The sequence below is a fragment of the Ochotona curzoniae genome, unplaced genomic scaffold (assembly GCF_017591425.1).
Source record: "Ochotona curzoniae isolate NIBS_2020 unplaced genomic scaffold, NIBS_Ocur_1.0 contig_2210, whole genome shotgun sequence".
NCBI classification, from domain to species: domain Eukaryota; kingdom Metazoa; phylum Chordata; class Mammalia; order Lagomorpha; family Ochotonidae; genus Ochotona; species Ochotona curzoniae.
Genome location: NW_024465369.1, coordinates 38,656,201 through 38,724,090, shown reverse-complemented (window position 1 = coordinate 38,724,090; position 67,890 = coordinate 38,656,201). Strand labels below are relative to the sequence as shown.

General features: G+C 41.7%; 1 protein-coding gene across 2 annotated transcripts; it reads right to left on the bottom strand.

Annotated features, from left to right (window-relative positions):
- Positions 1-33,856: 33,856 nt before the first annotated feature.
- PLEKHA3 (pleckstrin homology domain containing A3) lies at positions 33,857-67,166 on the bottom strand. Of its 2 annotated transcripts, XM_040971796.1 has the most exons (8): positions 66,775-67,166; positions 60,834-60,950; positions 52,478-52,633; positions 48,009-48,145; positions 43,589-43,753; positions 40,742-40,785; positions 39,143-39,258; positions 33,857-35,134 (listed from the first exon to the last, which is right to left on the bottom strand). In XM_040971796.1, the coding sequence occupies exons 1-8, from the start codon at positions 66,812-66,814 to the stop codon at positions 35,007-35,009; spliced, it is 903 nt and encodes a 300-aa protein (XP_040827730.1). In that variant the 5' UTR covers positions 66,815-67,166; the 3' UTR covers positions 33,857-35,006. The 2 variants fall into 2 exon arrangements, with proteins under 2 accessions (XP_040827730.1, XP_040827731.1); XM_040971797.1 differs by lacking the exon at positions 60,834-60,950.
- Positions 67,167-67,890: the final 724 nt, after the last annotated feature.

The following is a 67,890-nucleotide window of genomic DNA, read 5'->3' as shown; positions in this document are numbered from 1 at the left end:
TTCTGCCATCCCTCCTCCAAATCTGGCACACAACAAAGCAAGACTCCAACTACTAGGGAGGAGAATGGCAAAGTAAATTAGAATTTTGCTTTGACGCTCTGTGCCAGTCCCACCGCAGCAGATCTTAATGCCAGATAGAGAACAGAGGCTTTATTCTCCTTCCAGTATTCTTAGAGATTTTAGACCATTCCCAGCATCAGACAGACACCTGCACAGTGGTAGAACAATAAGTGTTTCAGCTTGCATCTCATTTTCATGCAGGTTACACATGCATCCATAAGACAGTGCAGAGTCCAGTGGCTCAAGACTCAGGTGCAAAACTTAGAAGTCTAGCACTACCTTCACCACTTCTCCAACTGTGAATAAATGACAAGTAGGAAGACTCAAGGCACCAGCGTACAGGGCATTAAAGAAATTATAGGACTGCATCCTGGGTCTTGTAAAGTCATCACTGGAAAGAATGTCATGGTCCCTATTTCCAGGTCAGTGCCTGCAGCTGTAGCTCAAATCTTTCCCTACTCTCAAATGCAGACCAATGACTTTAGTCAGTTGGGATTGTAACAGCCAGCACCAACTGCAGGGGGCTACAGTTATCTCAGCTACAGACAGCCCATAGAAAGTGGGTATGGCCCTACTCCTGATCTTGGTAGACTGTAACAGGCTCTGAGTATGATCACTGCAGAACAGATTTCCACACATCTGCTCACTCCAATCTTCCCGTCCTTGGGCATCAGAAGACAGAAATAGCCATTGCATGAGGAAAGCAAAGGAAAAGAGCTGCAAACAGTGAATAAAAACCTGTGGTAGGCACTGAAGTGAACCACCCCTACTAGACACTGGGCTGGTAATAGCATGAAGGCAACCACACCCCCTCCCAACGAATATACTCAAGACATCTCCAGGCGTGCAAGCTACAGTGGACTGAGAGCTGGCACCCACAAGATCCAGAACTTTGCCCCTTGAGCTGCTACTAATCAACATCCCCCAAGTAAGACTGAGAAACACCACCACCACCCTCAGTGCTGCTGCCATTGAATGCTGTTTTATAAAGATATAAGGAGATTATACTGTAGCATTCATCTGGAACTAAAGCCAAAACAGCTGACCAAACTGACACCCAAGACACATCATCAGGAAAAATGCCTTAATCATAAAAACCACTTATTATAAGTAGGTGAAACAACTGATCTGCCAGATTTGTAAATGTCAACATGGGAATACTGAAAATCTAAAAAAGCAAGGATATGGAGCTGGTGTTACGGCCCAGTGGATTAAGCCACCAACATGCCATTAATGTACAGATTTGAGTCTTGACTGCTTACATACGGTCTAGTTTCCTACTGAGCCTGGATAAGTGGCAGAAGATGGCCCTAATACTTGAGTCTGTACACCTATAGGGGAAACCCAGAAGTTGTTCCAGGCTCTTAGCTTTGGTCTGGCCCTGTCTCGGACATTGTGGCCATTTGGGGAGTGAACCAACAGATGGACACTATTTCCCACTCTCCCTCTGTAACCATAACTCTCAAATAAAAAATTAAAAAAAAAAAAAACAGCAAGGCCATATGACACCCAAAAGGATCACAATATTTCTTTAGTGAGAGACTCAAAAGAAAAGGAAACAAACAAAAAAAGCCAGGTAAAGAACTAAAATAACAAAGATACTCCAAGAAGAGACATGAAAGAATTTAGTTGGTTTATGGGCCCGGCGCTGTGGTACAGTGGTTAAGTGTCCTCACCTTGCACGCCCAGGATCCCATATGGGCGCCGGTTCTATCCCGGCAGCCCCGCTTCCCATCCAGCTCCCTGCCTGTGGCCCGGGAAAGCAGTCGAGGACGGCCCAAAGCTTTGGGACCCTGCACCCGCGTGGGAGACCCGGAAGAGGCTCCTGGCTTTGGATAGGCATAGCATCGGCCATTGCGCTCACTTGGGGAGTGAATCATCGGACGGAAGATCTTCCTCTGTCTCTCCTCTCTGTATATCCGCCTTTCCAATAATAAAAATAATAATAATAATAATAATAAATCTTTAAACAAAAGAATTTAGTTGGTTTAACAAAACCAAGAAGAGAACACCTAGGCTGCTGCCCGCCCCCGTGAGAGCTGGGACTGGAGGTGGACTCAAGCTGTAGCATCTGCTAGCTAATGCTGAGATTTGGGGGCAGGCCATTGCACATTGGGCTGCAGCACCTACTGGCAAGTACCAGAACTGGGTACATTTCCTGTCAGGCTGGTCCACAGTACTCCCTGGTAGGCACAAAATCCGGGGCTGGGAACATGCCTGGTAGGGAACTATGGGCACTTTCATGCTAGGCTGTACTTCCCACTGATGAGCACAGAACCAGGTCTGGGGGTGGCACTGGCAGTATATGTGAGGACCAGGTCTGGGGGACAGTTCAGGCTAACTTCTAGGAGTGCACAAAAGCCAGATGGGATGCAAGCTGCTTTGGGCTAGGCCACAGCAGAGGGTGGCATGAACAAAAACCTGGGCTGGGGGTGGGCCTGGTGGGAATTGTTGGGGGTTGCCCTGACTAGGCCACAGTATCTGCTGGTGTGCACGAGGACCACATGTGGTGGGCTCACTGGGCCAGGCCACAGCACCTGCTGATTCACATGGAAGATGCTGCTTGGGACAGAACTGACCAGGCAGTTGTATTCACCAATATGTGCATTGGCTGGCGCAGGTGATAGACCAAACCTGACCCTGTGCTCACTGGTGCACACAAGAGTCAAATGTGAGGTCACTCCAGGCAAGGTATCCTATAGGATTACCCAACTGCACCACCGGACTCAGACCCCAGACACCCCAGAAAATCATAGTACATTCAAGTACATGTGCCACGACTGGGGCTCCTCAGTTGTTTATGCCTGTGTAGTGGACACCAAGTCCAGATACACATGGGAGACAAAACAGTAAGCTCAGCTGGCAGGGGACATCAATTGTCATCGTCAGAGGACAGAAAGCAGAGCAGGTTGGACAATTCTTGTGGGAAAGCCAACAGTAGGTCCCTAGGTCTGTGGATGCACGAAGGGGGACTTTGTCAACCAACAGAGCCTGAAAACTCCAAAAGCTGGAACACACAACGATTCTGCAAAAGAAAAGTTATCAAGTATCATTTAAGGAGGGTTTTATGAGACTAATGACTGATTTCTAAGAGAATTTAAGGGCCGAAAGAGAAAAAGAATATGTTTAAAATTCTGAAAAATAAATATCCAGTAACTGATGATATTACATCCATCAATATTACCTTAAATAAATGAAAGCAAACCAACTCTCAGACCAGCGAAAATGAGGCAATTTATCACCACCAAAACAACCTTACAAAATACTCTTAAAGGAGTCCTACACAGAAGCAAAAGATAAATACCATCATGAAATGTGAAAACATGAAGTCCACTAGAAAAAGAATGAGATGAAGAAATTTTTCAAAATGACAGGACTAGCGAATCAAGATGGTGGAATAGGGTGAGGCCACATTTAAATAAACAGAGAAACATTAGCCAGGGTAAAGAGGAGAAGGCACCATTCCAGGAAATAGGAGAGGACAGAACAACAGTGGAAGGGCACCTGGATACTAATGTGCACAGGAAAGCAGTGAAAACAATGGTGTGGTGTTGCAGTGACCAGACATCCCAGCAGCATTCAGCCAGCAGCAATGTGAATTGCACTGACAGGCAGAACTCCATCAACAACCAGGTGGGAAGAGAGGTTCACTGGGAACCCAGACAAAGAACTTCCTGTCCTCATGGTTTGCTTGATTTGATCAGGAGCAGAGACAGAGCTGCAGATCCCACACAGGTAGTATGAGAACGGGGTGGATTCACAGCCTAAACCCCCAGTAGAGTCAAATCAGGCATCATCTTGAATAGGGAGGCAAAGGCTATGGGACAGGACTATGCATGCACTAAACTGGGGGTGAATCCATTTCTGGCTCAATGAATTGCAACAACATATCATCCTAGAGATTTCACCCAAAGTAGGTCTGGGTAGCTCTCAGACCTAACTGCCAGAAGATCCAGAACTCTAGCAGTGGCACTTCAGGCACTATTTTGTACCATATGACAAAGGCTTTGAGACTAAAGGGACAATAGTAAGCTGTGTATGCACTGAGGTGGGAGCGAATTCACTTCCAGCCCAGAGCATGCACTGGTCATACATCGAAAATAATACCAACTTTGGCATCTTACAACTCAAAATAGATCCATGTGGCCCTCAGACCTAATGGGCAGCAGGTCCCAGCAAGATCAACACTACCAACAACCTAGGTATTTAGGAAACCTGGTATCTCCCTAATCCTGGGAACTGTGTGAACCAGAAATGAGAGGAAGCTTGTATAGACAGCAGTGCAACAACAGCATGGGATCACAGGAGGTAGAATGCTGAACCAGGAGCTGAAAGACTATGGTGGAAGTCTAACATAAGAGCCCAGATCTGAAACTCACTGGAGGAAGCGGCACAAGTGACTACAAATGAGGAGTCATGTACCAACCACAATAAGCAAATTAAATTGCAGACCTTTGGGTAAAACAGCTCATAAACTGACCTAAGATGAAGAATTTTCTAACCAGAAGTACAATGACCAAGAGCAAAAGAGAGACAAAGCTATAATGAATGTTACTGAAAACTCCCCTGCAGAAGAGCAAAACCCTTTGCCAGTCTCAGAGTTAACTGAGGGATACACCATGGGAGGAGGCTACAGGGAAGGATTGGGGGAATCCCAGAGCCTATGAAACTGTGTTATACAATCAAATGTAATTAAAAAAAAACGGGGGAGACAAAATTCAAAACACTTGCTATAAAACTTCTTATCAACAATGAGAAGCACATGCAGAAACTTAAAGAATATGTCACACAGGAAATAGCAACACTGAAACAAAAACAAGCTGGATTATTGGAAAAGGAAGATGCAAAAGAGCAAATTTAAAACTCAGTGGAGAAGTCTCAATAATAGACTGAAGAAGGTAGAAGAATCTCAGAATTCAAAGATACTTCACGTCACAATGGTAAACAATCAAAAAGTTGGAAGCAGAACTGGGTCAAGCTAAAAAATATTCAAAAATTAAGAGACACTATTCAACAGCCAAATATAACAGTTATGGGAGTTCCAGAAGGTGCAGAAAAAGAAGCTGGGCTGAAAAATGTATTTAGTGAAATAGTAAAAGAAAAATTCCCAAATCTGTAGAAAGAATGGGGAAACAACATTTTGGAGGGGCACAGAACTCACAACAGGGTTGACCAAAAGCGATCTTCACCACAACACATGATAATCAAGCTATAACGAATAAACATGAGGAAAAGATCCTTTAAATGTGCTTGTGGAAAATGAAAAAAAAAGTCAACTGACATATGGAGGAATGGCAATTAAATTTACAGTTGATCTCTCACAGGAAACTCTACAGGCCAGAAGAGAATGGAGAGACATATTCCAGATTCTAAAAGCAAAAAAATTGTCAGTCCAAAATAACACAACCAGTAAAGCTTTCCTTTGTCTCGAAAATGAAATAAATTCTTCCACAATAAAGAAAGTTAAAATAAGCCCTATAAATCTTCCAAATATGCTCTACAAATTATATTTAAAGCTGTTCTCTTGACAGAGAAAAGGAAAAGCAACCAACAAAACCCAAGACAAACATGAAGAACATTCCAGTAAAATAACAGAACACTAAATCAACCCAACACTAAAAGACAGGAACAAATTACCATTTATTCATATTAAACCTGAATATAAATTATTTAAATTCATCAATCAAACATCATAGATTTGCAGAATGGATTTAAAAAAACAAAACCCATCTATTTGTTGCCTAAAGGAGATATATATCTCACCAACAAAAATCAGTGCAAACTATGTCATGGATTTTGATGTTTTTGTTTTTAGTTTCATTTTTTCAAAACATCTTTTTCTCATTAAATACTTCAGTGACTCAGATCAAATATTAGCATCATTTTCTTCAAGAAGGTTTTTGATTTTTCTTTTTCATTTCTTCAGTGACACATTAGTCATTCTGTAGCATGTTATTTAAATTCATGGTGTAAATTTCATTTTTTTCTTTTGTTGTTGATTTTATTTTGTGGCTTTTCATTTAAGGGAATGTATAGTAACTGTGTAATAGAAACTATCATATCCAGTGGCATGTTGTTTAAGCTCATGTCATTATAAATTTCTGGTGTTCTTCCTGTTGTTAATTTTGTTGTGGCTTTTCACTTGGGGGATTTATAGTGACTGTGTAGTAGATATTGACATGTCCCAATATGAGGATACAGTGCAGTGTGCATTTCTACTTCCAGATGGAGGACAGACTGCCATTGAAACTGTTGGATGGGTCTTAACAAAGAGATGCTGGACTCTACCACTGTCCATGCCTGCAATGATGGACTTATGACTGTTTATGACTATTTATGCTATTGTAATGATATGGGATAACTCAATATATGTGGGAGGAGGGGGAATGGTGGGGTTAAGAAAAACCCAAGGGCCTATGAAATGTATCATAAAATGATAATAATAATAATAAATGAAAAAAATGACAGGACTTAGTCACTACCTGTTAATAATAACCTTCAGAAGCCAGCATTGTGCAAAGCAAATAAAGCCACTGCTTGCAATGTCAGCATTCCATATAAGTGCTAGTCCACGTCCCAACTGCTTCACTTCCCTTCCAGCTCCCTGGTAATAGCCAAGGAAAGTCAGTGGAAGACAGATCAGATGTTTGGGCCATTGCCACCTACATGGGAAACCCAGGTGAAAATCCTGGCTTTGGCCCAGCCCAGTGCTGGCCTTGGAAGCCATCGAGGAGTGAATCAGCAAATGAAAGTGCTCCATCTATGACTCCCTCCTTCTCTCTGTGTAGCTGTTTCAAAATCAACAGATCTTTAAAAATCTATAGCAGTAATAACCTTGAATATAAAAAGATTAAATCCCTCACTTATAAAATATAGATATAAAATATAAACATGTTAAAAACAAACAAATCCAATGATTTATTGCCTAAAAAAGACTCCCTTCATCTGTATAGGTACAGACTAAAAGTGAAAGGATGCAAAAATATATTCCACACAAAAGGAAAACTAAATAAAGGTAGATAGCTATATTTATATCCAGCATTGGTTTTAGGAACCATAAAGAGAGAAAGTAGATCACTACATAGTAATTAAGAGATTAATTCCACAAGATGACAAAACAGTGGGAAATATACAAGTACCCAATGCTGGAACAACAAATTTCATAAAAGAAATATTATTAGATTTAAAAGGAGAAACTTTCAATGTAACAATAGCCCATTTTTATCAATCAGTGAATCATCCTGACAAAAATAGACACCATAGTTATTAAACTGTGATGAACAGTTTAATAGATATTTAGGTCACATAAACCTAACAGATATTTATAGAACATTTATTAAATCTAACAACTACAGAACACGCATAAATTTCATGAACATATGGGAAATTCACTAGGATAAACCACATATTTTATTTGTATCTTTTCTAAATAAAATGGAATAAAGCCAGAAATAAAAAATAAAAGAAATTATACAAATATAAAACTTCTAATATACTTCTGAATGAACACTTGGTCATTGAAGATGTCAAAAGGAAATTTTTTTAATTCTTTCAAACAGAACAAATGGAAACATACCAAAACTGGACACAGCAAAAACAATACTAAAAGGAAAATTCATAACAATAAGTGTCTATATAGAAAAATACCAAATACATCTCATGGGCCTGGAAAAACAAGAATAAACTAAACCCAAGTTCAATAAAAAAAAATAAAAAGCATCCTTGAAGAAATTAATTAAAAAGATTCAAGAAGATACAAATAATATGAACAATTAGTTTTTTGAAAACATAAACAAAATCAATGAATGTTTAGCTAGATTAACCAAGAGAAAATGAGAAAGACAGCTCAAATAAAACCAAAGTGAAAAAAAGAGATATTATGACTCATCCCCCCGCCAAAATATAAAGGATCATTAGGGAGTATTACGAAAACTTCATATCAATAAATTTGATAACCAAGAAGATATAGGTACGTTTTGGACACATATAACAGCAAAAATCAAACCATAGAGATATATAAAACAAAAAAAAATATTTTGAGCTGAAAAAATAAGTAAAAATAGCAAAAAATGTTTTTAAAGAAAAAATATTTCATCAAAAATAAGCACAACCTGGCCCGGCGCTGTGGCGCAAGTGGTTAAGGTCCTCGCCTTGAACACTCTAAGATCCCATATGGGCGCCGGTTCTATCCCGGCAGCTCCGCTTCCCTTTCAGCTCCCTGCCTGTGGCCCAGGAAAGCAGTCGAGGACGGCCCAGAGCTTTGGGACCCTGCACCCGTGTGGGAGACCTGGAAGAGGCTCCTGGCTTTGGATCGGCACAGCACCCAGCCGTTGCGCTCACTTGGGGAGTGAATCATCAGACGGGAGATCTTCCTCTCTCTCTCCTCTTTGTATATCCGCCTTTCCAATAAAAATAAAATAAATCTTAAAAAAAAAAATAAGCACAACTGTAGAAAAACTTCACTGCTGAATTCTACCAGATTTTTTGAAAGATGGTTTTTTTTTTATTTGAAAGTCAGATAGGAGAGAAGAAGAGAGGAGGAGAGAGAGGAGGAGGAGAGAGCGGGAGATCTTAGTCCGATAACTCATTGCCCAAGTGGCCACAGCAACTGGAGTTGAATCAATTCGAAGCCAGAAACCTGGAGCCTCTTCCGGGTCTCCCACGCAGGTGCAGGGTCCCAAAGCTTTGGGCCATCCTCCACTGCTTTCCCAAGCCACAAGCAGGGAGCTGGATGGGAAGCTGGGCTGCTGGGATTAGAACTGGCGCCCATATGGGATCCAGGCATGTGCAAGGCGAGGACTTCAGCTGCTAGGCTACCACACCAAGCCCTCTACCAAATTTTAAAGAAAGAACTTACACCAATCCTCCTCAAATCAAGTGAAAAATTTGAAAACAGTTGGGAGCCCTTCTAAACTTACTTTACAAGGCCAGAATTACCATAATTCAAAACGTAACAGCACCAACTACAACAACAAAAGCAAACCAATATCCCTGACAAATACAGAGGAAAAGATTCTCAACAAAATACTAATAAATCCAGTCAATAACACAGCAAGCAGATCATTTGCCATGACCATGTAAGATTTATCCCAGGGATGTGGTGATGGTTCGACATACACAAATCAACAGAATGAAAGATAAAAATTGTATCATTTGGTTAAGATGCTGGTACCCCATATCAGAGTGACTAGGTTTCAGTTTCCAATCCAGGTTCCCAGTAACGTGCACACTGGGAGGCAGTAGGTAAAAGTTGAAGTAGCTGGGTTCTTGTCACCACGTGGAGAACCCAGCTTTGAGCTCCTGGATATCAGCTTTGGTCTGGTCCAGACCTAGTTAATATTGGCATTTGGGAGTATATGGACAGTTGTGGGAAAGGATTCTCCCAAATTCCTCTCAAATTATTTTTAATTTTTTAAAATATCATATGATCATCACAGATATATAAAAAGTATTTAATAAAACTCAACATCTTCATGATAAAATTATGAATAAATTATATAAGGAATATATTTCAACATAATCAAGGTCCATTATGACAATCCCAAAGCCAACATCACTGAACAAGAAAAAGCTGAAAGCATTTCTTCAAAGATCTGGAACCAGATAAAGATGTGGATTCTCAGTGGTCTTGTTCAATATGGTAAATTTAGCCAGAGCAGTTAGGCAAAAGAAAGAGATGGCATACAAATACAAGACGGTTAATTTTTTGCCCCAGATGCATATTAGCAGGAAGCTGAATGAGTAGAAGAGCAGACAGGATTCTAACCAGGCACTCTGATATAGTACCTAAGTGTCCCAAGCACCATGTTACTGCTCTCCCAAAAACGTCTATGGTCCTCAACAAAAGTAAAACTGACAAATTCTTAGTCTAGACCAAACAAAAAAAACAGAAGCCTCAAAATCAGAGATGGAAAAAGACACATTACAACTAACACAACAAAATACAAAAGACCATTACAGATCAGTATGAAGATTTCAACAAAATTTTGACAACCTTGGAAATACAAATTTCTGAACACCAACACATTCCCAACACTGAGTTATGAAGATGGGTATGCTCAAACAGACCAATAACAAACAACAAGGGTGAATAAATAATAAAGATTCCCAATTAGTAAATTCTGTGTGTGTGTGTGTGTGTGTGTGTGTGTGTGTGTGTGTGTGTGTGTGTGGTATGTAAGTCTGTCTCTCAAATACTTTAAAAAATATTTAAGGTCTTCTTCAAAGAAATACTCAACACCACAAGGCACCCCTGCTGAATTACAACAAACGTTTAAATACGAACAAACACTAATCCTTCTTAAATTATTTCCCAAAAAAGGAAGAGCAGGAAATTTCTCTATGCCCATTCTACAAGGCCAACATTATCCGGGCAACAAAACTAGGCAATACTACACAAAAAAAGAATGATACAGGCCAATATTCTTGATGAACTTTGTTATAAAATATCTCAACAAAACACAGCAAACTGAATCCAACATCACCTTAAAATAAAAGGTTATTCACCATATCAAATGAGATTCATCCCAGAGATACAAGAGGGTTCAACACACAAAAAACAGATGTAATATGCCACATCAAAAGAATTCAGGGGACAAAATCACTATCAACACATGCAGAAGATGTCTGATTAAATCTAACATCTCTTCATTAAAAATAACCTGAACAAATTGGGTTTAGAAGAAATAGGACTCGACATAATAAAGGTCATATAAAATAAACCAGCAGTCACTAATGTTTCACATCTTCCTCACACCTCCTAGGGTGATAGAAGATTTCTCCGCTCTCCCGCCCCATTACGGAATAACATAGGGTATTGAAAGTATTTTAGGTTTTACAATTCTTTGATGTAGATCATAAGCAGTCTGACTCACATTGATTGTTGGTTCGTTGCATGTGAAATAGGCTTATTACATGTGAAATAGGCTGTTTGAAGATTTCTCTGAACACCCCTCCTAAAACTGTTCTGCATCTAAACTGTTGACATATGTCTTGTTAGTTATAAGCCAGTCTAGACTACCAGAAAAAAAGCCAGGTTCTGCAAAATTATGCTTCAATACTATAAAATGCTAAATATTATAATGAAAATAGACACAAGACAGCTGAACAGTAATCTATAGCCATTTTAAGATGTATAGAACCCAGTTGTATGTAAACTAAAATTGAAATGTCAATGAAGTAGTCACAGGATATCATTAAGAACTTGTATTTTTTTGTTAACATATTGGTTACTCAATACTATGTCAATTAATTCCATAACATTATAAATTGTTGCTGATGTTATGTTGGGCCTTTTAATTGATTGGGATGATACTCTGCTGGCTCTACCTTCAGACCAGGGAAGGTCTCCACAACAAGCCATTGAACTTATCTGGACAATAAGATGCTGGGCTCAATGCTTGGTATATGCTTGCAATGAAAGAATCTCAACTGAACTTGAACTGTGGCAATGCAGCAAGGTGGAGGAATCCACCATGGGGGGAGGGTTGTGGGAAAGGTGGGGGGAATCCTAGTACCTATAAAACTCTGTCATATATTACAATGTAATTAATAAAAAAGAAAATAAATATATATATATATATATATAATGAAAAAAAATAAATAAACCAACAGTCAACATCATACTGAATAGGGAAAAGCTAGAGATTTTCTAAGAGCAAGACAACGCTGCCTAATTTCACCACTCTTCAACATGGTACTGCAAACCCTAACCAGAGCAACTAGGAAAGTAACTAACTAACTAAATAAATAAATGGGATCCAAATTAGAAAGACGTCAAGCTGCCCCCGTTTACAGATGTGATCTGATATATAGAAAATTCCAAATACTCCATGAAAAAAAAAAACTATAGAGCTAATTAACATACTCAGGCAAGTTGCAAGATACAAAGTCAAACACAAAATTCATTAACAGTAATTATCCTAATAGTAAATTATATGAAAAAGAAATCAAGATTGCATTTCCCCATTTCAATGGCTAAAAAAAAATAACTAGGAATAATATCTCCACAAAGAAAACTATAAAACTTTGATGAGGTAAATTGAAGAGGACACATAGAAACATACCTATGTTTATGGACTGGAAGATCAATATGGTTAAAACATTCATACCACCTAACACAATTTACAGATTCAATACAATCCTCTCAAAACACCAATAACATTTTTCATAGAACTAGAAAATATACTAAGTTTTTCTAAAACTACAAAAGATCCTTAGTAACCAAAGCTACACTGAATATAATGTTTTACAAAACTACTTTAAAAATACAACAGCATGGCATTAGCATTGAAGCAAACACACAAACCAATATAACAGAGATCCAAGAAGTCCACTCACCCCAGTACAGCTAGCTGGTCTTTGACAAAGGTGCTAAGGACACAAATGGGAAAGGGGCCAGTCTTGTGAATACACGCTGGATACAACTGGATATCCACATACAAAAGGAGGAACCACAGGACCCTGCTGCCTCTCAACTTGTATAAAAATCAACTCAAACTGGATTAAAGATCTAAAAAAAACTTAAAACTTCAAAACTACTAGAAGAAAAAAAGTAGCAATGCTTGGGGACATTGGAATGGGCAATAATTTTTTAGACTCTTTTGAAATCCAAGAGTGAGATTTTGCCAAACTAAAGAAACTTCTGTGCATCAAAGGAAGAAAAAGGAAAAAATCAATAGGATGAACCACTTATATAATGAGAAAATATGTGTAAGCTATACCTCTAACAAAAATATAAGGCAGAATATACACAAAACACCTAACCGGAATATACAAGGAGACCAAACAACTAAGTTCCTAAAAAGAAATAATCCAATTTAAAAATGCACAATAGATCTGAACAGATTTCTCAAGTGAAAATAAACAAATGACCAACAGGTTCTGAAAAAATGCTCAGTATCACTAGTCATCAGAGAACTGTTAAGCAAAACCACAAAGAGACATTACTCTCATTCCAGTTAATTTAGCTGTCCACAAAAAAGATAACTGGCCAAGACACAGAAAACAGAAAACCTGTACGTTGTTGTGGGATTGTAATTTAGTACAGCTATTGTACAAAGATGTCTTTGAAAATTACAACTAAATCTACCATAACATCCATCAATCCCACCACTAGGTACAGCTCTGGGGGAGTGAAATCACTCTGCTGATGGAGGCAGAAAAACTGGTACAAATGCACAGTCATAGGAAAGGATGGAATCGTGTAATCACACCATGAATGAAAATGGAGGTCACCAGGATAAGCAAAATAAGCACAGACCGACAATTAATCAATGATCTCATTCATACATGAAATGTGATAGACTTGATCTTATGGAAACTAAGACTACAAAAATGGTTCCTAAAAGCTAAGTAGAGAATAAATGCTATTTAACAAGCACCAAATTATAGTTAGATAGGAGTACGGAGTTCTGTGTTACTTAGGACAGCAGGGTCACTACAGGTCATATATGACATAATTCTCTAAAAACAAAAAGGATTTATAGTGTTTTTACTGTAAGGAAATGCTAAAACTTTGAAAAGATAGCTGTGATGTGATTGCACCTTACACAATGAACACATGTATCAAAACATCACATCATATCTCACACATCTAACTTTTAGCATACCAGTTAAGAAAAAAATATTTTTATGGGATCTGATTCAAATAATTTCATCATAGATACTGAGCCATCTATAATCCACAGCATTTTGTGCAAGACATTACAGGAACAATGCAAAGATGAGTAAATGACATGAGCCCTTCAATGGAGCATATTGAATAGAAAATTACAACTTAGGGGAAAATAATCAATGGTATAATCAAGTCCATACTGAAACTGCACCCTGAAACTGAGACAGAACAAAGTACCCCAGGACCAAACAGTGATTTTAAGTAGTGTAGTTCTGCCACAGGTTTTCAAAAACATTTATTTATTTAAAAGAGTGAGGTGTCGGGCCCGGCGCGGTGGCGCAGTGGTTAAGGTACTCACCTTACATGCCCAGGATCCCATATGGGTGCCAATTCTAATCCTGGCAGCCCCGCTTCCCATCCAGCTCCCTGCCTGTGGCCCGGGAAAGCAGTCGAGGACAGCCCAAAGCTTTGGGACCCTGCACCCATTTGGGAGACCCGGAAGAGGCTCCTGGCTTTGGATAGGCATAGCATCAGCCATTGCGCTCACTTGGGGAATGAATCATCAGACGGAAGATCTTCCTCTCTGTCTCTCCTCTCTGTATATCCGCCTTTCCAATAAAAATAAAATAAATCTTAAAAAAAAAAAGAGTGAGGTGCTGGAACTGTGGCACAGCCTGTAACACCACACCTCCCATGAACACTGGTTGGAGTGCCAGGTGTACTACTTCCATTCCAGCTCTCTGCTTACATGCCTGGGAAAGCACTGAAAATGGCCCAGGTGATTGGGCCCCACCACCAACAGAAAAACTGGAAGAATCTCTTCGCTCTTGACTCCAGCTTGACCCAGCCCTGCTGTTGCTACCATTTGGGGTAGCGAACCAGGATGAAATATTTCTGTGTAACTCTGCAACTCTTTCCTTAAAAAGATTCACTTTTATTTGAAAGGCAGATTTACAGAGAAAAAAAAGAGCAATCTTCTTTATGTTGGCTCACTCCCCAAATGGCCACAATGGCCAGAGCTTAGCACATTCGAAGCCAGGAGCTTCCTCCAGGTCTCCTGTGTGGGTACAGGAACCCAAGGCCATGGGCCATGCTCCACTGCTTTCCCAGACGAGGAGCTGGAGGGGAAGTGGAGCATTCAGGACACCATCTAGAGCCCATATAGGATGCCAGCGTCTGCAGGTGTATGACTAGCCTGTTGACCCACTCTGCCTTTCAAATCTTTAAATACATATATTTCTGGCTCCTTCCCCAAAAGGCTGGAACTGTTGGGGCGAGGCCAGAACAAAGCCAAAAGCCAGGAAGTCTTTCAGGGCCTCCCACACAAGAGGCAGGACCCTAATACTTGGTCCATCATCTGCTGCTGCAGGCACAATAACAGGAAGCTGGCTGGGGAGCACAGGAGTAGCTGTTCTCAACCAACTACTGTGGGCCACTTGTCCCACTGTGCCACAATCCCTATGGCTATCACATGTCTTATACAACTGACCTAGGCACGGTAACAAAATACTCAGTGTCACAAAAATTTGCACTTTTGGACTTGATTTAGCTAAAAGTAATCACAAACCTGTGAGGTTAGTTTTTTAAATTGGTCTCCTTAATGAATGCAGCACAGGTGACCAAAATGAAACAAATGCAATGTCAATTTTTATGCTCCAAAGGAAAATGTGTGAATTTATTTAGCAAGTTTTCTACCATAAGTCTGATTCCCTCGGAGCAGAGCATTGATCAGAGGGACTCTTGTCTCAGAAATTCAGTGAGGGATTTACTCACAGGAGGAAAGGAATGAGAGCTGTGAGCTCCATGGCACCATGAGCTTAAACCCTAGCTGGAGAAGCCCCACATCTCCTACTGGAGTGCCTGTCCAAGTCCCAAATGCTCTGCTTCCAACGCAGCATTTCTGCTAGTGCATTCTGGGAGGCTGAAGATGATGGTTCAGCAGCCAGCCCCTGCCACCCGTGTAGGAGACCCAGATCTAACTGCTGATTCCTGGTCTAGCCCCGGCTGTTGCAGGCATTTGGAGAAAGACCTAGCAGGTAGAAGCACTTTCTCCCTGACACACATTCATTCTGCCTTTCAAGTAGATGAAAAAAAAATCTTTTTTAAATAGACTTTTTAAAAAGAGTAGGAAAGCAAGGCAAATAGGGCCAAGGAAGATAGCCAGGCAGGATCAGCCAGGGAGAATCAATTATACCAGAGTTGGTGACAGCTGGGGCAAAGCAGATGACCTTTTGAACTCACTCATCGGCCAGGACTACAGGCTGTGAACCTAAGAAGGACCAGGAGAGCCAGATAACCTCCCAAGTGAAGCAAGGTGTCTGTGGTCAGAGCAATTGTCTGTCTAAGAGGGTGTTTACACATCCAGCCATCAAGAAATGGGGAGATAGGCCCACATACTCCGGGGTATGCGTGCAGATCCACAGCTCCCATTACATGGCTTCACAAGCTATGTATCTGTTTTTGCTTTGAAATGACAGCAGCTCTGGCCAGATATCCTGAGGATTCTTCCAGCCCTCTCGAGCTCATATTCTCACTAGCTGTATTGGTCAGCCTCTCACCGGCATGACTGAATACCTAACACAAGATGTGTAAGAAATTTATTTTGACTCACAGTTTTTGAAGTTCACAGCCCCCACTTCCTGGGATCCTACTGGTTCCATCATCTTGTGAGACTGGAATATGTCAATACTGGAACACAGAGAAGAGGCCACCTAATGAGCCAGGAAGCAGAAACAAGCTAGGCCAATTCCGGTTTTTATACTAAGCCCCCTCCCTTGCCATGGCAAGGCACACCCCCGTGACCTAAGGTCCGCCCACTAGGTCCGCCCACTCAACCATGTAATTGGATCAATACTTCACATGCACCCCGCCCCACCTTCAGTGACCCAATCCACAGCCTTGGGATTTCAATATCTTGCATAAGCAAGGAAGCCAAATTCTTTCCAAGCCCTAGCAATACAGACCAAGTTGAGGAGCACTCCGACAATTGAAGGCAAGGTTTCAACTTCCTGCAGGTGCAGCTCACCAGGTGTGCTGAGCTCCAATTTGGGCCTGGGAGACAGGGGAGTAGCAGCAACACGTTGAGTAAAGTGTGCACTGACGGCAAGCCTTGACTACCTCAGTGGAATAGAGCAACACGAAGTGCCTCCAGGGACAGATAGGAGAGGGCTAAGTACTGCAAAATTGGAGTAGGTGCTAAGAGGTGTTCCAGGAGGAAGGGGGACCTTCCTGGCTTTGCCAGCTGGTCCAGCAATTCTTCCAAAATCACTTCTCCTGGAGCTAATCCTGTTCCATTCGGTCCCACCTTCAGCAACCCCGTAAGTAGTTACTTAGCATCACTTTATCACTGCCAAATCAAACAAGTTTTTCGCCTCCTCTCCCCAATCAACATGGAGGCAACAGAAAGCAACAAACCCTTGTAGGTTCCCTAGTACCAACCCACAAACCCTATCCATCCTACCCTTCGTTTTCCTGAATCTTTCCTGCCTTAAACCCAAACCCTGGAAAGCAAGAGAAGTGAAATACTGATGGAATTCCACACTCTTGTTAAAAAAAAAAAAAAAAAAAAAACACAACACCTGAATGGCTAACTCAACTCTAGGACCTGCGATTTACTGCCTCTTGAGAACTGGGTCAGGTTCCAGAATGTTCCCATTCCTTGAAGTTCTCATCCATAAAATGGGAACAGAAGGATCAGACAAGCTGCTTGCACAGGTCTCGTTGGGGCTCACTAGATGTATTTTGCCAGCGTTACTAGAACATAGTATCACTAACTGGTTGCTTATATAACAGGGCTTATTGTCACGGTTCTGAAGACTAAAGTCTAATCAAAATGTTGGCGCACTTGGTTCCTAGGAGGGCTGTGGAGGACAGGGCTATCCCAGGCTTTTCCCTGTGGCTGAAAGTCTGTCTCCAGGCTCACACGGAGCTCTCTGTGTAGGAGGTCTAAATTCAAATTTCCCTTTAAAAGAACACAGTCACCCTGGTTTAGGGGCCTAATTTCCTCACTGTAACTTAATTACCTCTATTAAATATCTATAAATAAGTTTCTAGTGAGAGATTAAAAGTTAGGAGTCAAAAATATCTTCTGCGGATGGGGGGGTGGATATAATATAGCTTATAACACTAGATGCAGTGGGCATGGGACAACATATCCTCAGAGGAAGTATTTTTTTTACAAAATCTCTCAAAAGATGTATTATCCCTATGGAAGCAATAGCAGGTAAGATGATGGTTCTTCAAAAAGCTCATTTGCTCACAGAATTAAAAGATGCAAAATGTTTGAAATCCCAGAAGTTTCATAATACATACTTTCCATAAACCTTAGGAAGCCCTCTCACAGAGGAGCCATGTAGACACCAGGAGGTAGGCCAAACAGAAGCAGCCAGGGACATAGACTAAATCACCTGTGCCCTGGGAAGCAAGCAGGCTTTGGTAATTATGCTCCAAGACAACAACTTGTATTTTGTTTACACCACCTCAGTTGCAATTTGCACAAACTCAGGAAAATAAAATTTTTTGTTTCCTGGTATTAGGAGAAAACAGTACCTGCTGGATAAATAAAACTAAACACAGATTGGCCCTTGGGTTTTTATTCTAATATTATAAAATATAAAACTGGTTTTCTGCCTTTAGGTGTTTCTCTGAGTCAATCCTTCCCCAATTCTGTTCCTCTGTCCAAGCTGTCTTAGAACTGTTCTCCCTAAGAGGCAGTGAAGAACCCCATTTCTGAAACCCAGGGAGGGCTGTGGTGTTCAGAATGTCTTTCCTTTGCATTCAAGAGACTACTGGTAAGCACAAAAGTAGGATCCCTGAACCAGCACCAAAGAGAAAAACTTCCTACTAGAGAATGAATACACATTGCCCAAATTATAAGTCTCCAGAGTAGCTGGGCAGTCTCTGGCACCAGTCACTCTGATGATGAACACAGGTACAAAATGTTCCTGGCACCTGCAGAACGTGAATAAAGTCAATGTATTGTTGGCAGCTGCCAGTTCTGAGCCCATGATTACCTGCTGTTGAATTACAGCCAGCTGTCCACCCCACCCCAACTTTCTGTCCATAACAGAGGCTAGAGGAGACAACAGGCTCACCAGACCAGGAACAGGTGAGACCTGAGAGGCCCTGTCCTAATAAACAGGACCACCAAGAAGAGAAAGAAGCTCCTGATGAAGACATCCCTGCACCAAAATCTACAAGTAGACATTGAGGTCCAGGATCTTTGTATACTGTGCTACCCCTAAGTGACAGCAAAAATCAAATCCTCTAGAAAGTGGAAGGGCAAGCCAGGAGTGCTATGGAAAAAGAGGGCTCAGTTCCACTTCACAGTTCATTACAAGGGAACTACAGTACCAGGGCATTGTCAATGGCAAAAGCCCTTCAAGTCACTCCCTGCCAAAGTCGCCTGTTGTCCACGGTAGCAGATTTGAATCCGAAACACTGAACACTTTACCGGCATCCACAGTATAATCAGGGAATAAATGCGAACCTCACCCGACTGGTCATGTGAAGGGGCAGCAGTAAAATTTCCAAAACTTTCCAAAAATTATATGAAGGGGTCCTAAAATTGTAACAGAAAACGATCTTTTCATCCTTCAAGGAAGGAAGTACCCTAGCAAGTAGTCTGTCTGATTCCTAGGGGCTGAGAAAGAGAGAAGCTGCCAGAAATTCTCAAAATGTTAAGGTGTGCTACTGTGGCTATCCATGGAAGTTGAAGACTCTTTCTGCCCCCCCCCCCACCACACACACACACACACACACACACAATCATACACACAGAGAGAAAATGTATCCCACCGGGATCACTGCGAGGCAACTTCTGTTGCTAACAACCATTGCTTCCCAGAAGGTGTATTTGCAAGAAGCTGAAATCAGAAGCAGAGACTTGGGAACACAGAAAGATATCGCCATCACAAGCAGCTTTATTTATTCATTTTGTTCTTTATTGGAAAGTCAGATATAAAGAGAAGGAGAGACAGAGAGGAAGATCTTGCATCCAATGATTCACTCCCCAAGTGAGCGCAATAGCCAGAGCTGTGCCGATCCAAAGCCAGGAGCCAGGAACCTCTTCTGGGTCTCCCACACGGGAGCAGGATCCCAAGGCACTAGGCCGTCCTCGACTACTTTCCTAGGACACAAGCAGGGAGCTGGATAGGAAATGGGGTTGCCGGGATTAGAACAGCCGCCCATATGGAATCCTAGTGCGTGCAAGGTGAGGACTTTAGCCGCTAGGCTACCGCACTGGGCCCTCAAGTGGCTTCTTAACAGCTGCACCAAACACCCACCCAGAAGGAAGTTTCTGAGAGCCAGACACACACCGACATTACCCCGGATAACCTGGGTGATTTGGATTTATTCATTTCCAAGAGAAGAATGAAAAGGCTTCTTAACAGCATATCTTTGTCTTCTCTAGGCAAAAGCATGTGTCAAGCAAGCCTGTGAGAACTGTACTTTTTAAAATATATATATATATATTTATTTATTTTTGTTGGAAAGGCGCATATAGAGAGAAGGAAGCACAGAGACAGATTTTCCATCTGCTGGTACTCCCCAAGTGGCCATATCAGTCTGCACTGAGCCAATCCAAAGCCAGGAGCCAGGAGCTTCTTCCAGGTCTCCCATGCAAGTGCAGGGTCCCAAGGCTTTGGGCCATCCTCTGTGGCTTTCCCAGGCCACAAGCAGGGAGCTAGAAGGGAAGCAGAGCAACCAAGACAGGAACTCGCATCCATATGGGATCCTGGCACATACAAGGTGAGGACATTAGCCACTAGGCTACTGCTGGGCCCCGGATTGCACTTCTTGTTTTTCCTTAGCACACAGGACAAGTGAGAGAAGAAATGAACCTGTTGGCTCCAACGTGGTCACTACTCAGCTTTCCTCTTTGCAGTCTCATGGAAGAGGAACTGATGGTGCGGATGGATGTTTCTTCACTTCTCCAGAGCAGGAAACCTCCTCCAGCTACTCACCTGCTGAAGTGAGCACACACTGCTACTCTCGCTTTTTAGAACTGTATGAAAATGTCTGAGACAGAAAACCAGAGAGAAGTGCAGGGCGCTGGAGATTAACATGTGCTCCAACACCACCTCCGGCGGTGCTTCTCAAGCTTTACCTTACACAGGGAAACCCAAGCATTTTGTGAAAGTGATGAATCTGATTTAGCAGACCCAGGTGAAGGCAGTACTGCTGTTGTTTGGAGCAGGCCAAGGAGCAGGCCAAGGGTTTGGCCTGTATTTGTGTGAACGTACAAATATATAGATACACAGCACACACACACACCATTACCTCCTCTTAAATAAAGCAACAATAAGCAAGAGTTTCCATCCACTTCAGCCTTGCTACCCAAACAACTCACGTGGGAGTTCTTAAAAATTAGTGATGACTGGGTCCCACCTACACCCACAGGTTGTTATAACTGGTGTGGATTAATCCAGGTAATAAGTTTGAATAGATTCCGGTTTGCTGTGGTTTTTTTGGTTTTTGTTTTTAGCAAAGTGTATATTAACCGGTCATGTTTTAAATCAATTTTTAACCTTTGTGTGAGAAAGCAAGCACCTCTCCATCAGTTCACTTCCCAAATGCCCACACCAGCCAGGACTGTGCGAGTTCTACCCCAAAGCTGGGGAGCTAGGAAAGCAATCCAGGTCTCGCACATGGGCCCCAAGTACTTGAGCCATCACCTTCTGCCTCCCAGAGTGTGCACTGGCATAAAGCTGGAATTGGGTGAAGAACTGAGAACCAAATGCAGACACTCAGAATGGGCTGTGGGTTTCTGAGCAACATTGCACGGCCTCCGCCCAGGGCCCACCCCACCAGACGTTTCTAATGCGCAGCCACAGCACAGGCGCTCCTGCTCAGGCAAAAGAAATGATCTGCTTTAAAGGCTATTTTTACTTATAAGATGTTTTTCTCGTATCACACCACTAAGTTTAAACTAGATTTTAGATGTAAGTATGCAGCAAATCAATGTTATCCATTGAAAAAACAAAGGGTTATTCAACAACTTCCAAAACATGCTGTACTTAAATTTTTCTAAGTGGCATAAAAAATTTATTGAACATCTCCCCCATTGTTTACATGGCTCAGTTTAATTCAATTTATAAAATCATCACAATTCTTTAAATAAACAAAATATTCACAATAAAAATATAGACTATATATACCTTTTAAAGTTTGCAAGAATAGGGCCCGGTGCAATAGTGTAATGGTTAAGGTCCTCACCTTGAACGCTTTAGGATCCCATATGGTCGCTGGTTCTAATCCCAGCAGCTCCACTTCCCATCTAGCTCTCTGCCTGTGTCCTAGGAAAGCAGTCGAGGATAGCGCAAAGCCTTGGGACCCTGCACCTGTGTGGGAGACCCGGAGAGAAGTTCCTGGCTCCTGGCTTCAGATTGGCACAGCACCAGCCATTGTGGCCACTTGGGTAGTGAATCATCCGACGGAAGATCTTCCTCTCTGTCTCTCCTCCTCTCTGTACATCTGCCTTTCCAACAAAATAAATTTTAAAAAATAAATAAAATTTGCAAGAATAAAGAATACAAAATAAATGTATATATATACATATATACATATGAAGTTTATTTTTACCCTGGAAATAAAAATTTTATACTGAAAATATTTCAAATTAAAATGCTTAGCTCCATCCATCTAAACACATATTTTCTATTAGGTTTAGACTAGCATGTCTACCAATTCCAATATTTCCAATTTATTTATCTTCTAAAATTACAATCTTTTATCTAAATACCTAGAACTTCTGACTGAAAAACAGCTATGTGACTATAGCAAGGGAGAGCTAGCCAAAAATAAAGACATTTGAAAAGAAAAAAATAATTCATGTGCTTATGTTTGCAGTATTCCAATCCCTCTCCCCAAAAAACAGACTATTTAAAACAATCCAAATATATTCTAATGCACACTTATCACTGTTTAGGTTAAAATAACAGCTACTGCACAAATGTGAGTAACAGATACCATTCAATTAGCTAACTGGAAAAAAAAGTGAACATTTAGGAAAGCTGTTCATAGTTAAAATAACATGTTGTCAAAGCTGCTAAATAAAGCAGTGCACTCTTTAAGTGCACTAAAGAATCACAAAGCAAAAAGTGCCAAACAGAGAAAGCAAACATAAATACTAGCGACACAGCACTTAGTAGGTCTCAAGGAACATTCACTGAAGAACTTTTTAAAGGAGATAAGTAAATGTATAAGCTATCTTACCTTGAACAATTCACAGCTCTCCTGGACTTAACACTATCCCCAAGTGATTTTTTTTCTTGTGTAAAGCCACAAACCAAACATGGACATATTTATGCTATTTTGGGGCACTCTACAATTGTTGATCAAAACTGGAGAAAAAAAAAGATAAAAGATAGAAAAGGAAAAGTAAACAGAACAGGGAAAGTTCAAAGGACTTTCTCTTTGGCTCATTATGGATAATATGGAAAGCTCTCAGATATTTAGCATTCAATTATGATTCTTATAAAGGCTCTTTACAGAAAAAGAGTTAAAAGGGAAAAGTTGAGATAACACAGTTTTGAAATCCAGACAGCAAAAATCTCACATAATCAATCAATCATTCTACAGCGAGAAATCAATGGATGTGAACTATTTAAAACAGCATCTAAGACTCGATCTTCTGCCATATTGCTCCCAAAAGAAGCCAGTAGCAGTCAAATCCTCCAAAAGAACAGGTGCAAACACGACAGACATCAGTGCAAGTCTGCATGACCTAAAGCCACGTATGATAACTACGGTATGATTTTAGAAAGAGGGAAAGTTGCATCCTGCATCTACCCCCATAAAAAACAACAAAAAAGAACTCATGGTGTTTATTAATAAGACACAGCAAGGACAAACAAGGGCAATATGTGTCTCCCACAAGTTTTACTGCTTAAGCAAAAACTACAAGCGAACTGCAACCTCGACTCTGGGTGATCTAAACACAGAGGTGACACAACAAAGCCACTGAAGTTCACTTACTGAACTTATATTTTTTAGAAAGGGCACTGGCATTTTTTTTCCCTGTGCACCATATCAAGACTGCAAAGGTCTTCAAATTCATCAAGGCACTACTGGTAAAAGAAATACATTATAAATACACATACACACTACATGGCCTGAACAGAGAAATGATGGATTTATTAAGATTTATTTATTTTATTTGAAAAGCAGATTTACAGAGAAAGAGGGACAGAGATATAGAGATTCTCCATCTGCTGGTTCACTCCCCAAATGGCCACAGTGGCCAGGGCTGAGCCAATCTGAAGCCAGGAGCTTTGGGGTCTCTCACGAGAGTGCAGAGTCCAAAGGATTTGAGACACTGTCTGCTGTTTTCCCAGTCCATAAGTAGAGAGCTGGATCAAAAGCAAAGCAACTGAAACTAGAACCAGCATCCATATGGGATGCTGACAAAGCAATGATCAGCCTGTAGAGCCACCACTCCAACCCATTTTACCCTTTTTAAAACAGACTCAAGTCCATTCTAGATGAGTACTAAAAACTGGAAACAGGGAATCAAATTATGAGTTGTTCAACTTTACTATTGAGTGGATACAAAATATTCTTCAGCAAAGTTAGGGAAATCAGACTATAATCTTTGTCCTATTTTCCTTATGACAGATACTACTGTCACCATCCCATGCCCTGTGACCAAGCCCAGGCAGAAATAATTTATCAAGGATTTATATCCTGCCTCTCTGTTATCCTAGCCACAAATTCAGAAATCCCTAGATGCTATAATGAAGTTGGGATAGAAGCAGCAGACTATCTTCACAAAACCAAACCCCAAGGACTTATTGCTATATGCTTCTCTGTAACTGAAAACTGTAAAACAAGAAAACAAATAAAGTGGTAAGTTAAAGGAGAGCTGTAAACAAACACCTCATCAATGATCGGGTCAAAGAACAGAGAGCCCTGGGTCACCGTCCTGAGTACCACAACTGCAAGGCATGCAGGAACACCCACAAAACCAATATCCCACCCGAAAAAGAGAGGACACAACAGAGAAATGCCCTACTGAATTCAAGTACAGCATCTAGTTCTGATGGCAACCTCAAAAGATACTCATTGTATGCACATCATATAAATTTGTCAAATGGGGTCCGGCGCTGTGGCCTAGCGGCTAAAGCCCTTACCTTCAACACGCCAGGATCCCATATGGGTGCCAGTTGTAATCCCAGCGGCCCAGCTTCCCACCCAGCTCCCTGCTTGGGGCCTGGGAAAGCAGTCGAGCATGGTCCAATGCTTTGGGACCCTGCACCCATGTGGGAGACCTGGAGGAGGTTCCTGGCTCCTGGCTTTGGGTCAGCACAGCACCCAGCTGTTGCGCTCACTTGGGGAGTGAATCATTGGACGGAAGATCTTCCTCTCTGTCTTTCCTCTTTGTATATCTGACTTTGTAATGAAAATAAAATAAATCTTAAAAAAAAATTGTCAAATGGGAAATTAATCTCACAGACATGTATAAATTTGACAGAAAATGAGATGGTTAATCCTTACTATTTCCAGGCCAAGCTTCTGATGGTTGCTAAACAGTTAGAAGCCACAGCTTTTTTTTTTTTTTAACAGTTTGTGGTAACCTCTCTAGCCAACTGGTTTCATCCTTTCTAAAATTGATTGTAGGCCCATCCTAATGGCCATGTGGCTAAACTTGCACATGCCAGGATCCCACATGGGCATCAGTTTGTGTCCTGGCTGCTCTACTTCCCATGCAGCTCCCTGCTTGTTGCCTGGGAAAGCAGTAGAGAACAGTCCAAAGTCTTAGGACCCTGCACCTGCATGGGAGACCCAGAAGAGGCTCCTGACTGCAGATCAGCCTCTGGCAGTTGAGGCCACTTGGGGAGTGAACCAGCAGATGGAAGGCTTCTCTCTATCTTTTCTTCTCTCTCTGTAAATGCCTTTCCAAGAAAAACAAATCAATCTTTAAAAAAAAAATCAATCATAAATTCATCATGAGGCTGTATATCAAAATGATTCCAAGTTACACTGTGCAAAATCAGGGAAACTGAGCACACATGGATTGTCTTTTGAAGGAAAATCACCTCACCTTAGGTATCTAGAAAAAGGCAATCAAGTGGCCAGGATTGGGTAAAGATCACCAACTCTAATATCAGAGAATGCTGCTGATTTAAGTCCCAGTTGCTCCACTTCCAATCCAGCTCCCTTTAGATGTGTAGTTGAGGATGGCCCAAGGGCTTGGCCCCTGCACTCATGTGAGATACCTGGATGTAGTTCAAGGTTCCTAACTTTAGTTTAACAAAGCTCTAAAAGCCATCTGGGGAGTGAACCCATGGATGGAAGCATACATGACTATCTCTGTACTGTTTCAATTAGTAAATCAATCTTCAAAAACAAAAAAAATTCAGTTCCTTGCATGAGGGGGAGGGGGCCAAAAAATGGATCATCTGTCGAGCCATCAATGAGGACAGTTTCGGAGCAACCTTCTTCCTCACTATAGGCAGCATCAAATAAATATACCACTGTTTATTTAATCACCTCACTATAGATGAGTCAATGCAGATTCCTGCAAAACATGCAAAGCAAAAGTCAGCATCTAGGGAAAAGGTCTCAAAGAAAACATAGCAGAAAAAAGCTCCTATGCCCTGGTGAGGTGGCATCAAGGAGAACTGCATTTTATTCATATTGCTTACATGCCTGTTCAACAAACAGCCATATATTCAGGTATTACTTTTTAAAAGAGGAAAGCTGGGATAGATCCACCTTCAGTTAAAGTCCAAGTGCTGGGAGAGAAAGATGACAGCTCCGAGGGAGACTGCCCCTGAGCACTTTCCTTCATTACAGATGGCCTAGCACTCCATACTCACCCAGGATGACAACTTCCTTTAACTAATATCAACAGAGGCCAGGAGAGGAAGAAGAATGGACACACATCTCCTGCTGACAACAGATCCCACTGTGACACCACTCTCTCCTTCGTTCTTAACGGTCACAATTACAAACCTTGGAATATACACTACATTAAAGTTTTAAGAAGATCAGTATTTCTGTGACACTTTCAAAAGCACAAAGGATATTAAAGCATTCTCCTTCCATCCCAACAAAATAAAACCAAAGAGAAAATTACACAGTAACGTATTTTATCCACCCAATATTTGATACATTATTCCCCAGAACAACCCCTCACTGACATCAAAAGAATGGCTTAAGGGCCCGGCGCACTGGCGCATGTGGTTAAGGTCCTCGCCTTGCACGCCCGGGATCCCATATGGGCGCTGGTTCTATCCCAGCGGCCCCGCTTCCCTTCCAGCTCCCTGCCTGTGGCCCAGGAAAAGCAGTCGAGGACAGCCCAAAAACCTTGGGACCCTGCACCTGCATGGGAGACCTGGAAGAGGCTCCTGGCTTCAGATAGGCATAGCATCGGCCATTGCGGCCACTTGGGGAGTGAATCATCAGACGGAAGATCTTCCTCTCTGTCTCTCCTCTCTGTATATCTGCCTTTCCAATAGAAAAAATAATAAAAATAAATCTTTTAAAAAAAAAAAAAAGAACGGCTTAATGTGGGGCTGAGGCAACGGCTCAACTGGCCGATCCTCTTCCTACAGGCAATAGCAACCCATGTGGACACAGGTTCCTGTCCAGGCTGCTCTACTTTCCATGCAGCTCCCCACTTGTGGCTTGGAGGGTAGTGGAGGATGGCTAAGGCCTTGGGATCCTGTGCCCATGTGTGAGACTCCAAGGAGGCTCCTCGCTTCTGGTTTTAGATCAGCTCAGTGCTGGTTGCTGTGGCCTTTTGGGGAGTGAATAGTGGATGGAAAAAAAATCTTTGTCTCTGTAAAATCCACCTTTCCAATAAAATAAATTTTAAAAAACATTAAAAAAGAATGGATTAATACATAATAACGTCTGTATGCTATTTATCTATAGCAATTATCCAAAACTTTGTTAAGAATCTAGGTTTTGTGGGTAAGTTCTAGATGTTATTCTTCAACTAACCCCAATCCAAAAAAAAAAAAATCAAGCAGCATACAAACTAAAATACTAAATAAAATAAAACTATTGCTTAAACAGTATTTCCAGATTAATAAATCATCCCACATTCTAATCAACACCTGGCCCACAGTAAAACATTCAGAAATGTTTGTCAAGAGACAAACAAGAAATTTTAGGGGGAACAAAAGCACATTGCACGACAAAAAGGGCAAATTCCCATTTTGTGAAATACATGAGACTAGCTACTGCATTAAGAGGCTGTAAAACAGGCACCCCAGGGGTAGACATCAAGCTCCAGAAATGAGATATCAAAGCACAAGAAGGCCTGAAAAGGACAATGCAAGTCACATCCCAGGAAAGGGGGAAATGGGCCATAAAGCCAGTAACATCAGGCAGTGTCTCACTGTAAGCACGTCCTCCTGGTTTATCTCAGTACCACAGCTCATCTGAAGATTTGCCAAGAGGTTTACTCCTATGAAGCATCTGCCTCGTCTCTCTGCAGAAAACTTCCCATCTCTAGTAGCACTGGTGTTCCCGGCCATTTGTCACAATTTCCACATCCTACCCTTACAAGAATTCAATGTCCTAACACGAAAAACAACTCTTGCCAAAGTATACAGCTCACTCTTCAAACCTGAGAGTGATCCTCTACTCCCACTTCGCCACTTAGAATCATGTTCTTGACCACAGAGAAGATAATTAAAAAGCCAAAAGAGGAACTTAAAAATCTAGCTTCGGGTAGCTTTTATTTAGAACACAATTATTTTGTTTCAAAATGCTAATAAAAGCAATGTTTGGTCTACCAGTTAGGACACCTTGTATGCCATCAGTGTCTGGGTTCCAGTCGGTTGGCTCTAGTTCCCAATTCTAGCTTCCTGTTAATACACTCCCTTGGAGGCAGTGGGGCCTCAGGTTACTGGGTTCGTGCCACTCATCTGAGTTCTAGACTGACTAGCTGGCCCCTGCCTTTTTAATCTCACCCTACTTCACTGTGAGTGGAACACAAACTGGAAGATGGGAGCTCTTTCTTTCTTACTCTCTTACCCGCCCCCTCCCCTCATTTCCTCTGAGTGCCTATTTCTCAAATTTAAAAAATTGACATATGAAAATCTTAAGCACAGGGCCCGGCACCATGGCGCAGTGGTTAGGGTCCTCGCCTTGCACGCCCGGGATCCCATATGGGCGCTGGTTCTATCCCAGCGGCCCCGCTTCCCTTCCAGCTCCCTGCCTGTGGCCTGGGAAAGCAGTGGAGGACGGCCCAAAGCTTTGGGACCCTGCACCTGCATGGGAGACCTGGAAGAAGCTCCTGGCTTCGGATCGGCATAGCATTGGCCATTGCTATTCACTCACTTGGGGAGTGAATCATCGGATGGAAGATCTTCCTCTCTGTCTCTCTTCTCTGTATATCCGCCTTTCCAATAGAAAAAATAATAAAAATAAATCTTTAAAAAAAAAAAAAAGAAAATCTTAAGCACAAAAAAAAAACCCTGAATGTTATTAAACAGCACTTTTCCCCAAACACTTTAATTGTAAAAGTTAAACTAAAACTTTTCCCATTGGATAAATACAGACATTGTACTTTATGAAAGGTATGCAATCTTTCATAAGAAAGAGTGGACTCAGTGATGAAAATCTGCTGTCTCAATTTCTATCTATGTTCAGACAGTATCATCCACTGGCTTTCAATAAAGCATTATCCAACATTTCCATAATTTTATTCTCTATATTCATATTCATATGATGAAAATCAGAATAGCAATAAAGCTTAAAAGCACAACAAAATCATTATTTTTAAAACCTTTAAAAAATATTACTGACTAGATTTCTTAGGCTTAATCGTGTCTTAGAAAACACCTTCTTGTGAAATCTAGTTAAATGTAGACTCAGGATTATCAAACACCAGATTTTAGCTCATATTAATATTCCTCTCAATGGTGAAACAACGGAGTTCAAGTCCAAACACATCACTAGGAATGATATTGATAGGAACAATAGCAACGACAATAACAAGAGGTAGTATTTATTCAACATGCATTGTCCTAAGGCTTTCCATGATTGCTTCTTCTAATCCTCATTACCCTATGAGGTAGGTTGTACAGTAAAACCAGATGAATTAAAAAATCACTAGACCAGAAAGAACAAATGATATTATATTCTCTGTACATTATTTTAATTTAAATCCAGACTTCAAGCATGGTGGAGTATTCACATGAATTTATATCTTCTGCGTCCATAATCACTAAAAAGACATTAAAGGAATATAATGATGGTGATCCCCAAGGAGAACAAACTATAAAGCCATGAGATCACTGCGAAGTTTACAAAAAAGAGTTAAATGTGATTATTAAAAAAACTAAGATATTTCAAAAATTGTGAAACAAATGAAACAAACAATGAAAACTAAAAGAGGAGAAGCAGGAAAAGCGAAAGTTGAAGAACAGAGAGTGGTGGGAAGTTGGCATTCTGTTCTTAAAATTGCATGTATGAAATATATGACATTTGTTCCATGTATATAAATTTGAAAAAAACAAACAGAAAAAATAGAAGATCTGGTAACTAACCCAGCAGTGTGAAGGAAGCCAAAGCCCACATACCAAGCAGAGAAAGGCCAACAAATATATCCTACCAGATGTCTTGCGGGTTCAGGACTCAGCACTGTGGAGGACAGCGACAGACAGAACTGAAATCAGGACCTGAAGACAGGGAAGAGTACTGAACCCCAATCCTCTCCCCACCTTCCACAGACAGCCAACTACTCCACCTGAACTTTCCCTCTACAGGAGAAACTGAACCCAGCGGGCAGGAGGAAAGGGTGTCATTAAAAAAAAAGCAATGTATGAGAGTGCTCAGAATAATACTGAATGTTTTAAGACATGAATTATTGCCTTTAAAATTTAGAGGGAGGCCCCAGTGTGGTGGCCTAGCAGCTGAAGTCCTTGCTTTCAACACTCTGGGATCCCATATAGGCACTGGTTCTTGTCCCAGCAGCCCTACTTCCCATCCAGCTCCCAGCTTGTGGCCTGGGAGAACAGCTGAGGATGGCCCAGGCCTTGGGACACCGCACCCCCATGGGAGACCTGGAAGAACCTCCTGACTCCTGGCTTCAGATCAGCTCAGCTCTGGCTGTTGCAGTTGCTTGTGGAGTGATTCAACAGATGGAAGATCTTCCTCTCTGTTTCTCCTCCTCTCTGTGTATCTGCCTTTCCAATAAAAATGAAATAAATCTTAAAAAAAAATTAAATAATAAAATTTGGAGGGAAAATTATTTAACATGTTCCAAGCTACCAATAAAGAGTAGAGACAGTTCCAAGACTGAATAGCCTAAAAACAGTTTACCTACCATTCATGGATAAGCTTCAGAGGAATTCAAGAGTAAGTCATGTGAAAGAAAAGGATCTAATAAACGGAGATCCAAAATTGACAAAAGCATGAAGGCCTCAGGATGACCAATGAGCCAAGAGCAGGTCTGAAGAGCAACAATCCAAAAGGTGCAATGTAAGAAAAAAAAAAGATTATGGCCAAAAAAAATGTCCTTGAAAGGATGCAAAAATAACAACCAAAAAAATGACAAATCTGTACATCATCTCATGTTTTGGGGACATTTATGCTATTAGATAATTACTGTTACCATTTCATAAAAAAACTGAACAAAATGCTCTGGCCAGAGCAGTAGCTAGCAGCTAAAGTCCTCACCTTGCACAAGCTGGGATTCCATATGGGCTCCAGTTCTAATCCCGGCAGCCCTGCTTCCCATTCAGCTCCCTGACTGTGACCTGGGAAAGCAGAGAAGGATGGCCCAAAGCCTTGGGAACCTGCACCCATGTGGGAGACCTGGAGGAAGCTCCTGGCTTTGGATCAGCTCAGCTCCGGACACTGGAGTCGCTTGGGGAATGAAGCATCACATGAAAGATCTTCCTCTCTGTCTCTCCTCTTTGTGTATCTAACTTTACAATAAAAATTAATAAATCTTTGAAAAAAACTAAACAAAATTTTAAATTAGTAACATCAGCGTCAATACCATGGCATAGCATGCTAAGTCTCCACCTTTGATGCCAACATTCCCTGTTGGCACAAGCTGCCAGTTCAAGTCCTAACTGTTCCACTTCCAATCCAGCTCCCTGCTAATGGCTTGGGAAAACAGCAGAAGGTGGACGAAGTTCTTGAGCTCCTGAACTCATGTGGGAAATCAGAGAGAAGCTCCTGACTCCAGATGGGCTCAGCTTCAGCCATCAGAGAAATTTGAGAGTAAATCAACAGTTGGAAGATCTCTCTGCTTCTCCTTCTCTCTCTGCAATGGTGCCTTTCAAATAACTAAGATGGAATTAGGTTTGGTGCAAAAAAAATTTTTTTTATTAAATTAGTAACTCCAAGAAAAATACGGTTCTAGAAGAAAGGAAGTGACAATTATACAATTCATCAGCAAACAACATTTATATCTACAATTAGAAAGTTGGAAATGAAAAAGTTGCCTGAACATAAATCTATGCTGGAAAGGGTGGCAAAAACAACATGAGGTAAGGATGAAAGAAAAGTAGTTCTGGGCCCGGCGTGGTAGCTTAGGGGCTAAATTCTTGCCTTGCATTTACCAGGACCCTGCATGGGTGTCAGTTCGTGTCGCAGATGCTCCACTTTCCATCCAGCTCCCTGCTTCTGGCCTGGGAAAGCAGTGGAGAATGGCCCAAGGTCTTGGGACCCTGCACCCATGTGGGAGACCCAGAAGAGGCTCCTGGCTCCTGAGTTCAGATTGCCTCAGCTCTAGCTCTTGCAGACACTTGGGAGAGAACCAGCATATAGAAGATCTTTGTCTCTCCTGCTCTCTGTAAATCCACCTTTTCAATAAAAACAAATAAATCTTAAAAAGTTTCCTGTCATATAAAAAAAAATCAAGAAACCATTTTGAAATTGAAAAATCAAGAAAAAGCAGTTTAACATATTTTCTGATAGGAAGATAAATACCAGCATAAAGCACTCCAAGGTTAAAAAAAAAAACAAACCTCATCTCTAAGACGCTAAGTAGAGACACAGGGACTGTCATGCTATGTCCTACCACTCTATATTTTTAACTGTGTAAATTACTTTAATAAAAAGAAATTCACACAAGTTTATAAAGAGAAATCAGCGAAATGTAAAGCAAGTGTTATCTGCTGGTCACTTACCATTCAGTTACCCAGGGCTATTAAAACAGAGTTTAGAGGAGCTCCTGCAGTTGATTACAGCTTGCTTGCAAATCAGGACACCCCCTTCACACAATGGAGAAAGAGCAAGGTTGGAAGGACAAACTATAAGGCATCTCATCCAAAGAATGGACAGAGTCCCAATCAATGATGGTACACTGTACGTGGAGTTAAACATCAGTCTAGCATTAAGAAATAAGAAGAATGGGCCCGGCGCCGTGGTCTAGTGGCTAAAGTCCTCACCTTCAACGTGCCTGGATCCCATATGGGCTTGGTTCACTTCCCTTCCAGCTCCCTGCTTGTGGCCTGGGAAAGCAGGCAAGCAAGGATGACACAAAGCTTTGTGACCTTGCACTAATGTGGGAGACCCAGAAGAGGCTTCTGGCTTTGGCATTGGCTCAGCTCTGGCTGTTGCGGTCACTTAGGGAGTGAATCATCAGATGGAAGATCTTCCTCTCTTTCTCTCCTCCTCTCTGTATATCCACTTTACAATAAAATATGAATCTTTTTAAAAATTGCCACTATAGTTTAATAATGTTGTATAACATTCCTATGTTTTTATAGATTTTTTTAGATTTATATATATATATATATTTTTTTTTTTATTATTGGAAAGGCAGATATACAGAGAGGAGGAGAGACAGAGAAGATCTTCCATCCAATGGTTCACTCCCCAAGCAGCCGCAATGACTGGAGCTGAGCTATTCCCAAACCAGGAGCTCTTCCAGGTCTCCTACATGGGTACAAGGCTTTGGACCATCCTTCACTGCTTTCCCAGGTCACTTTTATAGATTTTTATACCCATTTTAAACTTAAAGAAGAAAGACTGTATTTACAGATTTAGTTTCATAAATAGCAAATATTAACTCTTACGGTGAAATAGTCCATACCAAGTTCACAAGCAACAAAAATGAAGAGCATGCATGCTTCATTTGTTAATTACCAGCAGGCCCAGAGGAAAAAATAAAATTAACTCAATAAAGAATACTAGTTACAGCACTTTATAAAGATTGCACTGAGTATCAATGAATGTAAAAAACACCATGTATTATATGACATCTGATTGCAAAAAACACATCTTTATTATACATAATTAACTTAAAAACACCAAAACCAGGTTGTTTCAAAGTGCTCTTCATCCAAAATCTAGGACAATACCATCACCCAGAGTGAATTTAAAAACACAGATAACAAGGCAAACACTGACAATAGATATAAATAGGCACTATCAGCAAACAATGTTTGTTCTTTAAATAATGCCATTCTCAAGTGGCCCAGAACCTTGACAGAATTCCTCTTTTGTATAAATATTCATAAATTAAAAGAAGTGTCTCTAGATATCCTACGGAGCTTCAAACAATACCTTACAACAGCAGCTTCACAGCCATCTGAGGGGGGAAAAAGCACTAAAATCCTCTTCCATTGAAAGTGGTTTATTTCTCTGGTGTAAGTGAGCAGGATCACTACAAGGCAGCCTCATTTCTAAAACAAGGTAAATAACAATGCATACAGAACCTAAATTTGGTAGGTGACAAAAGTTAGGGTGCAACCTTTTTATACAACAAGAAAATAAATAAATAAAAATTAAATACTTTAACCCAACATTTGGTATTGACAAATTCAGTAGAGCCAACTTCACATATGAAGGACAGTACAGCCTGAGTCTTAAAAAATACTCAGATTCAATATCATGGTATTTGGATTAAAGTTATTTGGAATATTAAGAGTTTCCTTTCTGCTTAAAGGAATACAATACAATCATCTTCAAACCGTTATCCTAACTCAGTTTTAGCTGGGGTAAAGTGACCATCTGGTCCGTGGCACAAGTTACATGTATCACACTTTTGTCAAGCTGAAACCTACTAAGATTTCATGTTTATAAGCTATGATCCTCACTGCCTGATCCATCAGACCCTCACAATGTTTTAGAAAAATATCTACATTTGTCCTTATGGATGTCAAAATGTTACATTATTTGTTTAAAAAAAAAGATGCATATTCATACTGTGAAGTTATTAGGAAAATACTCTTGCAAATAAACTATATAAAGATAAAATACACTTCAAAAGTATGTGGGCTTTTTGTTCATTTTACAATATTCTATAAAGTGCAGAGAAATCCTAAGGGAAACACGAATCCCCATAACAACAGTTGAGTTACAGCAGCTTTTGCATAGCAATACTTAGAGGAAGCTGGGCACGTGGGTTTCCTCAGGAGGAAAAGGATGCAAGAGAATCTTCCGATTCAGGTTTTTTTTTGGCCATAAGTCTGTTTTCTTCAGGAATGGTTGCTGATGTCAAGTCTCCATTAAGTGTATTTCTTGAACAGTGAACAGGTCCTAATTGAGAAATTAATTAAAAGGTTAAACATCCTATTAATATTATGACTTTTGTGAAGCAACATTTTCATTTTCTACTGAGAGACAAAATATTCTTTTAAGATTTCTGCTAATTTTTATTTACTGTTTTGCAATTCTGCCTTTTGGTGGGGAGGGAGGATTTATTTACTTGAAACGCAGAGTAAAGGAGAGAGGGGATGTGTGTATAATTGTGTGTATGAAAGAAAAATAGACAGTCTCAGTCTGCTGACTCATTCCCAAATGGTCAGGTCTGGGTGAGGCTGAAGCCAGCAGCCTGATCTCCCACATGAACAGCAGGGGACCAAGAACTCAGGCCACCCTTCGTGGCCTTCCCAGGCACATTAGCAGAAAACTGGCTCAGAAGCAGTGCAGCTGGGACTCAAACAGGCCACTCTGATGTGGGATGCCAGCATCCTTGGTGATGGCTTCACCAGCTGCACAATGCCAGCCTGTGCACCTGTCTAATGCAGCACAATTTAACCTTTCTTCTATCAACAGTGCTAAGGAACAACTTCAGAGTTTATAAGATGAATTATAAAACTACCTTAAGTAGAGATTTTTGTTATTTCACTGCTAAATACCATGGCTGATATATAATGGGCAGTTAATAAACATTCACTGAATTTTTCTTAACTATTTTTTCAATCTGTTTTAATGCTGTTGGTGTCCTTCTTGTTACTTGGAAAAGAGATCAAGGTGCAAAAAAGTGTGCATACTTTTGCCAAGATCACACAACTATCACTGAAACCAAACTAAATTCAGGTCCTTCCTGTTCTGTTCTAAGACTTTCTGAGCAAAGCCAACAATGTACTCCAGACCGAATCCCCACCATTTCACACAGCATACAGCTCACAAAACTATTACCACCATTCCCATGCAACAAGGCAGAAAAGAATGGTGCAATCCTATCACAAGGCTGCTGTACTTACACACATATTGTTTGCATTTATCATGACCACATATTACCTCTACTAATTTTGTAGAAAAATTAATAAAAACCAGGAACAGCTGCATCTCACAAGGAGACTAATTGGTAATAATAACTTTCAACTAACACCATTAATTGCAAAATATGTACTATAAGGAAGAGCACTATTTAGTCTACTTTGTCAACTAACTGAAACACTGAACTTCAGCTTAAATAGAAATCTAAGGATGAAACTTCCAATCTAGTCATCTGAAGAATTTCTAAAGGACAAAAGTATATGTATGTATAATATGAACATATGTGTGTGTACATCTGTAAATATGCCTGTACAATCAATTGTGTCACAGTTCTTCAGCTTAACTGAAGAGTGTTAACAAAGCACGTGTATCTAGATCCTGTGAAAACGGTTTCTGATTGAGAACCAGATGCCCAACACTGTGATGCAGCCAGGCAAGCCACAGCCAGAAATACTACCATCCTATACTAGAAAGGCAGTTCAACTCCTGGCTGCTCCTCTTCCAATCCAATCCAATTTTGTGCTAATGTACCTGGGAGGAAAAGTAGAGGATGGCCCAGGTCCTAGGTCACCTGCTACTCACTTGGGAAATTACGATGCAGTTCCAGACTACTAGGTTTGCTCCAGGCCCAGCTCTGGACATTGTAGTCACTGAGGGAGTGAACCTGAAGGTGAAAAACATCCCTCTCTCTGTCTCTTCTGTCACTCTGCTTTTCAAAATACTAATACACAAATTTTTATTTTAAAAAATTTTTAAGTTTCAGGACCAGATGCCTAAAAAAAAGAAGAAAACTCAGGAAAAATGGGCAGTTAAAAAAAAAAAACTTGGCTATCACATGATCTGTGTGCATGTGAGAGAGACAGAAAGTAGCATCCAGATGCTAATGTAGTCTACTCAACTCACAGAACTCTTCTAGCTTTGGACTAAGAGAGCAGTGTGTATTAGGCATAAAAAGCAAGGGGGATCAGAAACTGTATTATCTGTTCATTCTCCCTGTTGTTTCCTCTTCCAGGTCTTGCCCAACTAGCACAGGAAAGTTTTTTTTTTTTCTTCCTTCCCTCGCCCCTTGTCTTTCCTTCATTTCTCTAACCATTGCCCCAATTAATTTCAAAATGGTAATGTACTCAACAGTAATTATTTATTCTAAGAAACAAAACAAAAAATGGGCATAAAGAAAAAGATGTCACCATTTTCTGAATACACAGAAATAATAGCAGCAGTCCCTTTCAAAGCACCTCGATCACCTGAGCTGTAAATCATCCAGCTAAGCCAATTTAACTCTTTAGTTAAGTAACAACCATCTCTTACTCAAGCTTCGAATGCATTCGAATACTAGAAAATCACATCACTGGTTTGTTCAATTTCAGCCACAGTGTGATTTACCTGGGCTCTTCTAGGCTACCCGAAGACATTTTCACAGAAGTGAAACTTGCACCCAAAATAACTGACTTATAAATAAACTCCTAGAACACAACCTGCTCCTTAATTAGGAGCTCTATATAATTTCTATCCCGCAAACCTTATGGGAAATCATAAATTTTGAAAATTACAAGTGTAATGGACATGTGTTAAGAAAACCATTTTATGTTAATTCAAAGTCATTTCTGTTCACTACTTTCAAAGTAGATATTCTGACAACCCTTCAAATAAATATTTTTCCCTCAAGAGTTATCAATTTTATCAGAAAATCTCTCCTATGATAATAGTGTGATGCCTTCAATAAGGGAAAAGCACAGGAATGAATCCTACTGTATTTCACCACTAGTAATAGACACAATTACATGCCTTAAGCATTTTAAGGCATTTAACAATGCAGACTGTTGAGTGATTCTTTGAATTCAGAAATTTCTTTGATTTTTCCACAGGATCTCACCTATAATTCATGCTCTTCTAAAATGTTTTTAAAATGCAAATGTAGTGGTAGTAAAAGATGACTAAAGACTACAAAGAAATTACTAAAATTCAGCAAAAAACCACACACATTATATTACACACTCACACAAAAGTACCTGAAAAAGTTCATGGAAATGAAATAAAAGATATGTCTGGGGAAGGTATTTAGCGTAATATTGAAAATACTCATTAACTCATCCATATCCTACATGAAAGCATTTGAGTTTGAAACCCAGCTCCAGTTCCTAATTTTTCCTGCTATTGCAAACCCAGAAGGCGGCAGTGATGGCTGAAGAAGTGGGTTTCTACTACCCAACCAAGAGACCTTGACTGAGTTCCCAGCTCCCATATTCAGTTGTAGCCAGTCCCAGTTGCTTCAAGTACATGGGAAGCGAACCAACACATGGGAACACTCTATGCCTGCCTGTCTCGTTTTTTGCTCTCTCTCTCTCTGCCCCCAAATTAACAAAAAGGATGTACATTTTGGCATGGAAAAAAAAACGAAATCCATGCATACAAATATAAAATGTACAACTACATATAGACTTCAAAAATTTCTCACCAAATAAGCCTTCTAAGTTCGTTTTTTAAATTATTTACTTATTTGAAAGACAGAAGAAGGGAGTGAGAACAGAGAGATTGAAATCAATCTTCTATTCACTGGTTCACTCTTCACATAGCTACTGGGTCAGGCTGAAGCCAGGAGCAGAGGACTCCCAACTACATCTGCCACATGGAGATGCAAAGGTCCCAAGCAGTGGGCTGCCTTCCTGGGTGAGTTAATAGGGGGGCAATTTGGAAGCAGAGCAGCAAAGACTAGGATGGGTGCTAATATAGGAAGCTGGTGTTTCTGGCAGTTTTCAACACCAACCCCTTGATTCTGTTTTTATACAAAATTTTGGTCACATCTTCATGTATTCCTGAAGATGCACTATTTACAGAGCAATCCTCATCACTTAGTGGCAAAGCTGTTTGTATAACATAAGCATTTCTGTTGACTCTGTATGGCTTGTCTAGTTCTGAACTAAGGAATTAATCCAAGAGCAAGGTAAAGTGTTAAATGTCAGTATTTTTCATTTCCAGAAATTACAAAGCCTCACAATTTTGCTAAATAGGACCAAAAAAAAAGACAGAATTCGTCTAACTTACTATCTGGTTCTTCAATGGGAATATCATTACAAGAATCTGTATCTGAGTAGGTTCTTCGCCGTCGCTGGGAGAGTCGGTGAAATGTCGAAACTGGTTCTTTTATACAGTGGCTACTCCTGCAAAGTAAATAGAAAAGGTAAAACCAAAAGGAGTTAAATAAATAAAACACTATCAATTTAAATGAAATTTTAAATGACTTATCTTTAAATGAAAAAAAAGTACTATTTTGATGACCAATACCCTTTATTAGCAATGTTCTATTCAATCAAAGGTCAAACTGCAAGGAAGGCAACCGTTCAGAATTCAGCTGGTGACTTTAATACAGCCATGGCCTGGACTAAACAGGAAAAACAAAGCTAAATCTTCGCCTTGCATACACCAGGATCCCACATACGTGCCAGCTCATATTCCAGCTGCTCCACTTCCCATCCACCTCCCTGCTTCTGGCCTGGGAAAGTAGTTGAGGATGGCCCAAGGCTTTGGGACCCTGCTCCCATTTGGGAGACCAGGAAGAAGCTCCTGGCTCTGGGCTTTGGATCGGTTCAGCTCTAACTGTTGCAGCCACTTGGGGAGTGAACCAATGGAAAAAAGATCCTTCTCTCTCCTCCTCTCTGTAGATCTACCTTTCTAATAAAAACAAATCTTAAAAAAAAAAAAAAAACTAAAATATTAAAAACACAGAAGCAAATCACCACCCCTAATTGCACCTCATTTAATGACAGCATAACTGTATTTATAAACAACTTGCTTCCTCAGAAACTGTTTAGAAAAATTTCTATTAAAAAGTAATTTTTCCAGGCCTGGTGGCTAAAGTCCTCATCTTACACATGCCGGGATCCCATATGGACACCGATTCTAATCCCATCGGCCCTGCTTCCCATCCAGCTCCTTGCTTGTGGCCTGGGAGGGCAGTTGAGCATAGCCAAAGCCGTGGAATCCTGCACCAGCATGGGAGACCCGGAAGAGCTTCAGGCTCCTGGCTTTGGATTGGCACAGCTCCAGTCATTGCAGTTACTTGGGGAGTGAACCATCAGATGGAGGATCTTCTTCTCTGTCTCTCCTCCTCTCTGTATATCTGACTTTGCAATAAAAATGAATAAATCTTAAAAAAAAAAAGTAAGTTTTTCAAAGATTGATTAAACTCCTGTTTTTCTGGAAAAGGAGCTGACAGACTATGCATTCTCTGACAAGGTTAGACAGGGACATGGTTACATTAGCCCAGAACTGATGGCTCAAATCAGTGATTTGATAATGGCTATACAATCATCAGGGAAAAACATCAAAAAACAAACAAGCAGTAAGGGCTCAGCACTTAGCAGTCTAAATGGAGCAAAATCAATGCTAATGTTATAATTTCATCACTTTCCAAAGAACAAGTGAGACCATCATAGCTACTTAAGTGAATACTAACAAATAACAAATAATTCAACAACCTGAAAAATTGGAAAGATCTAGAAGATGAATTTTTAAAATGTGTGATACGAATATATCTTTTAAAATATCAAGTTGTTTTTTTCTATTAACATTTTTCTTAATAAGAATTTCCCTAAATAAGGATAATTTTGACAAAACTTGGTTTAAAGTAAAAGGTGACTTTACCTTTCTGAACTACAAGAACCAGGGTGACTGATCGAACGCTTCATCTAGAAATTTAAAAAAAAAAAAGCAAAAAATAGCACAATAAGTATGTCAAGTAGAATCAGCCTCACTTAAACATATTTTAAAAATATGCAATTAGCAGAAAATTTAATAAATATAACACTAAACAAAATTTAGAAGGTTCAATCAATTTATCAAGTAAAAAATCATTTCAAGAGTCTTATGAGCCCAGGTTATGTAAATGCCTTCTATGTTTGAAACATGAGCCACTAGGTCCTTGAGAAACAGCAGTTGAAATTGTAACAGAAATGACCCACCCAATTTATGGCCTAGAATCATGTAGATGTAAGTGAACATTAGTACCAGTTACAACAGAAATTATTCTCTTCAGGATTATTCACTCACTCAACTAGGCCCTTACTATAATAATCACTCAAGCTGTGGGTCAAACTGACAATTGTCTGAACTGACAACAATTTGAAAACATTATATGCAAGTTTTTTTTTAAGATGGAGTCAATGAGATTAACCAAGACTGCTATTACAAACAGATTCAATAATTCTGGAATTCTTAAATATTTAAGCTGGATTTTTCACATAAGTAAGTTTTATATCAAAAATGAGATTTTCAGGGCCAATGCCATTGCACAGCAGGTTAAACCTCCAACTCCAAGTGCTGGTTCTAGTCCCAACTGCTCCACTTTCAATCCAGATTCCTGTTAATGTGTCTGGAAAAGGAATAAAGGAAGGTCGAAGTACTGCACATCCCTGCATTGATGTGGGAGACCTGGAAGAAGCTCCAAGCTTCAAACTGGCACAGCTCTAGCCATTGCAGCCACTTCAGAAGTAAACTATTGGATCGAAGATCTCTCTCTCTTTCCTTCTTTTTCTACAAATCAGTTTTTCAAATAAAGACAAATAAATCTAAAAATATGAAGCTTTCACATAAATAACGTATTATTCTATGAAAATATTTTGTTCATGAAGCCTGTTTCACCTTGTTATCTATGTCCACAAAAATTACCATAAGCTACAATTCTTGCTCTTCATATGTAGTAGAATGGCATAGCTAAGAAAAATGAATGACCTCCAACCAAATATTTCCTAGATGAACTTATGATTTCCTGTGATTTTTCTACAAATGAAATGTTTAGGCTTAAAAAAGAATTATTACAGTTTCTTATATATGAATACAAATGACTTCTCCATATTCAGAGCATCTGTAACAGAAGTTACAAAAATGTCCTGAGAAGTCCAATAAAAAAATCAAAGTAGTTCTGATGCATTTTAACTATATCAAAATATATATCTTAAAAAAAAAAAAGCAAAACGTGCACCCCTTCATACTTAAATATCAACCTGGAACACAGCACTAAATATTTATCTTGAAAGACTGGTGGCTTTTTGCTCAAGTACATATATTCTTAAAGTTTATATAATATCTCTCCAACTATAACCCACTGAATCCCACAATCTTGTTAGCTGGTATCCAAAAGCAAAAAAAAAAAAAAGGCTCAATTGTCAAAGAAGTTTCAGAAACTCTACACACTACCTTCCCTTCTTGGAAATACGTAATACAAGTAACGTAAGAGAGGTTTAGAGAAGTCCTACCAGACAGTCCATCCTTATCACTACTTACGTTAACCAAGCTCTTTACAAACTAATGCAAACAATGACTTTTACAGTCTCTGTCTCTTAGACCATCTTACAATGATTAGAAAACCGTAAGTACATGTGGACAGGGGCTGGCACTGTGGTGCAGTGAATTACACCACTGCTGAGACACAGGCCTTCCACTCATTCCCCTATCAGAGTGTCAACTGGAGTCCTGGATGTTCTCTTCCTGATCTAGTTCCCTGCTAACGTGTGTGAAAAGGCAGAAGTCTACGGTGCTTGGATCACTGCCGCACACCTGGAAGAGCCCAGAGTGCCTGGGTCCTGGATCCTGGTTGTTCTAGTCTTTGTTGTTGCAGCCATTTGGGGAAAATCTCTTTCTCTATGTCCCTCCCTCTTTCTTTCTGCCTTGCAAATAAACAAATAAATATTCACGTAAATTTAGGCAACAATCTTTACTAAATCCCACATAACTAGATTGGATACAGTGAATAATATGACCTTCAGGTAACTGCACTCTTGCTCTTTCAAATGAGTCCCTAAAAATACTTTGGTGACTCAGATCTTATCTCATCTACAAGTTCTACCACAACATGCAAGAGCAAATTTATTAGCTTGGAAAGAACAATGAATCCACCACCCACAGCAAAGAGTACCTGCTGTTCAAACAGATCAGCAGACAAAGAACTGGCATTAAGCAGCCAACATTAAGCAGGTCACATACTTTGCAATGATTTTCCAACCTGCAGAAGAGACTTTATTTTGCTGATGCAGAAACTGAGGATTACAGAGATTAACTAAATTTGTTTATCTGGATAATTCAAACATGTATGCTAACTAAGAAACACTGTACTCACTGGTACATTTCAAATCCTCTGCAACTCCTTTGAAGATCCACTGAGCAGAACTCCGACCCTGGGTAAAACACCCCTGCGAAGTTCTACCAAGCTCAATCACACCTTCTGTGTCACAGTGCACATCACAGCATTTGTCCTGGCACACTGGAGTGAACTGAAGCAGCAGCTCCCAGTTTGGCGGGTGGTGGGAAATGGGGCAGGTTTGGCTGCATAAAGCACACTGGTACCTATGCTGAGCTCATCAGCTGAGAAGATCCAATACAAACCAGGAGTACAAACACACAAAATCAACCCATGAGTTACTGTTTCCATGTTGAAAATCAAAACAAAACAAAAATCCAGATAGACTATCACTAAGAAAAACAAAATGTTCCAACCATTTGAACAGGAGAAGGTGACACAGGAAAAACTAAAGGATCCGGATGAGGCATTTGAAACATCTCAGGCTTAAACTTGGCATTCGCTATCTTCACACATTCTTCAAGTGTCGTGATGAAGGTATTACATGTAGCACTGAGCAGGGAAGAGGCTTCATTCATATTCTGAAAAACAACCAAGATTTGAGCAGACTTGTAATGGCTACATGGAATCACATGCAATCCTATAAACAAGTATTAACACATCATCTCTAACAGATATATTACCAAGGTATATTCAAATTTCTTGAAAATACACTATCTTAGAAACTTAGAGAGAGGGTAGCCATTTGGTACAACCGTTCATTCAACACTGCTTAGAACATCTGTATCCTAGATCAGAGTTCTGGCTTCAATCCTGGATTGTCCACTTTATGTTTGTTTTATTTATTTACTTATTTTATTTGAAAGGTAGAGTTACAGACAGACAGACAGCACCTCCATCGACTAGATCTTGCCCCAAAAGACAAAAACGACTAACACTGGGGCTGGGATGAGGGCGGTGCCCAGCAGCTTCCTCCAGGTCTGCCACATAGGTGGCAGGGGCCCAAGCACTCAGGCCACCTACCACTGCCTTCCCAGCTGGATTAGCAGGAAGCCAGATTAGAAGTGGAACAGCCAGGCCTGGCACGATAGCCTAATGGCTACCTCACCCTGAACGTGTCAGGCTCCTATATGAGTGCCGGTTCTAATCCTGGCAGCCCTGCTTTCCATTCAGCTCCCTGCTTGTGGCCTGAGAAAGTAGTGGAAGACGCCCCAAACCCTTGGGACGCTGCACCTGAGTGGGAGACCCAGAAGAGGCTCTGGGATCTTGGCTTTAGATCAGCTCAGCTCCAGCCATTGTGGTCACTTAGGGAGTGAATTAGCAGACAGGAGATCTTTCTGTCTCTCCTCCTCTCTGTATATCTGGCTTTCTAATAAAAATAAATAAATAAATCTTTAATAAGAAGAATTAAAAAACAAAAGCAGAACAGTGAGGACATAAACCAGCAATCATACGGATGCCAGTGCCTCAGACAGGCAGCAACTTAACCTGATTCACCACTATACCGCTTCTCAATTTTTGTTCCACCTTCCTGCCCCTGCTCACCCTGGAAGGCAGAAGATGATACACAAGTTCCTGGGTCCCTGTCATTCATGTGGGAGGTCCTGATTGACTTCCAGCCCAGCCATGGCTTTTGCAGGAACTCAGAGGAATCAATCAGTAGATGAAAGCATTCTTAAGTCTCTCTCCAAACAAAAAAATGCAAATTAAAAAACTAAAAAATAAAAAAAATACAGGCAGGTGTTTAACCCTAGGGCTTAAGATTCTGGGTAAGATACTCCTACGACGAGCCCAGCACAGTGGCCTAGCAACTAAAGTCCTCCCCTTGAATACACCAGGATCCCATACGGGCGCCGGTTCTAATCCCAGCAGCTCCACTTCCCATCCAGCTCCCTGCTTGTGGCCTGGGAAGGCGGTTGAGGATGGCCCAAAGCCTTGGGACCCTGCACCCATGTGGGATACCCAGAAGAAGTTCCTGGATCCTGGCTTTGGATCGGCGCAGTACCGGCCATTGTGCTCACTTGGGAAGTGAATCATCAGATGGAAGATCTTCCTGTCTGTCTCTCCTCCTCTCTGTATATCTGATTTTACAATTAAAAAAAAAGAGTACTTGGCTTTGACACCTGGCTCCTGCTCAGGACTCTAGCTTCCTACTAACATTCACCGAGGTGCAATAACGTTGGTTTAAGTAACTAGGTTCCCACCACCCACCTGGGAGACTTGGATGAGCTCCTGGCTCCCAACTTTGGCTAATGCCTGGTCAGTGTCGGCACTAAGGGAGTTAACCAGCACATGGTGCACTCCCTTCCTGCCTCTCAAATAAATAATTTTAAAATGAAAAATAAAAGAGAAAATTAAAGCAATGCAGGAATGAAAATTACCTCTCATCAGTAAACAATATGTAAAATTAGACTCCAAGAAAAAAAAGCTTTACATACATTAAAACAAATATTGTATTGGAAAATCAATCATGTAAAAAATTAATAATAAAATAAAATAAGAGGCCAGTGTGATGGCTCAGTTGGCTAATCCTGCACCTTCAAGTGCCAGAACCCATATGATACTAGTTCACATCCCAGATGCTCCACTTCCCATCCAGATCTCTGCTTGTGGCCTCGGAAAGCAGTGGAAGCTGACCCAAACCCTTGGGATCCTGTATGCACAGGAGAAACCCAGAAGAGGCTCCTCAATCCTGGCTTTGGATCAGCTTAACCATGTGGGCAGTAAACTGGCAGAAGAACACCTTTCTCTTCTTCTCTTTATAATCTATCTTCCAATTAAAATAAATAAATATTAACCAAAAAAAAAAAAACCAGTGGTACACCCTACAATTACTTCATGGCACCAGAATTCACGACTGTCCTACTCATTCTTCAACTTCTTTCTTGGTAGAACACAAGGTCCAATTTCGTTAAGACAATAAAGTGTCCTGCCCTAGGCATGATTGCGGACTGATTCAAGCCAGTCAGGACTACTCCAAGACCCATTGTCAACATTTTTCTACTAGCTTCTTTTGAGCAGACAAAAAGTCTGCTCAGGAGCTCCAGTAATTTTTGTTTTCTACTTTGAAAGGAAGAACCTGAGTCCAGTGCTCTTTATCATCCTAGCAGTCACCTTGCAGTCATACCGGGGTAAGAGAGGAAAGAAAATCCCCACATACCAGATGGCAGATTAGCAGGAACAACCTGGGTCCCTGTCTGCATCACTCAACAGCTGGAGTCCAGTGAGAGGACCCACCTTCACCGAGCTCATAATCAAACAGTGAAGCGCTATTAGGTTTAATGCTTCCAACATCAAATCTCTCCTTCCTCACAAGATTTTGCCCCACCAGAGAAAGCCACAGAGAGGGAGGACATCTTAATCTACTTCTACCACACCAAGCAGAGACCAGGAATTGGGTCAGCGTTCCACTCAAGAAAACAATAGTGTTCACCAGTCCCATGACACCAGGAAAAGTGAGGCCTTGTCACAGATAGATCCTACTAATTTGAGTTGTGGTTCCTGCATCACTGCTCTGAGTGATTTTTCCTATTTGTTTCATAAAGATAAGCAGGGTTGGCATTGTGGCATAGTAAAGAAAGCCACCACCTGTGATGCCAGCATTCCATATGGCCAAGGGTTTCTTTTCCAGTGGCTACACTCCAACCTAACTCCCTCCTAATGGTCTGGAAAAAGTAATGGAAGATGGTTCATGTGCACGAGTTCCTGCCATGCACGTAGGAGACCTGGATGAAGTTCCTGGCCTCTGGCCTCAGCCTGGCCTCAGCCTAGCCCAGTCCTAGCCTGGGTAGCCATCTGGGGAGTGAGCCAACAGGTAAAAGATCTCTCTGCATGTCTCTTACTCTAACTCTGACTTAATTAGTTAGCTGGATTGCAAAGAGAAGGAGAAACACAAACAGAGAATATGAGAGGCCTTCTGTCTGCTGGTTTATTCCCCAGATGACCACAATATCCAGGGTTTGGGTCTGGGTCTCCTATGTGGGTGGCAGCCTTCCAGGCACTTGGGCCACTCTCTGCTGCCTTTCCCAGGCCTTTGTCAGAGAGTTGGGCCACAAGTGGAGTAGCCAGGATATGAACCACCGCCCATATTGGATGCTGGAGTGGCAGATAGCAGCCACTTCATATGTGAGGCCTGGACCCTATTATCAAGAAAAAGAGAACAGCATCGTGCACTGAATTCAAGCTTTCAGCCTGGGGAGCATGCCCTGGAAGGCTTCTTCCCTACTCTAACCTCCCAATTATTTTTTTTTTTAAAGATTTATTTTTATTATTTTTTCATTGGAAAGGCGGATATACAGAGAGGAGAGACAGAGAGGAAGATCTTCCGTCCGATGATTCACTCCCCAAGTGAGCGCAACGGGCCGATACTATGCCGATCCGAAGCCAGGAGCCTCCTCCGGGTCTCCCACGCGGGTGCAGGTTCCCAAAGCTTTGGGCCGTTCTCGACTGCCTTCCCGGGCCACAGGCAGGGAGCTGGAAGGGAAGCGGGGCTGCCGGGATTAGAACCGGCGCCCATATGGGATCCCGGGCGTGCAAGGCGAGGACCTTTAACCACTTGCGCCACCGCGCCGGGCCCTAACCTCCCAATTATTAAAGTGGCTGCAAAGACAGGCCTTGATTCCCTGGAGCAGCACACAGCTCCTTGCATGACTCCGGTTAAACAGACACAATATAGAAGATCCTACAGATTTCCAGACAGTTCACAGAACAGACAGCTCAGAAAAGCTGAGAATAACTCATTGTGAAAACACTGCTCTGTTGCATTAAAGGATGACTAAGGATTCCCAAATGCATTGCAAAGCACAACCAGATGTGAAGGGACCCTCTTTGTCATACCTCTATGCTGGGAGATGAATGATTCTCATCATGATGAACAAATTCCTGGATTGTATGAACTTGCTGCATTAGGAGGTCACAGTACAGGCGAAGTTCGGACATTTTGGTTTTCAGAGATTCGCTGGTTTCACTTATTTCTAAAAAGACATGTACAATCAATTAAAATATTTTCTTAAGCTTTACTTACTTACTTACTTGGCAGAGAGAAGGGGAGGAGAGATAAAGAGACTATCCACTCATTTATTCCCCAAATGGTGACAATGGCTGAGCCTGGGTCAGGCCGAAGCCTAAACTCCAACTGGATCTCCCACAGGTTGGCAGGGGCCCACCACACACTAGGGCCATCCTTCCACAATTTTCTCTGATGCACTAGCAGACACCTGGATCAGAACGGGGCAGCTGGAATTTGAATCAGTGCTCCAATATGGGAAGCTGGTGTCAACAGGTTAAACCACCGAGCCACAAAGCCAATCCTGATATAAGGTCTTTAAGGTTCACCCATGCTGTAGCATCTGTCACAACTTCTTTCTTGTTATGGTTAAATACTATTGAATAAGCATATATTTTGTTCACCCATTCACTTGTCTATGGACTTTTTGTTTTTAATCTCTCAATTTTTAAGAATATTTATTCCTTTATCTTTCCCCAACCATATTCTATCCATGTTCCATGAAAAATACAAAATCCAAGTCACCATTTTTGTCAATATCAATAATATACATGTTTTCACTAACTTTGCTAACACGTTCATTTTAGTTATAAAGTAATGGATGTTAAGTGAAAAATTTTGGAAAATAGCAAAAATAGGAAAGAATCTACTGCCTTCTTACTATCAGGATAAAAACACTGTCATTATTTTCACATTATATCTGCAAATAATGGCAATAATACCTTAAATCATTTACTTTGCTTTTGATTTTTCTTCAATCTTTCTGAACAAATATGCACCATGATAAAATCAAAAGATATCAAAGGATATACCAAAAAGTAAATTTTACCAGCCATAAATTCTACTCCCAAAGGCAACCTGACCCTTTTTATATATCTGCCCTAAGCTAACCAGTGAATACTAACACTGAATCTAATTCTGAATTCCTGCTTGGGCCCAGCTCAACGGCTCATGGAATAAAATCTTTCCCTTACACCCACCAGGATCCCATACAGAAGCCGGTTCATGTCCCAGCTGCTCCACTTTCCAGCTAGTTCCCTGTTTGTCGGCTGGGAAAGCAGTCGAAGACAGCCCAAAGCCTCAGACCCTGCACCCACGTGGGAAACTCCAAGGGGGCTTCTGGCTCCTGACTTTGGTTCTGTTAAGCTCTGACTGTGGTGGCCACTTGGGGAGTGAGCCAGCACATGGAAGGTGTTCCTCTTTCCTTCCCTCTATAACAAAAATAAATACATTGCTCTTTTTTTAAATGATTTTTTATTGGAAAGACAGATCTACAGAGAGAAGGAGAGACAGAAAGATCATCTGTCTGCTGATGCACTCCCACAGTGGGCCCAACAGCCAGAACTGAGCCAGCTGCTCCAAAGTAAGCAGCTGGAAGTCTTCTCCAGGTCTCCTATGTGGGGGTAGGGTCCCTTACACATGCCAGGATCCCATATGGGAGCCGGTTCTAATCCCAGCAGCCCTGCTTCCCACCTCCCTGCTTGTACCCTGGGAAAGCAGTCAAGGATGGCCCAAGGCGTTGGGACCCTGAACCCGCATGGGAGACCTGAAAGAGACTCCGGGCTCCTGGCTTCAGATGGGCACAGCTCCGGCCATTGCAGCTGTTTGGGAAATGAATCAACATATGAAAGATCTTCCTCTCTGTATATCTGACTTTTCAATAATAATAATGATAATAATAAAAGGTAGAAAGCTGGCATGTGCAGACCTTTCTGAGGAAAAAGTTAATTTTTTGTTCCTGCTCTATTAAAAAGGAAATCATTAGCAGTCAAAGCAACAGCCAGCACCTAGACTTCTCATGTGGTTCCGCTTACACAATTCTGACTAAACATTCAATGGAGCATTCTTTCTGCTTGACGGGTATCCAAACTGTTGAGCCCAGATCAGCTGCAGAAAAAAAAAAAAAAAAAAAAAAAAAAGCAGTGTTCAACAGAAATTTTAAATTAAAGAAGGATCAAGAAGGGCCTGGAACAGATGATGAACTATGGCTTTATCTGATCCTGAAGACAGAATCCGAAGCTATGGCTACCAAGAAGTGGGAATGGCCCAGCTGAAGCAAAAGCAGAGGTCATAGTAACAGACTTCTGGACTGCTTGAGGCATTCTGCTGCTTGACTTCATGAAGGGGCGAAGAAGATAACATTTGGATGTTGTAAGAATGTTTTCAGAAAAATCAAAGTTTTAGCAGAAAAACTCGCAGGCAGCTCTATCAGAGCCCCCTGCCCTGAGAACGCTCCGGCTCATTCCTCTCACAAGCATGGGCAATGCTGCAAGCGCTTTAGTGGGAATCAGAGGCATCCACCTTACAGGCTTCATTTACTGCCTTCTTATTTTTGTTTCCTCACCTTAAAAAATAAAACCTTTAAAAAGCACTCATTTTGCTTCAGTTTAAAAATGTAAACCAGGGCCCGGCGGCCTAGCGGCTAAAGTCCTTCCCTTGAATACACCAGGATCCCATATGGGCACTGGTTCTAACCCCAGCAGCTCCACTTCCCATCCAGCTCCCTGCTTGTGGCCTGGGAAAGCAGTCGAGGATGACCTAAAGCCTTGGGACCCTGCACCCATGTGGGATACCCGGAAGAAGTTCCTGGATCCTGGCTTTGGATCGGCGCAGTACCGGCCATTGTGCTCACTTGGGGAGTGAATCATCGGATGGAAGATCTTCCTGTCTGTCTCTCCTCTTCTCTATATATCTGACTTTCCAATAAATAAATAAATCTTTTAAAAAAAAATGTAAACCAAACAAAACCAAACTACACTGACATGGTTAAATTCCCATGATATTTAGAGACTCAACAGCTGCGTCATCACTTACAGAAAGTGTCTCACTAGTACTTGCATTTGGCCCAGCAGAGAAACTTCTGGTTAGGATGCCCAAATCCTGCACTGGAGCACCTGGGCTAACTCCCAGCTCCAGCTGCGATTCCAGCTTTCTGCTCATGCAGACCCTGGAAAACAGTACTGGTGGCTCCTGCCACCCACACGTAAGACCTGGATCAAGTTCCTGACTCCTACCGTAGACCCCACCTAGCCAGTCTAGGCAAAAGGAAAAGTGAACAACTTCCCTGTTTTTCTGTCAGTATGACTCTCTACTCCATCTTTCCAATAAACTCAAACACATTTGAGCTAGTACTTTGCCTACAAGTGCTGGCATCCAACGTGGGCGCCCGTTCATGCCCTAGCTGCTTCAGTTCCAATCCAGCTCTTGCTTGCGACCTGGGAAAGCAGCAGAGGAAAGCCCAGGCCCTTCAGACCCTACACCTGCAAGGGAAACCCAGAGGAGGCTCCTGGTTTTGAATCAGTCCAGCTCCAGCCAGTGCAGCTATTTGGGGAGTGAACCAGCAGATGGAGGACATTTCTCTCTGGCTCTCCTTCTCCCTGCAGAATTGCCTTCCCAATAAAAATAAATCTTCAAAAAAATATTTTTTTGAAAAGTATCTCAACTTGACAGAGCCTATATTACCAAACAAAGTCTCAAGGTTTTAATTAACTAGTCAGAGATGTCAAAACAAAAAGAGTTAGAGAGGGTTCGTCAAGTGGTTCACTCAGTAAATGCCTACAATGTTGAGTCAAAGCCAGAAACTCACTCCAGGTTTCCCTTGTAGGCAGCAAGGACTCTGGAGAGAGGAAGTGCAACCAACAATGCAGCAGGCAGTCAAACCCAGACATTCAGAGACAGGATGTGGACACCGCGCGCAGCATCTTAACTCTTGGGTCAAATGCACAGTCTTACCTTTTAAATTTGATTTTCTATTCCTTTTGCATAAACCACTTAAAGTCCTCTTGCATCAATTTCCATAAACAAAACAGTACCCCAAATTTGTATTTGCATTGTTTATACATTTTTTGTAGTATGATTAAGATTTGTATACAAATTTTCTGTTTCTGATCACTTCCTTGGGCTAATCTACTAAAAGTGGACAGGACAATTTATAGCTTTTAAGAAAAATTCTCTGGGGCTAATGTTGTGACACAACGGGTTGAACCACCACCTGAGACACCAGCATCCCACTTAAGTCCTGGCTGCTCCACTTCTGATCCAGTTCACTGCTAAGGCACTTCGGAAAGCAAAAAAAGATGGTTGAGTACTTGGACCCCTGCCACCCATATGGGAGACCCAGATAACATTCCAGTTTCCTGACTTTAGCCTGTTCCAGACCCAGTCGTCAAGGTCACTGGGAAAGTGAACCAATAGAATGAAGATTTCTTTCCCTCTCTCCGCAACCCTGACTTTCAGATAAATATATTTTTAAAATAAATAAATGAATAAGAAAATATTCCTACCACAAGTTTTCAGTTACCTTTTTCTTTTTTAGTCCTTATATCAGTCAAACAGGCTTTGGAGCTCCCAAGAGCAACCAACCACCTCTGCCTTTCAGCTGCATTCACTGCTTTCATGTAGAAATGCTGCTCTCCCGGAATGATCAATTCCATTCTCGTGTTGTCTGCTGAATGGACTACAGTGATAAACAAAGGAGAAATACAGTTATAGGCTTATGGAATTTGGACAAACTCAAATCATCACCCTTGTACAGTTCCACGTGTTTCATACATTTGGACCAACTATGCAAGCAGTACACCTCCAAAACAGAACATCCAGTTACACTCTCAGAACCACCGTTCCTACACAGATCCAGTGGGACAAAGCAACGACAGCAGATGGAAATAAAAGAAGAAAGCAACCAAAACAAGAAGAGAAAAAAATTAAAGATCTTTCTTGGAGCCACCTTAAATACACATGCAATCATTGTCACACGAGTCACAGACGTTTTTGACTGACTTCTTTGAAAGCACAGTCTATGTTCTGGCATCCCCCAAGCCTGAAATAATGCCTGGTATACAGAAGAAATGCAATAAATGATTATCATGGCCATCTTCCATTCGAACAACTGCCCTATGATAAACCCCGAATTAGGGGGTTGTTAATAATCCTCTCAAAGGCATATGAATTTTGAAGATTTCCTTTTTCTCTACCTACACTTTCTCTATAATACACAACCCTTGATACTTTGATGAGAGCTGAATAAAAATTGTGTTGAGTCAACCCCAAGTCTCTGATGTAAAATGAAACATGTGAACACCAGTTTGAGTCCCAGCTGCTCCAGTTCCGTCAAGCTCCCTTCTGATGTGCCTAAGAATGTGTGGAGGATGGCTCAGGTGCTTAGGCCCCTGCGTCCACAGAGACCTAGCAAAGACTCCAGGATGCCAGCTTCTGCCTGGCACGGCTCCAGCCACTGCAGCCATCTGGTGAAAGAACCACAAGATAGAAAATCTCTCTTTCTCTCTCTTATTTTTTTTTACCTAATTTTCAACTAGACTCTCTCACAGAGGACAGCCTACATTTCTTGACAATCTGTTCCTGGTATTTTCTTTGTCCTCCTTCATTCTCTTGGTCTAAGGATGAGCATATTCTTCGGTCTCTTCCTAACTCTTCCTCATACATAGTTTCTTCAGAGCAATAGGCTGCATCTTTGTTGGAGGACATGCGCGGTAACAAGATGCTGAATCTTGGGTGCTTTGGTCTTTGGGTTGCTTATCTTGTGTGTTTAGGGGCTTTCTTACAACACACTGATATACATCTTCTTTGGAGAGATGCATGGGGACTCTGCTCACTCTTTCAGGACCATCGCAACGAGAAACTGTGATATCAGTCAATCCAGGAATATCTTTCTCTCCTTTTTTTTTTTTTTTTACAATAACCAAGTTAAGATCACTCAAGTCAGAATTGACAATGCAGCCCCGAACTGATTTGCATCTTCTTTCTCCAGTTCCCCTTACTTAGCAGCAGGTGACCTGGCTATGAGTCAAGACACTTAGCTTCGTGGGAAAGCCTGGTTTGTCATTTCCCCCACTGCTCTGGACCACACAGCCCTCCACTCTCCACCCAAAGCGTTGGCTACAGCTTCTGTGGCCATACACCTCTCATAAAAAGTATGAAGTTCATGTTCATTGTCCACTTTAATGAGTTTTTGGCAGCCAGTGGCTGGGAAGGAGATATTTTGCTTTATTTTAAAGCACCTGGTCCCCTTCTTAAATAAAACAAATCTTTTCCAAAAAATGAAACCTGGGCCCGGTGCGGCGGCCAAGCAGCTAAAGTCCTCGCCTTGAACATGTTGAAACACCATAAGGACACCAGTTCTAATCCCAGCAGCACCACTTCCCATCCACCTCCCTGCTTTTGGCCTGGGAAAGCAGTCAAGGACAGCCCAAAGCTTTGGGACCCTGCACCCGTGTGGGAGACCTGAAGAGCTCCTGGCTCCTGGCTTTTGATTGGCACAGCACCGGCCATTGTGGTCACTTGGGGAATAAATCATCAGACAGAACATCTTCCTGCCTCTCCTCCTCTCTGTATATGTGACTTTGCAATAAAAACAAATAAATCTTAAAAAAAAAAAAAAAGAAAAAGAAACCTGTATTCTATTATTGTCATTGATTCATAGCTACTTAGCTCACAGTAGTATGGGTAGACAGGAAAAATGGAAAAGGAGAGAAAGGGGTCTTTACTCTTCAAGCTTAATATATAGTTAAAAATTTCATGTATTACTTTTACTTATTTGATAAACAGAAGAGATAGACACGAAAAGATCTTCCAGCTGTTGGTTCACTCCTAACTGTCAATAGCAGCTCGGTCTAGATCATGCCAAAACCAGAAACCTGGAACTCAGTCCATGTTTTTCAGATGGTTAGCAGGGACCCAACTACTTAAGCTATCACTTACTGCCTCCCACAATACACTAGAGTTCAGAAGCTCAACCAAAGCACTCTGAGTAATACAGAATCTGGGAAGGCCAGTGGCATCTCAACTGCTGTGTCAACATCCTGCCCTCAAGTCATGGCTCTTCACAGCACTGACGATCAAACCAAGGAAGCAAACTGATGCAGAAAGAAAGAGAAACAGAGAAAGAAAGAGAAAAAAAAAAGTCAAGCCTGAAAAATGAATTTCTTATCACAGAGATTTTATGCATAATTATGAAAAAGACAATCCAAGAATAAAAAGGCTTCAAGATGAAGAATTTTGTTCACAGTGGGACTTATTTAAGACAGAAATGGCCTGAAAAAGAAGGCCAGATGAGGAGCCCAATTCAATGGCTCAACTGACTAATCCTTCCCCTTCAATCACCAGATCCCATATGGGTGCCAGTTCATGTTCTGGCTGCTCCACTTCCCATCTAGCTCCCTGTTCCTGTCTTAGGAAAACAGTGGAATATGGCCCAATGCATGGGGACCTGCACCCATATGAGAGATCCAGAAGAGTCTAGCTTCAGTGACCCAGAAAACCTAGCTTGAGATCAGCTCAGCTCCAGCCATTGCCGTCACTTGGGAAGTAAACCAGTGGATAGAGGATCTTTCTGTTTCTCCTTCTCTCTGTGAATCTGCCTTTTGAATAAAAAGAAATGTTGAAAAAGATCGAGAGGGAATTGCTAAAAATAGAGAGAGCACCAATATCTAAATTTTTTAAAAATGATCTACTTTCTAATGATGTTGCTACCAGACTGAACTAAAATAAGATGGCTCATTGCTAAACACTGGAATTTAAGTATCCATAGTAGTGTCCTCTTCTGTTGTCACCTGAAAATGAAGTAAACTTAACTATGTATTGATTCTCCTCAAATCAATCTATAGATCAATGCAAGTCCAACTGAAATATCAACAGGTATTTTTGAAAATCCACAAGAGTCTAAAAAGTATAAGGAAATACAAATGACCAACAACAGCTCTGACAATTCAGAAACAGAACAAAGACCTGGGCTATCAAATACAGGCAGGGTAAAGATAAATAGTATGGGTTGTGGTGCGGTGAGTTAAGCCACTCATTCCCATGTCAAAGTGACTGAGATAAGAGTACCACTTATGCCTCCCATTCAGTTTTTTTGCCAATGCCAATGGAAGGCAGTGGACAATTGGACTCAAACATTCAGGTACTTGGGTTACTGTCCGACGCATGGGAGACCCAGATAGAGTTCCCGGCTCATACCTTCAGGCTGGCCCAGCCCTGGCTCCTCCGGATATGAGGAATAAACTACTAAATGCAAGATCAAGTCCCCTGCCTCCCTCTTCTTTCTGTCAGTCTATCACTCAAATAAATAAAACCTTCTAAAAGCATAAAGAGAAGTATCATACTGGAACAAAGATGGAAAAAAAGGCACAACGAATACAGTAAGGAGTCCATAAAAAAGATCCACATCATGTGTGGTGACTATGCAATAGAGACTATCATGCCAGATGTGAGGATGCAGTGCAGCGTGCATCTCTACTTCCAGACCAAAGCTGGACTGCTAATGAAACTATTAGCTGTATCTTGACAGTAGGATGCTAGACTCTCTGCCATTGTCCACGCCCGCAATGATGGACATGTGACTGTTTGTGAGGAGCTTTGCTACAGTAATAATATGAGGGAGTTCGGTCGGGGGAGAGGGATTTGGGGAGGGGGCAGGGGAGATCCCAGGGCCTATGGAACTGTATCACAGAATGATGATAATAATTTAAAGAGAAGTAAAAATAAAATTAAATTAAATTTTGAAAATGACATTGCCTTTTAACAATTCCAACCATACTTCAAATGGGGTAATAAATTCAAAAAAAGAAATATCCTGGGACTTCCCTTGCCAACTCCCAGGTTCCCTCCCCCAGCATTGGAAAGCCCAGGGCCTAAGGAACTGCATCATAAAATGATAATAATAATAAAAAGAAGAAGTAAAATTTTAAAAAAAGAAAAAAAATCCATACCTACACAATCACTTGGTTTGTGAAAAAGACATCATAGTGCAGTAGCAGGAAGTTGCCCTTTTCAATAAAGACGCTCAATTAGCTGGATATCCATATGGGGGAATCACATACACATTTAAAATATATACATGCAAGGCAGAGAAAAACAAAGATCCTTTCCAATGGTTCACTCCCCAAATGCCCACAATGGTCAGGGCTGGGCCAAGTCAGACTCCTAAGCTGGGAATTCAATTCAGCTTTCCCACACAGGTGGCAAGGACACAAATACTCCAGTCATGGCTGCTGTATCCCAGCAACTTCATTAGCAAGAAGCTGGGGTCAGGAATGGTGACTCAAATCCAGACATACCATATGGCATGAGTGTTCTTAACTGCTAGGCTAAATATCCACCTCCACCCACCAATATTACTGAAACCATGCATAAATATAGGATTTAATCAATCATTGGTAAATACAGACTTAAATTAAAAAGGAATAACATTACCCTTCAAGAAGGTAAAGCAAAAGATATCAAGTGGGCCATAAAAAGTTCTGATTTTAAAAATCCACAAGGGCCTGGCACAATAGCCTAGTGGTTAAAGTCCTTGCCTTACACATGTCAGGATCACATATGGGTACCAGTTCTAATCCTGACTGTTCCACTTCCCAACCACCTCCCTGCTTGTGGCCTGGGAAAACAGTCGAGGACGGCCCAAAGCCTTGGAACCCTGCACCCATGTGGGAGATCTGGAAGAAGCTCCTGGCTCCTGGCTTTGGATTGGCTCAGCTCCAGTCGCTGCAGCCATTTGGGAGGTGACTCAGTGGAAGGGAGCTATTCCTCTTTCTCTCCTCCTCTCTGTATATCTGACTTTCCAATAAAAATTTTTAAAATATCTTTTAGGGCCCAGCGCCGTGGCACAGTGGTCCTCACCTTGCACGCCCGGGATCCCATATGGGCACTTGTTCTATCCCGGCAGCCCGTCTTCCCTTCCAGCTCCCTGCCTGTGGCCCGGGAAAGCAGTCGAGGACAGCCCAAAGCTTTGGGAACCTGCACCCATGTGGAAGACCCGGAAGAGGCTCCTGGCTTCGGACTGGCATAGCATTGGCCGTTGCGCTCACTTGGGGAGTGAATCATTGGACAGAAGATCTTCCTCTCTGTCTCTCCTCTCTGCATATCTGCCTTTCCAATAATTAAATAATAAAAATAAATCTTTTAAAAAATATATCTTTTAAAAATCAACAAATTGGACTTCACTGAAGAAATTCTGTCCACCAAAAGCTATCATTAACAGGATGATCATATATTGCATGGAGTGAAGCTTTTTCCAAAGATTCATCCAAACTATACAAAGAACTCTTTTTTTTTTTAAAGATTTATTCATTTTTATTACAAAGCAGAGAGGAAGAGAGACAGAGAGGAAGATCTTTCGCCCGTGGGGCCGCCGGGATTAGAACCAGCACCCATATGGGATCCCGGCACATTTAAGGCGAGGACTTTAGCCGCTAGGCCACGCCGCCGGGCCCTATACAAAGAACTCTTACAATCAGCATGAAAGACAGCTAAGTTTAGAAAACGAGCCAAAGACTTGAAATGTAACTTCAAAATCTAACTAATTGTGAAAGAAAAACAAGCTAGAACCACTATCAGTTACTGCTAAACACATCATGAGGACTCAAAATGTTAACAGTTGGTAGGTATTGGCAAGAATGCAGAGCAACTGGAACTCCCATACTCTGCATGCTAAAGAATAAATCGACAGAACCACTTCAGGAAAAAAAAAAATGTGGCATTATTTGTGAAAAAAAAAATCTTACTCCATCCAATGTCTCAGATATCCCACTCTAGTTGCGAATATATGCATCTAGAAATCTGCACATAGCCTAGAAACCCTCACCTATATTTAATAAGAGAATGTTCTTAACACTGCTGAACACTACACATTCACCATTGATTAAGGCGATAAAGTAACGTGTATTGAATGACAGTATTTTTTAATGACAAATTTTTTTTCAAAATTAAAAAGAAGGATCTTGCAGCTCTCCAAGTGGAAACAATCCAAAATAGATGCCAAATTGAAGGATGGTCATACAATGGTATACAACACGACAGTAAGAAAGATTGAACTACTGTTATAAAGAACAATATGGATGAATTTCACAAATACATGCTGAGTAAAATAAACCACTCACAAAGGAAATACTGTTGCATGTATAAAATGCCCAGAAGCAGACATCTATCTGTGCTGATAAAAATAAGATGAATGATTTTAGGGGAACAGAGGTCCAGGAAACCTGAAGGAAAATCCTTCAAAGATTCTTCAAATCTTCAAATATTCTAATTCCTTCAGATATTCTAATTGCTGATCTGGGGAGTGCTGACTCGGGTGTCTGCATTTTGTAAACATTCTTCAAGCTGAGCAGTATTTCATATTTCTGCCCAGATGCATGCTTTGATGCCGTGGGCTAATTAAGCTGCTGCTTAGTATCAGGGAGATTGGAGCCCCAGTTCCTGAGCTTCCAACCCAGCTTCATGCTCATGTGCCTGTGAGGCAGCTTACATGTGTTCCTGCCACTCACCTGGGAGACCTGGCTGGAGGTCCCTGCCCTTGGCTTTGGCTTGCTTCAGCACTGGCTGCTACAAGCATTTGGGCAGTGAACTAGCAGATTAAAGACCTCTATCTGGTCCCCATCTCTCTCTGTTTTTCTACCTTTCAAGTAAATAAAGAAATCTCTTAAAAATTAAAAGATTTGTGCTCTCTGGTATAAGTTATACTCTCATAAAATAAACAGGGGCCAGCGAACTGGCATAGTAAGCTAAGCCTCTGCCTGCTGATCTTGCATCCCATATGGAAGCCAGTTCATTCGTGCCCGTCCTGGCTGCTCCACTTCCGATCAAGATGAAGCTTAGCTCCTGGCTTCATTGCAGCCATTTGGGGAGGGAAGCAGCAGATGGAAGATCTCTCTACACATACACCGCTTCCTCTCTCTATAACCCTGCCTTTCAAATAAATAAATCTTTTAAAAAAAATTCTCTTCTGTCTCCATGGCTAAATCTTAGTAAGGGCTGCCATAGAATCACATAAAAGTAGTATTTCAGTCCTGGAAAAAACAACAACAACAACAACACACTGCATCAATTGCTGGTTTGATTTAATCTAATGTTTAAAATGTGACAGTAAGATAACTGAAGCATTTAGCAGCTACAAGCAAGAGCTCACAACGTCTAGAACTACCCTGTGTGGTGAATGAGTATTCAAGGTACAGAGAAGAAAAAAGACTTGGAGGGGACTTAACATGGATTCCTTTATTTGCTCCAGTTTTTCTTTCAACTGTCTCTGAATAATTCAACATTTTTCATTACTATTTTGCCTGATTTCATCCTACCTACATACACCATACCCTACACACTCCAACAGCATACAGAAATGAACGGTTCACAAAACCTTCTTTAAACAAAAATCACACAACTGTGATTTTTATTTAAAATCTTATTTTTATTATTGTTTTATTTCCCTCCTTTTGGAGAAAAATTAAATGATCCCTATCATCTAGAAAAGGTTATCCCGAACTCAGGAAAAAGAGCAGTTTCTGACTCTGACTACAAAGCTCCTGGGGACCCTGGAGGGCCGACGTGCACGGCCCAGCTTCCACTGCACGCTTCTACAGGGAGAGCGCAGAGCTGCTCGCACACTCAGCACAGGTGCTGGTGGCATCCACAAGGAACTGTCCAGTCCATACAGGAACAGCTTACGTGTTTTGAATTTTAATTCAAGGTACATATATACAAGGGAGAATTTCCAAAAACTGTGCTTACCAATGTCAAATGTCACTCTTTAACGCTAAGGAAATAAATATTGTGCTTAGCAATGCTTTTTTTCCCTCTTCTGTGGTGCACGCTGAAGGACTTCCACTACCTAACTTCAAGTTTTCTAACTCTACACACTCACTTACCTTTAATTTCACAAACTGCCATCTTTATACTTCCTTTGCTTCCTTTGCAAACATCATCTTGTGAATCATAGTAGGATAGGATTCCATTATCTAAGACAAACCAACGAGGCTGCCAACCTACAGAGGGTAGCAATAACACAAAGATGATGAGAAATTACTTTTATCACATAGGAAACCTCCCACACAGGTCTGGTGTTGTGGCACAGTAGGTTAAGCATCCTCTACTGCAGTGGTTTGAGTCCTGGCTGCCCAGCATCAGATCCAACTTCCTGGGAGCCCATACTGGTATTCCTGGCTCCTGGCTTTATCCTGACGCAGCCCCAGCTGTTGCAGCTATTTGGGAAGTGAACCAGCAGACGGAAGATATTCATTCTCATCCTGTCTCTTTCACTACTACTCTGACTCTGCCTCTCAAATATTTTTTTTAAGATTTATTTATTTTATTGGAAAGGCAGATATGCAAAGAGAAGGAGATACAGAAAGATCTTCTGTCCACTGGTTCACTCCCTAAGTAGTCACAGTGGCCAGAACTGAGCCTTACCAAAGCCAGGAACCAGGAGCCTCTTCCGGGTCTCCCATGCAGGTGCAGGGTCCCAAGGCTTTGGGCCGTCCTCAACTGCTTTACTAGGCCACAAGCAGGGAGCTGGATGGGAAGCTGGGCCACCGGGACAGGAACTGGAACATATGGGATCCCAGGTATGCAAAGTGAGGATTTAGCCATTAGGCTATTGTGCGGGGCCCTCAAACAAATATTTAAAAAAAAAAAAATCCTGCCATATATTCTATTTCTTGACTCTCAAATAACAATATGTCAATGCCATTTTTAACGAACAAGTCTTATCCAAAATAGTCTTGCTACTTCATCAGAAACTTTGATCAGAACAAACATGGGGAGTTAATACCTTTATCCAGGATCACAACTTTCTCATTAGCAAAACACAAAACCTACTTTTCATTTCAGCCCTGTAACTGCCTTTTTTTTTTTTTTCTTAAGGGAACAGAGACTACAGTGTAGACTGAGTATTTCTTTTCTGCAATGCCTGGATCCAGAAGTGTCCTGGAGTCTTCTGATTCTAGAATATGTGCATATACACAATGAGGTGTCGAAGGGATAACATAACATGCAAGGTTCAACACAAAATTCATTTAAGTTTCATTCAAGTTTTTCAAAAAATTTCAAAAAAAAGTTTAGAAAACTACATGAATTAACACTGTACCAATAAAAAAACACACACACACACACTTCACCTTTCCTCCATTTCCATGAACTTTTGAAAGTACCCTTATCTGTAGAGTTCTAAAGGCAATTCTTACAAGTTCTCTTGCACACAGCGAGAGTTCAATGAGCTCTAGTCTTCTACACAAATCCTGTGGTGAGAACACAGCTCCCCCATCTCATCTCTTCTGCTGTTGCATAGCTAGGTCAGAATGCTACAGCCTGTGATCCTTCCTTTAATGATATTCCTTCAGCAACTAGAATACAAACCTGTCCACAGACTTGGCTTTCTAAGGTAAAGCTGGCAACAAAAGGATGCTTGTACCAACTTCCGCCCATCTTGCAAGACAAACTTTGTGTTGCCTGCAATCTTACCAAGCATGGTCCCAGTTTATAATAGTTCACTGATTAACAACACGGTGACCATCCTTGTTCTTTCTGTAACTATCAAAGTCACAATTCAGCACAAGTATTAAGATTAAAATGACCACCTTTCAAGTTGCTGAGTGTTCAAATCATGGTCAATTTAACCAGACCCTGACTAATAATTAATCAAGTTAGTTTTTCCAGGACCAAATAGTTTCAGAAGAAGCAGATGAATGGATCATTCTTACACCTGGACACAGAGAAATCTAGAACTTACCTCCCCTAAACGCTTTGTGTCACTTTTGAACTGACAATGCTGAGTCGTAGAAAAAAAAGTTCAGTTTTACTCTGTATTTCTAATTAACCAAGGCAGAGACTACCATAGAACAATTCAGAAAGATGTATGTCCTTAAAAATAAGCAGGTTTCAGATGCTAGGCACATCTAATTTACATGAAACACTACAGTCTCTGATAAGACCAAGCCAATGAGAAACTAAGTTCTTTCAACCCTTGGACTTTAACTTGTTAATCCCAACAACTTCAAAACCAACTAGAAATGTGCCTGGCATACAACAGGTGCTTAAGAAATGGATTTCCTAGAGCTGGAGTGATGGCTCAATAGGCTAATCCTCCACTTCCAAGTACCAGTATCTCAGATGGGCACCAGTTTGTGTCCCACTGGCTCCACCTCCCAGCTTATGGCCTAGGAGAGCAGTGCAGGATGGGCCCAAAACCTTGGGTTCCTACACCCATAGGGGGGCTGCTAAAGAAGCTCCTGGTATTTGGCTTCAGATAGGTCCAGCTCCAGCAGCCATTGCAGTCCTCAGGGAGTGAACCAACAGATGAAGTACTCTTTCTCTCTCCCTCTCTCTCTCTGTATATATCTGCCTTTCCAATAAAAATAAGAAAATAAGATTGAAGTAAGTAAATAAGTAAGTAAGAAAGATTGTAAGTAATAAGTTAGTAAGTAAGATTGAAATAAGTAAATAAGATTTATTTATTTTTATTGGAAAGGCAGATATATACAGAGAAGAGGAGAGACAGAGAGGAAGATCTTCCGACTGATGATTCACTCCCCAAGTGACTGCAACAGCCAGTGTTATGCTGATCCAACACCAGGAGCCAGGAACTTCCTCCAGGTCTCCCATGTGGGTTCAGGGTCCCATGGGTACAGGGTTGCAAGGCTTTGGGCCGTCCTCAACTGCTTTCTCAGGCCACAAGCAGGGAGCTGGATGGGAAGCAGGGCTGCCGGGATTAGAACCAGCACCCATATGGGATCCTGGAGCATGCAAGGTAAGGACTTTAGCTGCTAGGCCACCGCATCAGGCCCATAAATTTTTAAAAAGTATTTCCCCCAAACCTCAACCCTCCCCACTCTACTCAGTAGCTCTCATGGGTGTGCATTCTTGTCAACTAACATCAAAAATAAAATACATGTGTTTCTCAAGTGAATGAATAAGTAAATGAATAAATGACTGAATATCAGAAAAATGAAGTACTGCATGCTAGTCTCATTGTATGAGAATATATACAGTTAAACCATGAGAATGTACTGTACTCAGCCTGCACAACCAAGCATGAAAGCATTACCTTCCCAAAGCCTAATTCAGCCTGGCAAAAAAACTGGAAGCAAGATATAGAGAAAACATACTCCCCCAACCCCAGGCCTAACGTGCCTAAAAGACCAATTACGATTCAGTAAGCCTGTGTTACTTCAACTCAATATTGCTTTCAAACACTGATGATAATGGTTCACTTACATCTGTAACAATGTGAAGGTGAACGTGATTGAATATATTAGCATGATCACCTGTACTATCTCCACTTGCGTGAAGAAATGTTTCACAAATAATCTAATTAATTATCTCATTGACATAACATGGAATTGTGCCTGTGGAAAAGATTTAGAGATTGCTCCCTTTTTTCCCAATACCAAAGGTTGAGTGAATTCCTTATTCCGTACAAGGATTCTCAGACAACACAATAATTACCCTGGAAGATGCCTTAAAGATCAGTTAGTATGAACAGCTAGCTACTCATCCTTCTGACCTAAGATGAACTAAAGTTACTGAACAGCATGCCATGGAGTCATTTCAAATTTTTAAAAGCAATTCTTTCAAACAACAGATTTCACCAAGTTTCAACACTGCATATTAGAGATCAACTAAATATTCTACAAAGACTAAAGACTAAAGCACCTATGGTTTTGTAAGCTCAACCAGCTTGTATTACAACCTCAACCAATGAGAGAATAACTACCGAGACCACATTTTATCTCAAGTCTTAAATGACAACCCATCTCAGTAATAGCCAACTGTTCAGAGGTATGCATAATTGACTCCCCTGGCAAACACTGAGTTTAGGCATGTGTGCAATTGAGAACACTGGAACTAGTCTTCAGAGAATACCTCAGGGCCCAGCACAATAGCCTAGTGGCTTGATTTTGCCTTGCATCCACCAAGATCCCCCATATGAACACAGGGTTCATGTCCTGGCTGCTCCACTTCCCATCCAGTCCCTGCTTGTGGGCTGGAAAAGCAGTGGAGGATGGCCCAAAGACTTTGGACCTTGCACTTGCATGGGAGGCCCGGAAGAAGCTCCTGGCTCCGGATCAGCTCAGCTCCAGCCATTGCAACCGCTTGGGGAGTGAACTAGTGGATGGGAAATCTTTGTCTCTCCTCCCTGTAAATCTGACTTTCCAACAAAAATAAAATAAATCTTTAAAAGAGAGAGAATACCTCAACCAGGCAGTACAAATGCTTTTCACAACCACCAAGGGAAAATGCTTAGCGGAAGTTATTAGCCTGGGGGCGAGCACTTAGCTCCAGGTTTCAGTTGCAACAGGAGCTGTCCACATTCCACACTACAGTGCCTGATTCAGTTGAGGACAATTTTGCTTCAGATTCAGCTAATACACACCTGTGAGGCAGTGCGTGATGGCTGAAGCAGCTGGGTCCTGTCCCTGCATGTGGGAGGACTGGGAGTGAGTTCACGGTTCCTGGCTTTGGCCTGGCCCAGACTAGCTAGCTGTTGGCAAGTTCTTAGGGCACTAACCAATAAATTAAAGATAGTACATGCAGGTGCTCATGTTGACTCTGTGTGCTCCAAATAAAATGGAAGAAAAAAAAAAGGTCCCTTTATTTTTCCTGTTTAATCACATCATTATGGAAGTAAGATTCTGTCCAAGCAAAAAAAAAACACTGGTGCATAATAAATATGGCATTTACTGCCATAAATTTGGCTTGTAGTTTCAATTAACCAAAAAGCAGGGCCATCTTCAATGCAGCACTTAAACACCATGTGCTATGTACACTCTGCACAAGATCAGATGGAAACAGTAGACTGTACAATACTGAAAGGTCCAATATTATGACATAGCAAGTGAACAGCTGCTCAACCAGGAAACCTGCTTACTATTCAATTTATTTTAAATCTACTCCTTTCCTCTAATTCGGGAGATAACAAAACCCAGGAGGAGGAAATTACCTCCAGCATAAACTAAATAATTACCTGGGTCTTAACAGGGAGATCTTGAGAAAACAAGTAACTTGCCTCCATCGTTGGTCGGTAGCAGACACTGGACTCACATATAAAGTATTACTATTTTTTCAATATTCTAGGCATTCACTGCCCTAGAATGGGACACCTCCACGCTACTCTATCAATTCTACACAAACATCTAACTCCGTGGAGTTCTTCCTTCCAACTCTATGAATGACGATCGCTGCCTGCCCCACTTGCGCCTGCTGCACCATCTCCCACAATCTCTCACTTTCCTGAATTCCCAAACAGTGCTTCTCGCTAAAAAACCAAACCTAAGCGAGTATAGCAGTCCCAAGAACGGATGTGAAAACCACGCTGGCTACCCTCACACAGCTTCAACAAGTGAACTTCAAAGAGAAAACAGTGCCGTTAAGGAAATTCAGTTCCTTACTGAACTGAAAAAAAAGTCTTGAATTGTGAACGGAAAAGGGTCCACTCCAATCCAGTATCCCCACAACACAGTCATTAACAATAAAGTGTGAATAAGGCGGAGATGGCAGCCACACGGGCAGGGTGTCCGTGAACCGTAGCGAAGGCGTCGGGAGGTCAACGGAAGTATTATTACACAGGCAAAAAGAGTTGAGCTCGCTTGCCACCCTCAGAAGGTGCGCCGTCTCCAACTCTCCCGCCGAGGCCAGACAGGCCCCTCTAGGGGACAGAGAGGGGCTCTGCCATGGAACTGTGTCGAACCGGTACCTCGAACCGGTACCGAACGCGAGCCCGGGATCTGCCTTCTTCCCAACCTCCCGGCTCTAAGCCCGCCCAAGCTTCCCCGCCGCCCCAGACCCCACGAGCACCCCGTGGGCCCCCGGTACCTGTGAGATAGTTGGTCCACTTGTACAGAACCCCCTCCATGCTTCAGAGCCCGGCACCGCGCATCCTCCTGGCCCGGCGCCGGCCGCGAGGACGGGGTCGGCGCGCAGCCCGGGGCAGCCCCTCCCGGGACCCCTCCCCAGCCGCCCTCAGCCCGCGCGCGGACGCGCCGCGGGGACGTGGCAGCTCTTAGAGGCCAGGACGGCGAGCGCCGTGTGGAGCTCGGGGCCCGCGACGCGCGGGCTCACACATCCCGGGGCCCGGCCTCGGCGGCCGCGACCGCCACAACGACAGCAAGCCGACCGCAGCCGGCCTCCCGCTCGCACTTCCGCGCCCCGGTGTTTCCTTTCCCCCGGGCTCCCCGTTTGTTTTCATTGACCCCGACGTCGCTTTCACTTCCTGGATGAAAGGGGCCGGCTCGTCCCGGGAAACCCCACCCCGGCGGCGGGGTTGGAGGGGCGGGCGCGGCCTGCGGCCCGGCTGCAGGGCCCGAGGCTGCGCGGGGAGGGCGGCTTCCCTCGGCCTCGTCCCTCGGCCTCCTTCCTCGTCCTCCCCGCCGCTGGCGGCCGCCCAGCTCCAGGCCAGGACCCTCCCCACAGACCGGGCCTGCGCGCCCGTCCTGGGAGGCGAGGACTTGGGTCTCCCCGACCCTCCGGTCACTTAAGCCTCGGGTCCTTTGGGTAATTATTCTAAATAAAACACTTTTCAATTTCTCCTCACAGACGCTGCCGATGGGGTCCAACAGGAGGCCCCCGGGAACTGTTATGACGCAGGTTGTTTATCTTGGGTGGCCACGGTTTTGTTTGATACAAGAAAATTAGTAGGTGTTTTGCCCTCAAAAGAAGGAAAACTCATCCCTAGCTTTTTTGTGCTTTGGATTTTGAGATCTTTTTAATCCTGCTTGGACGAGGTCATCATGTAATTGACAGATTTACAGAATTTTACAAACATTAAGCAAAGCACATAACAGCAGGCCCTGTGCTGTGGTTTTTACTTAGATTCACTGAGGTGGAATAACACCTTCCTTCCCAGAATCTAACCCAGGCTAACAGGAAAGCTTTTTGCTTCCCCTCAAGCTTGGATGCTCACAAATAAACTGACGCAGCGTGGGTAGATGA

What these genes read in the sequence shown, in the direction of transcription:
- PLEKHA3 (XM_040971796.1), bottom strand. Translation starts at nt 66,814, where the DNA reads ATGGAGGGGGTTCTGTACAAGTGGACCAACTATCTCACAG. An exon ending in AAGGACTAAAAAAGAAAAAG is followed by an intron (nt 48,146 to 52,477) that starts GTAACTGAAAAC and finishes ATGTCTTTTTAG; the next exon opens with AAATAAGTGAAACCAGCGAA. An exon ending in CACCTTCTCCTGTTCAAATG is followed by an intron (nt 40,786 to 43,588) that starts GTTGGAACATTT and finishes TTAAATTTCTAG; the next exon opens with ATGAAGCGTTCGATCAGTCA.